The following is a 72,089-nucleotide window of genomic DNA, read 5'->3' as shown; positions in this document are numbered from 1 at the left end:
CATATCCATTAACTGAAGGTTTTGCCGATTGGTCTAATTTTCTGAGTTATTTTCCTGGTTTGTTTAAATACCGTGAAATCTCTTTACTCTTTTAGTTTCTGGATTTAATAGTTCAGTGAATTGCACGTGTTTGATCCCTTCCTCGTTTTTATTTGTATATCTCTCCCTTTCCCTGTGTCAGGAAATGTATCCTTTCCTGACCTCTCATACTTGTGACTCTTTCTTCTTCCTCTTTGCTTATGATTTCTACAAGTATCATCTGCACAAACTGTTTAATTTGTGCTTGTTTTGCAAACGTTATTTCTCCATCAACTGTAAAAGATAACTTTGTTGAATATCCTAATCCTTGCTGATAGCTGTTTACTTCCAACGCTTGGCATATACCACTCCCTACTTTTCCTGGATGTTAGTTTTGGCCAGATGTCTGAAATGATTCTGATCGTTTGGCCATTGCACACAAGCTGACATTTTCCTTTTATAGCTTTTTGTATTGTTTCTTTGTTGTACTGTCTTGGCACTTCAACCATTAGGTAATGTGGTGCGGTTCTTTCTTGAGTATGTCAATTTGGAATTCTAAATGTCTCCTGCTCTTGGATGTTCCTAACAATTCTAACTTACATGCTACAAACTCCATAACCAGAAACCACAGAAACTGCTAGTGTCCTTATTATTTTAGTGAGCAATTTAAATTCATCTCTTCCAGTTTTGGATGGATCAAAATGAAACATAAAGAAGGTACATATTTACAGAACACAATGTAATACCATATGGACAATAAAGATCCAGTTTTTGAGTTGTATGATACCTATGCTCCCATGAAGACATGAAACATTGAAGATAATCGAGGTGTGGGAAACTGGAACCTGAGAGCTCGATACTCATGAGGCCGAGGCAATAGGATTGCTATGAGTTTGAGGCCAGTCTGAGCTACATAGTAAATTTCAGACCAGCATAAACTATTAAGTGACAGAGAAAAAGAGAGTTTAAAATTATGGCTAATATATGGGGCAATAAATTCTCAAGGTATCAAAGGATGAATAAAATATGGCCTTCTCTAACATTTTATGTGTAAATCAACAACTATTATCATGTGTTTGGATGTTTTTAAAATTCCCTTATATATCCATGAATTAAAAATAAGTAGCAATAAAGTTTTACTAACACAACTGCAGTCAAATGTAAATACCACCTATGAGAATTTGTAGGATATACCAAAGACAGTGCTGAGGGCTATTAGAAAGTAGAAAAAAAACTTAAACACTTAATGAGCCCAACTGTTTGCTCAATAAATTTAAATAGAAATAAACTATAATTATAGAAAGTAATGACAAAAATAAAGATGGTAACAAACTAAAACAGTTGGTTCTTTGAAAGGGTTACTAGCCCGTCTGTTAATACTGACCACAATGTGAAACACAGTGAGCACTGAAGCACAGAACAGATAAATATTTTGATAATTACATCAGGGAAGATTATATGAAACACAAATAATGGCTCATGAAAATCCATGGCAGCAATAACACTTGGGATGGAGAACGTAGATGAAGTGTAAATGCTTGTAGCTTAGGCATTGCTGAAGAAGTGCTCGTCTGATTCTTAAGAATAGGAATCAGGGGTATGCATTGTGGTGTCTAGGGTAACCACTAAAACACATTGTTTTTAAAGTACAAATGACAAGTTAACAAAGGGAAAATAACGAAGCAGTAAAATTATTAATACATGCATGACCAGCGTATGGCTTGACCTCTAGGGTTGCCTCCCTGATGCATGTTGTCTACATCCAATAGGGCTATGGACTCTGGTCCCAGATCCAGGGCACCCTCAATTTTAAGGATTTTATTCTTATTCTTTAAGGGTGGTTGAACATTGGCTGGGATCTGAAAGCACCAAGTGTGGCAGGCAGGCAGTGGTTTGGGTTCCTTCATTTTTGAAACTTTTACCATCCCCCATTCTTAACTGTACTTTTAGTATTGTTTAACTTCTTTGTATTACTATTCTTAATTTTATCCAACTTTATTTACATAATTTTCTTTATTGTAGAATAAAATATTAATCTCTTGCTTCTTTCTCACATTTTTCTTTCTTTGCATTTTTATTTAATTCCTCCCCCTTTCCCTGCATCTTTACTTTACCTAATTTATTATTATTATTATTATGATAGGGAGTTTTTAGTTTCAGAGCTTACACTAAAGTCCTTTGCATTTTCTTCTCTGGGTGCTGTAGTATTTGGCTTTAGCTGATCTTAATTATATTTCTGTATCTGGCTTGGGTTGCTAGTGTTGCTGTTATTGCACTTTATATTCTTCTCCCTGGGTGATTAAGTTCAGAGGACAACTCATAGAAGTTGTCTTCTGTTCATCATCTGGGCCTTGGGAATTGAACTCAGGTCATCAGGCTTGATGGCAGGTGCCTTTAACCATTGAATCATCTCAATGGCCCATTGTCTTCACCCTTTATTTTTAGTTTTCCATCTCCCAAAGAATATAGGTAAATGGAAGGAGCTGGAAACATTCTCATTGAGAAACCTTAGACACACAGAGATACAATGTCTTTTTCTCTCATTTGTGAATGTTAGCTTTGAATCTTCAGAGATGTATATTGCATTTTGAGTATCCATAGAAGTCAGGAAATTAGCAAGGCTCTAACAAGGAGGGGTAAGGCTTTCAATGAGGTGGAGGTGGAACATGGTTGTTTAAGAGGAAAAGGGGGAATAATAGATCAGAAGGATTAAATGGGATGGTGATGTAAGAACAGCACAAAAGAGGGAAATTCAGAAGGATTAATACTACTAAAGACTTCAAAAAAGTCATATGAAAACCTACTACTATAAGCAGTTCCTAAAATATGTACATACACATATATAGAAAGAGTTTAAATGGAGTTACTATATAATGTGATGACACTGGCTCTACTACAGGCAAATAAAAAGCCTAGTGCTAGGAATGGATTATCTCTTTTGTAGCTGTTGACTAGTAAGGTCCTGTAGACCCCAAACATTACAAAATATTGTCAGTGTTCTTGATTTCCCTCCAAAATATTACGGTAGACACAATTGATGGAGATACAACATACCTGAATCAAAGAACATGGAGAGATCAAGCTGATACTGATGTGGAGGCTTTATCTCTACCAGCTAGTTTTCATAGTGCTGGAAGGCAATATGCATTCAGCAGAAGAAAAAGAATCACCAGTCTTACTCTGCTATTCCTGAGGTCAAGAACATATGACTAGACAGGTCACAGGCCCTAGAAGAAAACTTAGTACTGTTATTCTGTTAATGGACACAGTATTAAACCAATTCCCAATGACTTATACTCCAAGATTAGTGTATATCTCAACCCTGATCAGAGATGCTTCTTTTTACTCTATAAGGTTATTAACACAGTTAATAACAAAATTGGTTACTATATGGAGAATTAGATGTGTGGAATGGGCAACCCCAAATAGGACATCTTTATCACAACTCTCTTCCCAAATCTCAGCAATCATTATAGAAAGGGGCATGGCAATATTATAAGAACTAGAGGAGGAAGATGACAAGAAAAGTGTTTTCTGGCCTCAGCAGGGAAACTGAACATATGAACTCACAGTGGTTGTGACAGCATGCCTATGACATGCACAAGGTCAAGGGAGACAAATCCCTGTATGGGGAGAGAAGGTGTATATGAAGTCCCATCCACAGCTGAGGAGATATTGGTAAATGATAATGGTTGGGAGAGGCTGAGTCAACTCTCTTTAAGGATATGGTAAGTCAACTACATTCAAGTTTATGGTCACACGCCCAAGCATATGGGTAGTGCAAACTGGACTTGTTGGATTTAAAGGAAAGCACATGCACGCTCGCGTGCGCTCACACACACACACACACACACATTTGTGTAGATATGAAAGGTAAGGGTGGGTCTGGGAGAAACTTGACTATGATAAAATACATTGAACAAAATCATCAAAGACCTAATAAAAATGTAAAAATATCTCAATATCTTGCAAACCAATTTCAAGAGCATTTAAAAAAATTGAATCCCAGACTGATGCCTGGGAATCCAGCGTGGGATTCATCAAGATCTCCTGAATGTGGGTGTCAGTGAGGAGGCCTAGGTAATCTATTGAGCCTTGGGTAGTAGATCAGTATTTATCCCGGGTATACAAATGGACTTTGGACTCCCATCCAACAATGAGAGATGCATTCTCACCCTGAACTCTTGGGGGAGGGTCTAGGCCCTGCCCTGGATGAAATGACAGACTATGGAGACCCCCATGGAGCCTCACCCTCCCTGGGGGAAATGAGGGGATATTGGGGAGGTTGGTGGGAGGACACGGGAGGAGGGGAGGTAAAGGGAGAGGGACGTGGAATTGACATGTGAAGCAACCTTGTTTCTAATTTAAATTTAAATAAAAAATATATAAAAGATACCCTGAAAGACCCTGGACATCTCTTAAAAAATATCATTCATGATCAGGTTGATTTTATTTTACATCTTCAGGAATGTTTTAACATAGGCAAATCACTAAATACATCACATAAATAGATTCAGGGACAGAAATCACATGATCACCTGGATAGGTGCAGAAAAGTCTTTGACAGGATCCAACAGTTCTGAAAATGTTATGAATGCAGGGCATATATCTAAACATGATAAAGATTATATATGGCAAGCCTACACCCAGCATCATGCTAAGCATAGAAAAACAAAAACATTTACACAAGCGTATCCATTCTCTCTCCTTCTATTCAGTACTGTGTTTGAAGTCTTAGCTAGAACAATAAGAGCCAGAAATAAAAGAGATTCAAATAAGACAAGATCAAATTATCCTTATTTGCAGATGATATGAGTTTATACACAACATGGCCTAAAATGCCACTAGTAAACTCTTGGAGCTGATGAACATTTCCAACAATATGGCAGGCTATAAAATTAGCATACAAAAATCAGCAGTCTTCTTGTTCACCAACCAGAAACATCCTGAAAAGAAATAAGGGAAAACATTTTCATTCACAACAGCCTCACAAAGTTCCCTGGAATAAGCATAAGCAAAGAAGTTAAAGACTTTTATAATGGCTACTTTAAATACTGAAGAAGGAAATTGATGAAGACACAAGATACAAAGACCTCCCATGGTTGTGGGTTGGAAGTATCGTGAAAATGGCAAAATGTACATAGATGTTGGGTCTCAGCCCCCACGGGGTCTCTGTGCATCCTGTTTTCCAGTCCAAGTGCATCCTGTTTTCTAGTCCTGGCTTTCTGTACCGGCCTTGCCCCACATTGGGCGCCACAAGTGGAGCTTCAGTTGAGGTCGGGAAAGAAAGGAGAACCTGAGAGATCGCCCTCAAAGGTTATGAGGGTGAGTTGAAAAGGGGTACCAAATTACAGGTACCAAGTTAAATCTCTAAGCTTTTGCCCGACACTGAGGACGGGAAAGAATGGGGACCCTGGGAGATCATCACCCTTGGAGGCTGGCTAGCAGTTAAGGATTTGTGAGGGTTTAATGGGAAATGGGTACCTCAGCTTCTAAGGCTGTATTGATTGAACAGTTAGTAGAATTGTTAAAGAGACAAGGTACCAACATTGAGCGAAAGACAGCTAAAGATTTTATTTTAACTTTGGAAAAAACAAGTCCGTGGTTTTTACACTTGGGAGGGCTTAATATCCCTGATTGGGAAGAATTTAAAAATGACCTCCAAAAGGCTCTTCAGAAAGAGGGACCACAAAGTTTTCCTATTGCCGCCTTTCCCCTTTGAAGATTAGTGAAAGATGTCCTATTGAGTGATAGTGCTTAGATGAAGGAACAAATGGCCAACTTTGAAATAAACATTTAAAAATGCCCAGGAGGAACAGTTAGTAAATTAATGCCCATGTTTAGCCTTAAACTGTACTCCTAGTGATTGGCTACCATTGTGCTGTGCCACATTACAAGGAATGGGTACGACTGTAGCTCCTGAGTGTAGCTCAGAACTTCTCAAATGGAGAGATGATGAGGGGCATACAGGACTTTTTAACCACTCAAGCAGTTATTACCACTCAACCAGTTGCTTTAAGAAATTCTGTTACTTGTCAGTTAGGAGATTGAACAGGACTGGGACATTTCTAGCTGGGGCCGTTGTGACTAAGCCTTCTCCCATATAGCCTGTTCCAATCACATTGAAGTCAGAGAGACCGGTGTGGGTAGACCAATGGCCCCTATCTAAAACAAAACTGGAGGCTGCTCATCAGCTGGTGCAAGATTGAACCTTCCACCTCCCTTTGAAATACAACTATTTTTGTTATAAAGAAAAAATCAGGAAAATGGCGCCTGTTACAGTATTTGAGAGAGGTCAATAAAATTAGGATGGTCATGGGTACTGTACAAGCAGGTTTGCCCACTCAGGTAGGAATTCCAAAAGATGGGTTTTTATTGGTCATTGATCCAACAGACTGCTTTTTTCACTTATTAAAAACTGGTGTTTGTCCTCAAAAAATTACTTTAAGGCTAGACAGATTAAAAACTTTGACAACATTTCCCTGTCCTTTCTGGTCTTTCCTTCCAGTCATGCTTCCACTGGGGTCTCTTAACAGACTGGACCCATGAGTATAGGATCATGCCTCTATTTCTAAGGCAGTTAGAGCATACCCACAAGCAGTTATACAACTTATTCTTCGGGCATATAAGGTAAGTTTACAAATCTTTGGCAAAGGACCTGATGTTATTGTTACTCCTTACAATTCCTCTCAAATTGCCTGGCTACAACAGAATATTGACGATTGGAAATGGAAAGAAAGTGAAGGCCATGAGGGCCTTTTTCAACCCTTTGTTTTAATTCAAGGATTGGCTGGATCTGTTCTGTCACAAGAGATTTCAATTAAGGAAGTTTCATTTCAACAAACTAATCAGGACCTAGGGAAAAAGGATGACTGAAAGGTGTATTATGTTCTGTGTGTATGGTGTGGCCACACCGGTATGTACGAAATGTGATTGTGAATGTGTGAATGTTGACAAAAAGAATTACTTGACTTGCCTTGGATATTATTAAAAGGATACTTAAATTGCTTTGGATATAATTAAGAAGCTACCTAAATTGCTTTGCATATAGCCAAAAAGAGCATTCAGCCAGTAGTGTCTTAACAGGAAAGGTTGGTGATTTGAGTCCTCAGAGCCAGTCAGTGGAAAAATAACAGAAGCCTACCACATGGCCTGAGAGCCAAAGAAATCTGTATGGATGATTCTATAGAGTTTAACAGAGGAGTGGACACAGGAATTCTATATTTTTATGGTTGGAGAAAGCAATCTAGAGAAAAAAAAAGGTTTTTAGAAGAAGCCTCAGGGAACCTGCTGCCCTGTTAGACCCCTCCTACTACAGAGGAGTCAGTGTAGATACAAATTAGGCCATGTCAGCTAAGACACAAATGAGGCCTTGTCAATTAGCGAGAGCTTTACAAATTGGATGAGAGAAAGAGTAACAGTACAAAACCATGGGAAACTTATGCTGTCTCCTCAGCTGAAGTATTAAATCCTTATTTTGAAGTAGTAGTGTATATTATACAGAAATGCCCAGATGGAATCTAGGAGATGTTTTGGTAGAGAACAAAGTATAATACATGTTCCTTATACCAAGCTACAGGTTGATTGGTTGTTTGAGAACAGTGATTCATGGGAAAAATTTTTACTCAATATTCAGGGAGAATTGATAATCAGTTTCCAGCTCATAGACTATTACAATTTGCACTAACACACCCTTTTATATTCCCAAAATTGTAGAGAGCAGTCCTGTAAAAAATACTATGTTAGTTTTTACTGATGGTTCCACTAATGGAAGAGTAGTTTATGTTATAGATGATAAAAAAAATACACTGAGCAAACAACTCTGGTTTCAGCTCAGATAGTCTAGTTAAGAGCTGTTGCAGTGATTTTCTAACTTCTAGTAAATGATTCATTTAATTTGTGTGTGTGTTTTAAAGCCCTTCAAGTAATAGAGACAGTTCAATGCATAGGAATACAATGATCAGGTTAGAATATTGTTTGAGCAAATACAAGGAGGTGTGCCCACAATATTTATCTGTAACTAATTTAAAAATGAGCCCTCGAAGCCTGCTTCCTAATCATTTATGGCAAATGGATGTTACTCATGTTATAGAATTTGACATGTTAAAATATGTGCACATGGCAGTTGATAGGTATTCAAGTTCTTCACAGCCACTGCACAAACTGGAAAAGCCATCAAACATGTGATAAATTATTGTTTAAAAAATGTTTTGCTTACATGGGAGTTCCAAAAATGATAAAAGCAGACAACGGGTCTGAATATTCTATTAAGGCATTTCGGCTATTTTGTACTCAATGGAAAATTGATCACACAACAGGTATCCTTTATAATTCTCAAGGACAAGGAATTATTGAATATGCTCATAGCTCCTTGAAAACATAAGTTTAAAAGATAAAAAGGGGGGAGTAGTGTCCCTAGTTCCCACATGATGCATTAAATTATACACTGTTCATTTTAAATTTTTTGAATGTGGATGCCAGTGAGGTGACTCAGCGCAGCTTTCCGCTACAGAACCGGAAGCCGAAAAGAGAGCATGTGGCTCTCCTGCATAGTCTTTTATTAGCATCTCCATATGAGTCTCTAGTCATGCCCAAAGTGGGTGTGGCTAGAGGTGTGGTTCACTGCCCTTTCATTACCACATCAGTATGTGCCTCTAGCATGCCACACGGCTAGCGGTGGTGCAGTCTCCTCCTACACTAGACAGTTGAGAAGACCTGATTCTGCCCTAATTTGGGGTTGAGGCATGTTGTGTGTTTTTTTTTTTTGTTTTTTGTTTTGTTTTTGTTTTTTTGCAGGAAAAGAATAAAGCTTGATGACTGCCAGAACATTTGGTGAGATGTATGGAGCAGAGAAAAACTGGACCCGAGACTGTGGGAGCCTGCCCAAGCCAGTTCAAGTGAGATCCCCTAAACTAGTGTTCCAGACCCTTGGTGTCATCGAATCTACAGCCTGAGAAAGAAAGGAAACAGTTGGTTCAAGATTTCCAGTTTCTCAGCAGGCCTGCTGCATCAACTTTCCAGACCCGTGACTTTTCATCCCAAGCGACAAAGAACTGGATGGCTAGCAATTTGCCCTTGACACACCTTGAAACACAAAATTCATTTTGCCAGTTTTTCCCTTTGGGGAAAAAAGGACCCATTTAAAACAACTGAACACTGGTATGGACCATGATGAGTGGCAAAAGCCCCTTTTCAGTATTTGAACAGGACATGCAGGGCATGGCCACTTGAAAAGCTGTTGGAGTGGTGAAATATCAGCCTTGGTGGTTCTTGTTTCTGGAATCGTGCCTATGCCAGTGTATTTCTCCAGAGAAACACAACTTGCCCTAATGCGACAAAAAAGAGACTTTGGCATCACTGCTGGGGTGATTGCAGCCATTGCTGTTGCTGCTACAGCAGCCATTGGATCTGGGACTGCCATCTCACTGCCAGCACAGTGGATAAACCGGCAGGGGAATAACAGAGGCTCTCAGCACTCAGAGATCCTTAAATAACTTAGTCCAGGTAGGAATTAGACTTGTTTGCCTACCCGGCACCCCTGCCAAAGTTAATATTTATCAATTGACCAATCAAATTATTAGGATAAACAAGACCCAGTTTCCTTTGTCCCCTTGAGAGATCCTCATTGGGACATTATAGATGGCGTTTAATCAAAGAATGGGCTGGGTTCCTATCTCTGGGCTTTGTAACCATAGGACATACTATCATATGCTTCATTTGTAACCATAGGACATACTATCATATGCTTCATTTGTAACCATAGGACATACTATCATATGCTTCATTTGTAACCATAGGACATACTATCATATGCTTCATTTGTAACCATAGGACATACTATCATATGCTTCATTTGTAACCATAGGACATACTATCATATGCTTCATTTGTAACCATAGGACATACTATCATATGCTTCATTTGTAACCATAGGACATACTATCATATGCTTCATTTGTAACCATAGGACATACTATCATATGCTTCATTTGTAACCATAGGACATACTATCATATGCTTCATTTGTAACCATAGGACATACTATCATATGCTTCATTTGTAACCATAGGACATACTATCATATGCTTCATTTGTAACCATAGGACATACTATCATATGCTTCATTTGTAACCATAGGACATACTATCATATGCTTCATTTGTAACCATAGGACATACTATCATATGCTTCATTTGTAACCATAGGACATACTATCAATCATATGCTTCATTTGTAACCATAGGACATACTATCAATCATATGCTTCATTTGTAACCATAGGACATACTATCATATGCTTCATTTGTAACCATAGGACATACTATCATATGCTTCATTTGTAACCATAGGACATACTATCATATGCTTCATTTGTAACCATAGGACATACTATCAATCATATGCTTCATTTGTAACCATAGGACATACTATCAATCATATGCTTCATTTGTAACCATAGGACATACTATCATATGCTTCATTTGTAACCATAGGACATACTATCATATGCTTCATTTGTAACCATAGGACATACTATCATATGCTTCATTTGTAACCATAGGACATACTATCATATGCTTCATTTGTAACCATAGGACATACTATCATATGCTTCATTTGTAACCATAGGACATACTATCATATGCTTCATTTGTAACCATAGGACATACTATCATATGCTTCATTTGTAACCATAGGACATACTATCATATGCTTCATTTGTAACCATAGGACATACTATCATATGCTTCATTTGTAACCATAGGACATACTATCATATGCTTCATTTGTAACCATAGGACATACTATCATATGCTTCATTTGTAACCATAGGACATACTATCATATGCTTCATTTGTAACCATAGGACATACTATCATATGCTTCATTTGTAACCATAGGACATACTATCATATGCTTCATTTGTAACCATAGGACATACTATCATATGCTTCATTTGTAACCATAGGACATACTATCATATGCTTCATTTGTAACCATAGGACATACTATCATATGCTTCATTTGTAACCATAGGACATACTATCATATGCTTCATTTGTAACCATAGGACATACTATCATATGCTTCATTTGTAACCATAGGACATACTATCATATGCTTCATTTGTAACCATAGGACATACTATCATATGCTTCATTTGTAACCATAGGACATACTATCATATGCTTCATTTGTAACCATAGGACATACTATCATATGCTTCATTTGTAACCATAGGACATACTATCATATGCTTCATTTGTAACCATAGGACATACTATCATATGCTTCATTTGTAACCATAGGACATACTATCATATGCTTCATTTGTAACCATAGGACATACTATCATATGCTTCATTTGTAACCATAGGACATACTATCATATGCTTCATTTGTAACCATAGGACATACTATCATATGCTTCATTTGTAACCATAGGACATACTATCATATGCTTCATTTGTAACCATAGGACATACTATCATATGCTTCATTTGTAACCATAGGACATACTATCATATGCTTCATTTGTAACCATAGGACATACTATCATATGCTTCATTTGTAACCATAGGACATACTATCATATGCTTCATTTGTAACCATAGGACATACTATCATATGCTTCATTTGTAACCATAGGACATACTATCATATGCTTCATTTGTAACCATAGGACATACTATCATATGCTTCATTTGTAACCATAGGACATACTATCATATGCTTCATTTGTAACCATAGGACATACTATCATATGCTTCATTTGTAACCATAGGACATACTATCATATGCTTCATTTGTAACCATAGGACATACTATCATATGCTTCATTTGTAACCATAGGACATACTATCATATGCTTCATTTGTAACCATAGGACATACTATCATATGCTTCATTTGTAACCATAGGACATACTATCATATGCTTCATTTGTAACCATAGGACATACTATCATATGCTTCATTTGTAACCATAGGACATACTATCATATGCTTCATTTGTAACCATAGGACATACTATCATATGCTTCATTTGTAACCATAGGACATACTATCATATGCTTCATTTGTAACCATAGGACATACTATCATATGCTTCATTTGTAACCATAGGACATACTATCATATGCTTCATTTGTAACCATAGGACATACTATCATATGCTTCATTTGTAACCATAGGACATACTATCATATGCTTCATTTGTAACCATAGGACATACTATCATATGCTTCATTTGTAACCATAGGACATACTATCATATGCTTCATTTGTAACCATAGGACATACTATCATATGCTTCATTTGTAACCATAGGACATACTATCATATGCTTCATTTGTAACCATAGGACATACTATCATATGCTTCATTTGTAACCATAGGACATACTATCATATGCTTCATTTGTAACCATAGGACATACTATCATATGCTTCATTTGTAACCATAGGACATACTATCATATGCTTCATTTGTAACCATAGGACATACTATCATATGCTTCATTTGTAACCATAGGACATACTATCATATGCTTCATTTGTAACCATAGGACATACTATCATATGCTTCATTTGTAACCATAGGACATACTATCATATGCTTCATTTGTAACCATAGGACATACTATCATATGCTTCATTTGTAACCATAGGACATACTATCATATGCTTCATTTGTAACCATAGGACATACTATCATATGCTTCATTTGTAACCATAGGACATACTATCATATGCTTCATTTGTAACCATAGGACATACTATCATATGCTTCATTTGTAACCATAGGACATACTATCATATGCTTCATTTGTAACCATAGGACATACTATCATATGCTTCATTTGTAACCATAGGACATACTATCATATGCTTCATTTGTAACCATAGGACATACTATCATATGCTTCATTTGTAACCATAGGACATACTATCATATGCTTCATTTGTAACCATAGGACATACTATCATATGCTTCATTTGTAACCATAGGACATACTATCATATGCTTCATTTGTAACCATAGGACATACTATCATATGCTTCATTTGTAACCATAGGACATACTATCATATGCTTCATTTGTAACCATAGGACATACTATCATATGCTTCATTTGTAACCATAGGACATACTATCATATGCTTCATTTGTAACCATAGGACATACTATCATATGCTTCATTTGTAACCATAGGACATACTATCATATGCTTCATTTGTAACCATAGGACATACTATCATATGCTTCATTTGTAACCATAGGACATACTATCATATGCTTCATTTGGCTAAGACACCTTGGAACTAGACAAGCCCAGGCTCAATTTGTCAGTTGATTACCACAGAGAATCCTTCAGCTCAACTATGGTTGAACCTGAAGAAAAATTAGGCAGCCAATGATGGGTAAGACCAAGGGAATGCCAGTCAACCTAAAACAGGAGGGTCATACAGCCTGGGTGATTTCTCCACTGACAGGTAAGGTTGGCATCAACGTCCTAGTCACCTAAGACAGGCACTAATTTATGTGTAAAGAAGGGGGAGATGTTGGGCCCCAGTCCCCATGGAGTCTGTGCATCCTGTTTTCTAGTCCTGGCTTACTGCCTCGGCCTTGCCCCACTGACATCAACATCTAGTTGTGAAAACACAATCTCTTCCACCTGGGTTTTTTCCACTGTGTTGTCTCTATATAAGGCTGCTTCCTTTCTGCGCTAGGAAGGAGAGACCTCTTAGCATAAACCACTGGATATCTTGTCTTCCAGTTAAATCTCCAGGATTTCTCCTGTTCGGGTGCCACACATAGACACACAGAATTAAATTCTGTTATAGGGGAAAGTGACATTTTCAGGAAAATGGATAAAATTCTAAAGTAGTAAGTGAGATAATCCATGCTCAGAAAAATAAACGCTACATGTTCTCTCTTTTGTGTGTGTATTTTTATATGGGAATAAAAGTGTGTAGACTCCAGAAAAGCAGAAAGGGATGAGAGGGTAGTGGAGTCACGTGGCACCAGAAAGTAGAATGCTGGGCAGGAAGGCTTGGCATGGGGAAGGTGGGAGTAGGGAGATGTGGCGGGGAGGGCGGGGAGGGCGGGGAGGGCGGGGAGGGAATGTTGATTAAACATGACAATGTGTGAAAAGGTCATGAGGAAATCTGATACTTGATAGGTATACAAAAAATACAATATAAAATAAAACCCCAAGGAGTTTGAATGTAGGTAAAGTTGTTCCTAGAAGTCATAGGTTATTATTTTATGTGTATGAATGTTTTGCCTGCATGTATGTCTGTATACCCCTTATGCATCTGGTGCCCACTAAGGCCTGAAGAGGGCACAAGATCCCTTGGGCCTGGAGTTTTAGATGGATATGACCATCCATGTGGCCATAACCTGGAATTCAAATCTGGGTTCTCTGTAACAGCAGCCAGTGCTCTTAAGTGCTGGGTCATCTCTCTAGACCCAAGCCATAGGTTAGTTACATAAAAATCCTTCAGTTGTAAGGTATCTTACTATGCGTTGTTGGTCAGGAAGCTACCTATACCTCCACAAAGCAATACATTTCCCACTAGGCTGGAAACGATCTTCCTATTGGTTAGGCTCATCATGCCAGAGAGGCTACTGGGGGAGAATTGTCATCAACCGTCTTACTCATCTGTCGAGTAGTGTATAATACTCACTAGGCAGGATGAGCCTACTGGTGCAATAATGTCAAATCTGTTATAGGAATAACCAACTACTTCCTGATTGGATTTGATGTGCTTTCCACAGGAAGGAATTCAAGTGCAGTACCATAAACTCAAAACAAAACAAAAACAAACAAACAGCCAGGCGTTGGTGGCGCACGCCTTTAATCCCAGCACTCGGGAGGCAGAGGCAGGCAGATCTCTGTGAGTTCGAGACCAGCCTGATCTACAGAGTGAGTTCCAGGACAGCCTCCAAAACAATACAGAGAAACCCTGTCTTGAAAAACCAAAAACCAAACAAAAACAAAAAAAAACCAACCAAACCCCCCAAAACCAGTGTCTGATGAGGTCATAGGCCCTATTGGGGAAGCTTCTGAGTTCTTTTTTTTTTTTAATGTGTATGATGTGCCTGTTAAATTGCCTTCTAAATAATTTTTTCTTCGTATGCTAAACCTTCTGTGAGTTTTGATCAGAGAAGCTTCTTTTTGCAGTGGCCAGAGGTTAGTATAAATGTGTATCTGATCAAGTATGGAGAATGAAATGACTGTTGAATGCCATCTATAAATGGTAAATCTATACCTCACTCCCATGGATCAGTGCATCACAAAAGGAGCAGAAGAAATCTATATACCAAGGACTTGTGATAGTAGTTTGGGAAACTGATCTCCTGGCATGAATGCCTGTTGCACTCTTAAACTCTTAAACTCATAGCACGCGATTACTTTCACAAGCTTGTTGTACAAGTCTGGTTAACGAAAATGTTCTCTAAATGCATCTAGTAAGTATCTCACTTTCTCATGCGGTGGGGCAATATAGGGGTGCTCTCTCCTAGCCTAAAGGTCTGGAATAGACGATCTCTGCCAGCTTCCAAAGAATCACTGGTCACATTTTATCGTTATTTTTCTCCAAAGATAGTGAAAATAATACATATTTTATTAAATCTATCACCTGATTTAGAGTCTGGAGGCAGCAATACTTTATGAAGGTTTTTTTTTTTTTGGTTTTACGAGACAGGGTTTCTCTGTATTGTTTTCGAGGCTGTCGGTCCAGCCCGGCCTCAAACTCACAGCGATCCGCCTGCCTCTGCCTCCCGAGTGCTGGGATTAAAGGCGTGTGCCACCATTGCCCGGCAAAGGTTTTGTTTCTAATGACTTGATGCTAATACAGTTTTCAAAAATTTCCATGGAGCACATATGAATTCATCAGCTCTCTAGGTACTTTGTGGTGGTAATGTTGAAAGATTCTTGGTTATTCCTCATCTATTCATATCTTTGCATAATTCCCTAGCTCTAACAACCTGGGCATTCTGTTTATTTTAGTGGACTATAGCTTTCTCCATATAATGTTAAAAGCCTGTCTTTTTATGTTTACAAAAGACACTAGGGCTTCACTAGTTCTAGAAGCTGGCCCTTGGGAAGAGGCATCCTGTGTTTGGAGCTAGGGTCAGTGGGAATGCCATTTCCTCATCTGAGGTACCATTGCCGGTCCTGATGCTTCACTGTGGTTGTCTTCAGACTTGGGAGCTTGAGCATCTCTCCAGGAGTCTTAGAAAACACAGGCGTTTACAAATGAGACCAGAGACCCACGGTCAGTACAGGAAACCTCAGGGACAATAGCAATGGGAAAGCTGTTTCAACATATACACCAGTTTCAGATTTCCCTTCTGAAGAATTACTTTGACAGATTTTTACTTATTGAAATCAAGCAGACAAATTAGAGAAAAGTCAATGTTTTTCCAGTGTATTCTATGTTCCTTAAGACATTGTATTAAAACATTAGACTATCTTTTGAGTGGCATTTCTCACAGGACAAATTATGTTTACACTTTAGCTATGTGGTTGAAAAAAATGCCAGAATATTAGTCTCTTGTGCAGACTCCAGGCTTGGCCCTCTGTGTACACATTCTACGCAGAGCTATGCTGACCACTCCAAGCCCTCATGATTGTAGAAAACAATTTCATCCTTCTAAATCTAGTTCAAGTAGAAATATTCTTCAGGGGCATCAGAAACCTGAAGCTCTAAGAAGTGATTAGGCAAAGCATAAATTGCGGCACTTGGCTACAAGCATCACTCTATTTATTCTGTCTGTACGTCCACCAATGGCTGGCACGGGCAGGTGTGTTGCTAATCCACCGCACTCCCCGGTGATTGTGAACCAGGCAGAAGAAAGCAGGCACACATGTCTATCTGCCTTCTCATGCTTTAATTCCACACCCGTGTTCCATCTCTCCCCAGTCCTTTCCAGATGGCCAGACACGCGAGGTTCGCACTCCAGGGGACCTTCAACAGGTAAAAGACCCTTGGGCTACACCAGGAGATACTACTTTTTAGTTCACAGTTACAAGAAAACGAACACATATATTAAAAAACCCAAATAACCACAGACACATAAAAATCCATTTACTTCTGGTGAATTCTCAGGGTCCAAAGTACTAGGGTTCATAATGTTCCCTGACATGAGAGAACGGAGGCAGGGGTACCAAGGACCGGGTGTCAGAACAGTCCTATTGGTCTGTGGCAACAGCTGTTTCATACCTTCCAAAGTGGGTTAATATCTTCTCTTCTTTCCCTTATGAATGAAGTGACCCCGTCAACTGTGATTCCGCACTGGTTACAGTGCCTTTCTATGCTGACTGCTTCAGACTCCCTCGCACAACCCAGATGAACTAGGCTTAGCCATTGTGTGGGAATGTAATGGATTTCCCCATTACTTAATTATGCTGCAGTAAACTCTTCAGCACTCCAGTACTACGTCTTTCTTGCAGCAGCCATGTGAGGGACAAAACTGAGAGTAGCTGAACAGCAGAGGAGCTAAAGACAGGAGTATTTAGACAGGGGTCGGTGCACCCCACAAGGCTTTTGCAGCAGTGTATGGCACTTGGTGTTACTCTGACAATGGTGAAGGGAGCGGCTTCCAAAACTCTTGTGAAGCAGCCTCAAGGATTTGTCTTTTAACACTCTCCCCCTCGTCTCCAGCATAAAGGAAAGTGTACCGTGAAGAGGTGAGTTAGTGAGGAACCTGTAGCTAGCCCAGCAGTGTGTGGCAAATCTCTCAGGACACAGACCTCCCTCCTGTCCTGAGTATAGGGCTGTGTGCTTTACGGTTTGAGCCCAGTTAAGGACACAGCCCTTTAGGTTAGTCCCTTATGAGACCTAATCCTTGACCACATTGAAGTTGAGGCTGGAAAGTAGTCTTCAGGATATAGAACAGCCTAGGTTTCTGAAAATAGAATAAGTAAAATTTCTTAAAGTCCCAAATCTCCTACTTCATACCCATGAGGTAGAGGCAGGAGTATGCCAGTGAAAAAGCCTCAACTGAGAAAAGTCGAGAAATTCTGGAGAGGGCTTTTGTTTGGTTCTTGGAAGAGGTGACATAAGGTATGGGCAGGTCAAAGAGATGCCTCAGAAAAGGTCTTCTAAGGTTGACCACAGAGCCCATCCCCTCCCAATTTTGAGGGCTGAATAAATGTCTCCACACATGGCACATAGCTAGGTCTTTCTTGTGTGTGTTCTCTGGTGCCTGATTAAATGATACCCTCTGCTGAAGCTTTTCCCACAGGTAGTACAGGTAAAAGGCTTTTCTCCAGTGTGTGTTCGTTGATGTCTGACGAGGTGATCCCTTCTGCTAAAGCTTTTACCACATTCATCGCATCGGCAGTTCCTCACTGAAGAATGGCTTTTCAGGTGCTTGGCGAATGCGGCACTGTGGTCGAAGGAGCGTCCACACTTACTGCAGAGATAGAGCTCCTCACTCCCGTGTGTCTTTCGGTGTGTCAGATACTGATTGTGGTCACTGAAATCCTCTCCACAGTCCCCACAGGAGTAGGGCTTACCTGTAACATGGATTCTTTGGTGTGTTGTTAACACAGATTTCTGACTGAAGTTTTTGCCACAAACAGTACAGAAAAATGGTTTTTCTCCTGTATGTGTCCTCTGGTGCCTGACCAGGTCTGAAGTCCAACGGAAATGTTTTCCGCAATCATCACAGCTATGCGGTTTCTCCACACGGGCATTTCCCTCAGACTGGGTCAGAGGGCCATCTGCATTCTTCCTGTTTGGAGGATGTTTATGAGGAGGGTTCATCTTATGGACTTTCTGGTGCCTGGCAAGATGTGAGCTCCGTGTATAACTTTTCCCACACTCCATACATTTATAGGGCTTTTCTCCTGTGTGAGTTCTCAAGTGCCTAGTAAGATGAGAATTACATGTAAAGCTTTTTCCACACAGCGTGCAGTGATGTTGCCTCACTACCGGGGAGTGGCCAGGAATAGTTTCCCTACTATTTGTGGAACTATTCACTTGGGAAATATTTGTACCAAATCTTCTTTCATTAAGTCTACTTGTATTATCCTCAAAGACTATTTCCCAATCTGGAGTCTGATGAACTTCTACGTCTGCCAAAACAGATCTGTGGGTATCTTCTCGCTCAGCGCATTCTTCCTCATCTTCGCCCAAGTCTCCTAGAGAAGAGGCAAGAACAGAAAGGAGAAGCTTTAGTAACCATAATACCTTTTATAACATGAGAAGATTTTTAACTGCTTTTCTAACAAATAACAGGAAGAAAAGATTAATGGTGGAAGGGTCTGGCTTCCAGAAAAAGACATTAATGATGGATGACATATTAGAAGAATCAGCAAGTGGGTATGGGGTATGGTCACTGCAGTGGATGAGGCAGGATTGTGAGTTCAATTCCTGGGCTACAAAGTGAAACCATAACAAAAAGTAAAAGACAAAATAATGAAAGAGAAGTAATGAGAAATGTCCTAGGAGGAAAGAGGCACACAGACTAGAGGGAATTGTCCAGTGTGGTGGTCAGATCTGTCTGCTGCTCCTCACCTGTATAGGTAAAACTCAGGATTTCTGGTTCTGCAGGCTCTTGAGATTCGTGGACATCTGGGACCTGAGGCTCTCCTTCGCTAATCTGGGAGGTATCATCTAGCCTGGGAATTGGAAATGCTGCTCAAGAGATGGAAAAAAGGATATCACGATTGGTTCATACTTAAGAGCAGATCTTTATGGACTGGTAGGTGGCAGAGCAAGCACGTATGCTAACTGGTCAGATATCACTAGTCTTTAGCTTGGCGCCTCTAAGTGCGGCCCATCTCGTACACTTCTTGTGCCTGCACCTGAGTCTCAGTAACTAGACTACTTCTGTGAGCCTTGCTCCTTCCCTCTTGTCGAGGAAAGCAGATTATCTTTGTTTTGACTGCTTCAAGACTCCTATGTTTACTTCAAAAGTTAAACATTAAAAGCTCAAAAAACTATAACTGTATTCTCCCATTTATGTTTTCCATTCATTTTTTTCCAAGCATCTTTATTTCTTTCTTTCAGTTGGAAGGATATCATCTTCTTCAGCTAACTGGTCTTTAATCTCATTGTGGGGTAGGCATGCATAAGTGAAAGTTTAGTTCATGGAGTCCAAGGTCTTTGATTCCCTAAACTCCGATAGGAAAAAGATGTTTGTGGCTAGAATATCCTGGAAATACATGCAACTCCTTACACAGAGAGACCACAATTCCACAATCTTCTTCCAAGACATATTCTCCATAGAATTCTTTTTGTGTTGGATCCAGATCACTCCACTGATCCTGTGAGAAGCACACAGCCACATCCTTGAATGTGACTAGTCCCTGAAATGATACAAGGATCCAATCAGGATGTGATGCTTCAGGTAACGTATTGCATTTTGGGATAGAGTCCACCCAAAGACAAAGGGTACGCTAACAGGCAGAAGGGTTTCCCACTGCTGCTGCTTCTGAGTCTTCCGCACTTGAGGAAAGCACTGACCTTGCTTCTGCTCTTCCAAGCAACTGTGTTTCCTCAGATCAGACTACATTCCTCCTTAGGGTATTGTTTAAAACCCAAGACAGATCTAAAATCATTCAACTCCCTATTTGGTGTTTTAATGGGAGGTCTCTGTGAAAATCATTTTTTTCTAGGATTCTTTTCCAAATGACACCGACTATCATCATGTATAGTCAGAACATGGAAGACATGAGTGAATTCTATCCCCTTTCCTCAGCCATGTAATTTCAGATCAAGAAAGGATCTGAAGCTATCTAGAGGGATAGTTCACAAATATCACAGCAGTCATCTGAGCCATTCTTACAAATGATAAAACCTACCTAATGTAAAAATTGTACTGAATACTGCAAAAATAACCCCACTTAGTACCTTTAGTTAGTACTTCTGGCAAATAAAGAGACTATGAAGACTGGAGTTGAAAACCATTATTTAATTTTACAGTTTCTTCCCCCTATCCTGGTACTCACAGAACTGAAGTCTAAGTGTGCATATTTGTATCCCCAATTTGTTCACTATACGGCTAACACCCAACAAATCTTCAAGTATGTATTTTGAACTAGGATTTACCTGAGAGAGAGCAGTGAGAAGAGCTATCATCTCTGGGTCTCTAGACCCTTGTTCTGCAGGAAGGTCTGGGTCCTGGGGCACTGGAACCTCTAACAGGGAAAAGAAGGAGACAGCGATCAGTAGCATGAAGTGCAAGAGGTTGAGTGTCCTCTACTATACTGAACAAAAAGTGGCCAAGATACTGATCTAATGTGAATTATCCTATCCACCACCACTCACAACCCCATTGGAATGCTGGGAGCACTCAAGAATACCACTATTTAAACTTGGTGCCACATTGAGGCAGCTTCTAGTTGGTTCTTTCTGTTCTCAACATTAAGATTTTTGTGTTTTCTTTCCTTTACAGTTTTCCAGCCTGTGTGGTATAGGAGAACCCCCTATTTCCATTTCACTTTGCCCAAATCTCTGCTTCCTGCTGAGACTCCTTCCTACCACTTTCCTGTAGAGGCTGGTGCTCCCCTTCATGCTGCAAGCTCTCCTGTTCCGGTGTCCCCAGATCTGTGCTCTGGAGGGCTTCCTCATGGGGCTGCTCATGGGTCAAGGTCTGTGTTGGATCTGGTTGTTCACTGAAGGATTCCGGCTCCACCCCTAGGTGTAGTGTCTCCTCTGACAGAACTTCCTGGCCCTGAACATGGACGGTTACCTGGGAATAATTTTAACTTCCAGTCACCATGGCGTCAGGAGGAAATTCCTGGTTGTCTGTTATCAGGGGTTGTTTTAGGAGGAACACTCCCAGAGGGAACCAGATGAGGAAAGGAAACTCAAATTGCACAGGTATGGGAAGAACCAGTTATCTTTGCAAAGACAAGACAGAGGATACACTAGTACTATTCGACTTTTCTACTCTTAAACTTCAATTCAGTCATCTCAGGCCCTGAGGTTTCCATCCCTCCTTGTTTCAGGTCTTCTACTGTTTGCTCCCCCATATTACTATCTGAGGAAGGGGGTTCTGGGATTAAGAGTCTAGATCAACTTCGAGGAAGTCTAATAGTTGTTTTCTAGAACCCCAAGGTTCCCCCTACAATGAAATTAAAAACCTAACCTTCAGGTGGCACAGGCAGGTGATTCAAACTCTAGAAAGTCACACTCATACACACAGACATCCCTGGCCTTTTGGGGCTCATGGATCTAGACATAACCCAAAGACAGAACCAGTAAAAATCAGAAGATAATTTTCAGGGTCCTTACACTCTCCCTATATCCAATCTTTCAGGAAACAGGCCCCCTCCACATCACACAGATCAGGACTCCCCCTCCTCACCCACCGCCTTGGTCTCCTGGGTTGTTTCTGCAAACCCTCCACCAGTGTCACTGCCTCCTCGCCACTCTCTGGTCGCTGGCCTCGCACCCAGCTCTGCAGTTCTCCAGGCAGGACAGTGAGGAACTGCTCCAGCACGAGCAGCTCGAGGATCTGCTCTTTTGTTCTCCTCTCTGGCCTCAGCCACTGATGACAAAGCTCTCGAAGTCTGATGAGAGCTTCTCGAGGGCTAGATGCTTCCTGGTAGCGAAAGCACCGGAAGTTCTGGTGAGAGGTCTCCAGCACAGGATCATCTCCCTGTAAGGCAGACTCTGGTCCACAGGTGAAATCATCCTCCAGTTTCACCATCATGACTCCTTCTTCCTCCCAAAGATCTTGGTCCTCTGGTTCCAAGGCTGTGGCCATTTCCTGGCTATTGGGTGCTATTACACCATTTAAGCCTCACACTGGCATTAACACATTTCAGACTGGGTACCTCACGGGGTTCCTCCCAAGGGACCTAGGATAGAGAAGTAAAGATGAAAGAGAATGGATGCCTGTAGCTATGCAGAGACAAGAGTTCTGGCTCTGCAATCCTCTGCACACTTCTTAAATAATTGCCCCCCCAGTCTCCATTACTGTAGTTGTAATGAAATCCACTTGGGATAGGATATCCATAGCCTAGGAAGGTCCTCTACCCTCACTTCCTAGGCAAGGCTCCTATTCTGGAACAAAACAGTACATGACTATATCCTTATGTCTTTCTCCCATTTCTTTCCTGCTGACTTATTTTGTCTGGCGCAATCATTTACTGTTTAGACTATAGACAGCACATTTTGAGCCCCCCCCCAATGTTGTGGAGTAATAGTTTAACGATGCAAAGATGTGTTACATTTCTTTATGCTGCAGAATATTACTCTAGCTGTGTAAAGGTGTATTACTTGCATGTGTTTAATGATGTAAGGATGTGTATTTAATTATGGAAAGATGTGTTGCATCTGTTTCACCCTGCCTGCCTAAGGTACCTGAATGATCTAATAAAAAGTGAAACAGCGAACAGCTAGGCAGGAAAAAGGATAGGTGGAGCTGGCAGGGAGAGAGAATAAATAGGAGAAATCTAGGCTTGAGAGGAAAGAAGAAAAGAGGAGACAGACATGGCCAGAGCAAGAAGCCAGGCAGCTGTTAGCCAGCAGACATGGAAGTAAGATACATAGAAAGAAGGTAAAAAGGTAAGATAACAGGCAAAAGGTAGATAAAGAGAAACAGGTTAAGTTAAAAGAGCTAGCCAGAAACGAGCCTAAGCTAGGCTGAACAATCAAAACTAACAGTAAATTTCTGTGTCACAATTTGGGAGCTGGTTGGTGGCCTTAAAGAAAAAGCCTGGTATACCTCATAGTACTTAATCTCTGGGAGACAGATGCCCATGTCTACTAACAAATGCCCCAGTGGCCATGGTTTGTTTCACATAACATATACATCCTGAGACATCAACAAGGTGGGTGCAGGTTATGCAAGGCGGCATCACACATACTATTAACCTCTGTAAATGGGAACTCTTGGAGATTTAAGAACTCCAAGAAACATCAGTGAGGAAAAACACTGCTATGAGTAACACTCCAAAAGCCTGCCTTTATCTTGCTAAAACACCTTTAACTGAATGACTTACTGATCCTCAAGTTCACAAAAGACATTCATTTATTGCTTGCAAACTTACCTTCTTCCAGCCCTGGCAGGGACCAACTGTTAAAAAAAAAACCCGTAATTTAGTAATCCTTGGACTCAATGATTCTTCCTCATTGTTTTTACTAAACCAACCCTATCTCTTACACTTCTAAATGTTTACTCCTCTTCCTCCCTGCTACTTGAGTGTGGCCCTCACCACCCCGCCTGAACTATAGCCACGATTTTCTATGTGCTCCCTGGAGTACTCAACCATGAGTAAAATATAGTAAATCAGCTGTGGAGTTTTTTCTGTGCATTATTGTCCCAAAGACATTCTGGTTCAGTATATCTAGACAGTTACATCTTTAGAAATGCTACTTGTCAATCAATTGAGAGCCCTCGTTGGGTAATGTCAAGGGAAGTAAGGGAAGATAAGAGTGCCTAAATTCTATCATTTAGTATGTATGGAGAGGAGTGTGCAACCCAATGGGAGGTTTTCTTTGTAAATGACTTTTCTCATCAACAGAATGGAAATGGTAATATTTTCTATTAGTGTACATTTGAGATTAGATGTCTCACTGTTTGCTATGTTCAGAAGGAGATGGAACTTCAATGTTAACTATTAACTTTCTAAAGTATACTTCCAATGACATTACTCCATTTTGTAGGGAGTAGGCTTTACAACGTTAGTAAGACCATCTCAAATGCTGTTAGGACATGCAGTACTCTACAGTCTATCTAACCCATTCTCTTCTACCATTTGCTATAGTGACGCACTGAGGGTCAACAGCATGGCTTTTTAGGCTTCCCTATTGCACACACTCTCCACTCTGTCCTCTTTTCACTGCTACAGGGTGTGGGCCATTTCTTAGCAGCTTTTCCTTTCTCACTTCCTTCCTTTAGTGACATTCTAACCAGTTCTCAATTTGATAACCACAACTGCCTCTGGAGTTACTATCTAAGTTACCTTTCTTCATCGGGTATGTGACCTGTGGGTCACACTTTTCTCAGGATAGGTATGAATATAGTCAACACATTTGTAGATGACATTATTTTACACAATAAAACGTTTGGACACTGATCTTCAGTGTTACCAGTGTTAGTAGTTACAATGAATCTGGACATGTTCTTCTTCTAGTGAAGATCCTCCACCCATTCCTGCTTTTTTCTTATGTGAGTAAACTTCTTTAAGCATATTACTCTCTAGCTGGCCTTAATCTTGTTATTCCCTTTGCTATCCTTTACAGTCAACCCCTCCCCCATTCCTGAACTGGGTACACACAGTGTTTACTCATGCACTTTAGCCTTTGGATACAGGTTGTTAAAACTCCTTCCCCGGGGAAACGTAAGCAATAGCTACCTCTTGTTCTATGTTCCTAACAACAAATGGAGGCATGGTTCCACCAAACCTCATTCTGGGGAATGAAAGTGTTTATTAGGCATCCTTAAGGAGAATAGGTGAAGGATTACTTACAGGGGTGTGGTCATTCCTCCCCCAGAGAGACACATGTGGAAAGCTTTACCCAGCAGGGATGCAAGGCTTCCCTAATTGCTGCATAGATGAAGGCCCTGATCTAGTCTTCTCTAGTGTGTTTGTATTTTGGCCCCTCCCCCAGGGAATGTGCAGAGTTGCCAGATGGTAGGGAGCAGTTGGATGGGTAGGGGAGAACTGGACCCTTTACAGGGGGGCACAGGTGAATGCTCCAAGATGGCAGTTGGTTGGTTTAGAGGAAAGTCACTCACTGCTCTTCCTACCCATCACCTTTAGTTAGGCTAAACTTTACTTCTCTTTTAAGACATAGCTTAGGTTTCAGGTCTTCTGAGATGTTTCTTTGAATCCTATTCTCTTTACCATTATACATCGTTAGAAATCACAAGGTCAAGAGCAACCTGGGTTCATCTCTGTCATTACCTAGTCTTACATAGTCACTATTTGGTTTCCTTGTGAAATTTCTTGATGTTAGGAACTGTGAATTTTAGTCTCTAAAGTCTATTACAAAGAACACAATAAATGCAATTAAAATGAATGAATCTCCACTCCTTTTCCTACCTTAGTAGCCAACGCCAAACTTTTATATTTTTGGTTGTGAACCTAGCCTTTAACAGCTGAGTCATCACTCCAGTCCAGCCAACACCAATCTTTACATATCTACATTCATACTTTCCTAGTTCATTAAGGCTTGTTAATTCTAACAAAATGTCTTTCAAATTCATCATGTCTTCATCTGCGTAAATTCTCTAGTTGAGCATGACAACCTACCATATTTGAGTGACTAGTCTCAACCCTGGAAATGCACTGGCCTGTGTCAGGTACTGTGTGCTGACTGAACCACTTGGAATTTGGGTTTTACAACTTTACATATAGGCTCTGTCCTCCTCCAGACAAGAATGCTATCCATCTCAGGGACTCCTTATGTGTCAATCATTTTGTTCTGTTCTTCAGGTGCCTGCAACCAACCCTCAAGGTTATCACTTGCCTCTCACTAGCTGTTCCTTAACTGCTGTTGCACTTTCTATGTCTCATGGCCAGTGATCACAAGGTCCCCAGATTTCTCATAACCCAAGTTACTTCATTATATTGTCCTCAACCATTTGCCATACAGCTTCCATGTTTTTGATAGTTCTGTAATTCTTTTTAAAAACCACGTGGGAATGCGGTCATGCCATGGTGTACATGTGGTGGTCAGAGGGTAACTTGCAGAAGGTGATTCTCTGTCTACCAAGTGGATTCCATGGATCAGGTCTTTAAGCGTGGCAGCAAGTGCTTTTACCCATTAAACCACTTTGTCTAGTTCTAGCATTCCTATGCCATCTTGTGCTAAGTCTCTCTACTTCTGGATAGTTTGCATTTGTGTTTACTTTATGCTCATCTTTAGTGAAGTTGTAATTTTTAGGTAGAATTAAAAATGGGCAGAATTTCATTTGTTTCTAGCTCATCATTAGTGGTTTCAATAATCTTCAATTGGTTTTAACATTAACTTTTCAGGGTATTCCTGAAAAATAGTTTTAGTATGTTATTTGAATCTCAAGTGATTTTTAAAAAAGGTTTATTTTTGTTTAACGTGTGTCTAGGTGCCCACGGAGGCCAAAAGAGGTTGGATTCCCTGGAGCTGGAGTTACAGTTGATTGTGAGCTGCCTGACATGGCTGCTGGGAACAGAACTTCAGTCTGTGAGAGCAGCAAGTGCTGCTAACAAACCCTGGCCAGAATCTCTCCAGTCCTCCCAGAGAGTTCTGTCTCACCAGAGAATCTCTCTGATACTCAAAGTTCTTCAAGGCCTGGCTTCTGGGAACCTCCTTTCTTCCACGAGAGCCACGGTTCAAATTACTATTTTTGTATCTTCTGTTTCTCTTTCATGAGATTTTCTAAGATTCTCCCTGAAATACCATTACTAAGCCTTCACTTGCCCAACTCCACTCTTCTTCCCAATCTATTTTCAGAGTTCTCCTCTTAACTGACCCCCTCCCAGGTGATGAATAATAAAAACTGTGGTCTGTCCATTTCACAGTATGCACTGTGTTGTAAAAATTGTTCCTCTGGTGGCAGGATAACCCATGAAACTAAATAGGGTTTGAAAGAAAGGGCATGTGGTACCCTGCTCAAAGTCTGGCAAACAGCACGTACTTGCTTCATAATTGATGAGGGCATATAACATTTCCTGAGTTTCTGTCTCTGGGAAGGATAGCTCCCATGTCATATTAATTATTATTTAGTCATCTGTCCAGCAAAATGTCTGTTGGGTAAGTGAATACAGACAAATTTATTGTTTTCTCAATAGTGAGTAAACAGGACATTGTCAGTGGTTTTCAGTGTGATAGAGTAATCTTCAGGTCACTTTGGGGATAACAGAAATGCACATTACATAAAATTGGTCATTTGAAAAAACCATTTTTCTTTGAGATTTCAGCCTTAGTAAGCACCAACCAGATATTAAATAACTTAATGTAATGCCAATATTATTTCCCCATAGAAAGCATTCCAATATTTATCCATTTATCCCTAACATTCACTCCTGTGAAGCAGATAAACAGAGCTCTTACACAGGGTAACCTAGCTTTCTAAAAAGATCTCCATTACTTAAAAGTCTGAGAATCAACATTCACTGAAGTAAACTAGGAATCCCTTGGTCTTCAAGGAGCATCAGGTGTAAGAGATTCCATACAATGCATGTACTGATTGAAGGGAACCTGCCTTGGGTGACTTACCTCTCCAAGGAATAAAGAATTCACCCATGCCACATAAAACCTGCCAAGGTTTTTAAATGCTCCTCAGCTGATATTTCTGCTGCTTGTTTTGCATTCACTTTAGCAGCCTCAAACAGCAGGGTAGAGGGAAAGAGGTCAGCAATGGTGGGAATGAAGAGGGGAAGGAGGTGGGAATGGAGTAGGCATGGCAACTGAGTAAAGCTATAGATCATGTATCCAAAGAAGCATCTTCCAGCTCCAGATCCACACACACACCAAGGTCCATGTAAAGGGTAAAGTTGTCTGCAAATAAATGTTGTAAAAATACACTATGCAAATGTCAAGCATTAACGCAGACAACATGCTCCCTCTCTTCAATTCATGGGATGTGTGAGACTACATACATGATGCCTTTCAATTTTTTGGCTTTTCAATTCCATTACCTTTTGGGGGTGTCTTTGGAAGAGTTCCACAGCAAGATCACACGCTGGCATCAAACCTGGTGGTTCTGCAGCAAATCCCTGGGGCCTGGGCAGCTTATCTCTCTACTCAATGCTCACTCCCTATCACCAGTGTCTCCCATAGCAGCCACCCTGAAGTGGGCATGGCTCTTGGGCATCCCATGCTAGAGTCCATAATTAGGTTGGCAGTAGTAAGTGATTTGGTTAGAAGAGTCACTAAGACAAATGTCTACAAAGATACTTTGTAAGACGGGGAAGCCTCATGACTGGGCCTCTTGAATATGAATTGCTAGAGTACCCAAAGAATGGTTAGGAGAGGAGGCATGGGAAAACTAAATCTAAGACCATTCTACTATTCTTGGATTCATTGTCCCTTATCTGAAGGTGTCACACAACAGAGGTAGCTCTAACTCAGTTCTCTTGAGCATAGAAAATCGTATGACATGAAAATATTCAATTTTGTAGCATAAAAGATACCTTTTCTATGTACAGGAAAAGGGTGACATACCTGTCCTTTTACTGGAAAATAGTCTTTAGACAAGTAGCTAGCAGTTGGAATTAAATGATTATATTTAGTAGATCTAGCTATCCTGTGTGTAGTCATTCCCACCACACTGAAACATTCCCAAGAGAAGTTCAAAAAGCTCAGGCAGGTAATGAAACAAGGCCCAGGATGTTTGCAAAACTTACAAAACTCAGGAAGCTGAGTTGTCATCCTTATCAAACCCATCTCCAAGGCTTACAGCATGTAAGCAGTAAGCAACTGCTGTGGACAGCGAACTCCTTGATGGCAAGCAGGGAGATCCAGGGAGACAGTTTTCATGAATTGTCACCAAGGCTAGGGGGATCTTTTCTGTGATGTAGGTGCCTTTGATTCACCCATGCTCCTGTAAGTAACTCTAAAAAACTCATCAGTTAACCAAACTAAACGTATGGAATTACTCATCAATAATTTATTTGGGGGTAAAGAACCATTTGTTCACATCTACCCCTCAAAGACAATGCAACACAGCTGGCAAGTGAACAGGGTCTGAAAGGGTCAAAGATGAGTTGGGGAGGAGCAGCTACACAGTCACTGTGATAGATTGAGGCATGCAGCTAAGACTGATCTGAGACCAGAACATCTACAGAGGCAATTCTAATGTCACCAACTTTCTGCACTGGATACGTATCTGCATGGGATATATATCCCATGTCACCTTTCTCATATGGGACAGTGTGCTTCCTTTCTGTAGTGGCAACTTCATGTAATAGGACATAACACATGCCACCAAGGTAAAGACATGAGAATGGAATATGCTTTGGGAGAGTGCCAAGTTGACCATTGTATCTACATGATATGAGATTGTATGCTTCCCTAGTCTACCATGCAACCATGGGGGCATTCCATACAAACCCTGAAAATAGAATGTATGGAACAGAGTCATCAGCAGGCTGAGGCAGCAATTATGGCCATTGTTGTGAGGGAAAAGGTACACAACTGAGCTCAGCTGTCTGTCTAGGAAGAACCTGTCCATGTAAAGGAGGAATTCTGATATGAAAGCCATGTGAAGGCTATCCTGACTTGGCAGAAGGTGCAAAAGAAGGTAAAATGAGAGGGCGTGTTGGGCTGTCATTTCCTACATTTGGCAGGTCCAGAGGAGACAGTACAAACTAGATCCCTTCTGAGAAGGACTCCACTCTACCACCCCAATCTAAAGACTGAGATTTCATGAGAAAGTAAGTCAGTGAAGACAGCCAAAGTGAAAGAAGATATCCCCCGGTTCCAATCTTTAACACGAAGGAAGGGAAAATTCACGGCTCAGAATGAGAGGGTATGGAGTGACTAGGCCCAGAACGGAATAAGGGAATGCAGTACATCTGAGATGTTTTAACTGAGTGGATGGTAAAACAAAGTATGAGAGACCCGCATAGTCTGGTTCATGAGGTTATGAGGCACGAGGGCAGATGGGATGAGTCCAAGTATCAAGAAGTGGAGAAACTGAGAGCCTAACTACTCATCCCTCCCTGAGACAGTACATAGAACCTGAAGCAGCGTGAGGAAGACCAGTCTCTGAAGTAGAGCTCACATAAGCCATTAGGTCATCTGGTTGTCACTGGCTCAGACTTTCTTCAGGATTAGCAGGGACTGAAAAACAGCAGAGGAAGGTAAGCATTCCTGAAGGAACTGGACATGTGACAAGTGGTGGTTGATACCCAGCTCACTGGACTAGACAGGGCTTCCCGAGGAAAGTTAAGATGTTGACTCAGGGGTGACCTTGGGACTCACAAGGGGCTCATAGCATTGCTAAGTCCATGCTAGGGCATGATCTTTGTTGGGCAGAAGAGGTTCTGGTCGATGTGAATACTCAGAACAGAATGTATACTGGGAGTTTAAGATGCTAAAGTAATCAAGATGAGATCAGAAAATCTATACAGGAGTCTTTCTTAGTCACTGAAAGACAATGTGGCAAGATTTAGGGTGAGCTGGAGTTCTCAGGAGAGGGTTGATAAAAAGGCCAAATGTGTGGTTTTATTTTATTTTTTCATTTTCAAAAGCTTTAAAGCTTGAACAGTTCCATAAACCGATGAAACACGACGAGGATGACAAAGTATTACAAGTGAATAGACTGAGTTTCCCTAGGAGCAGGCAGCTGTCCTCCAGAGTACGCTATAAACGTCTTCTCTGCAAAAATGGCATACTGAGGCTTATACCCTTAGACTACTGCTACCATCAGCTTCTAACATGGAAGGTATACGGAAGTCACTTAGCCCAGGGCCCCTGTAACAGTCATGTGTGGCTGACAGAGAGGGATGACAATGACCTGAAGCTTGTTAGAATCAGTTGGGTCTAGTGGCATAGGCAGTATGGAAGATAAGGGCCTGCTTGGCCTCAGCCAAGCTAGTCCACCAGTGCAAGCTGGCCCCATAGGACCCAATGAGGGAATGCAAAGTGGGTTCTCAGCATGGAGTGGATGGCTTAGAGAAAATGACTATGGCGTGTGGAATAAAGTAGTGTCCCCCATCTATACTATTGTACCTAACTTTGCTCTTGTGACAAAGGCAAATGATTCAAATAGAATCTTTTCATGCTGCACTGGGCCTTAAAAACAGTGCTTTCTTTAGCTACCTAAGACCACCAATTGGTATTTATTTGGAATGGATGGTAAACCTTCAGAGACCCTGCCTTCACTGTAAAAAGGTATCATCCTAAAATGCTAATATTGAGTGTCTTGCAGACTTAGAAAAACCTCTGCAAGGACAGTAAAAACAGCAATGAAAGTGTCTAAAGTGTCTTCAGGAAGTCATTCTAAGTGAATGGGCACTCCCAGAAGTGATAAGGTTGCTGAGTGTTAATCTCAGTGTTAGGAGTTGGTTACCTATGAGTTATTGGCCAAGGAGACCGGAGTTCCCCCTCACCTCCTACTGCCTTGCATACAAGCTATTGCCACTGCCGTTGATTTCACTTAGAACTAAGCGGTAAGACTCTATTACTGAAAACACTGAATGCTCTGATTATGGGACACAAGAAATCAATCTGGGACTGAGCTAGAAGCTTCTTACCTGCTGGATGGTTTTCATAGTGCTAGAAGGTGCTATGCACTCTACTGTGGGAGAAATGTCACCAACAGTCCTGTTCAGATATAAATTCTATATACTACCAGTGAACATGTTAGGAATGATAGGCCAAATGTTGCAATATTGGCACAATTGTTATATGAGCAACCAACTGCTTTCTACTTAGACTTAAAGCCTGCTTTACAGGAGGGACTGGCATCTACTTGTGTTAAGCCAAAGCAAATACTTGTGGCTAGGGAGGTCAGGAGGGACAGGGGTGAAGAAACTACTGTTTCTGTTTTAGTATATGAATGTGATATATCTAATTGCCTTTGAAACAGCTGTTTATACTCACAGATTACTGCTGTCATCAGTCTCTAATATAGAGGGTAAGACTGCTCTCTACCACCCCCACAAGTGAGTACTGCACAGACTGATACAAGCTGCTGAGAGTAACTGAGTAGAATTAAATAATCCATCTCTTTTACCCCTTCAAAGGCTTAGGGAACAAGAAGACAGAACGGAAAGAACAGATAAGCCATAGGAAGTAGTGAATGCTATGCAACTATTTCTTCCCAAATGACATATCCCCTAGAGGTGGTGGGGTGTGGTTTATATCCCCCATGAAGCCAAAGAAACAGGCTCTGGAAGCTCATTGATTCAGGAAGCTCATACATACAGTTACAGATTCATGAGGCCTCTTTCCAAGATGATACAAACTGGAAGCAACTGGTGATGAAGACTCTGGTGAAGTCCCTTTCAGACAGAACAGATTGAACTATGGGAGTTGTCCATCTGGGGTGAACTTTTTGGTGATGCCGGTAACTCTGTGCCTGTGAGTAGCCCCTTACTCAGGTTGTTATTAATAAACTCAATGGCTTATCAAATGATATGGGTAGAATACTTTCTTTGATCTGTCATTTATATCTTACCCAGTGTGGATATCTGTCCACACCTCTCCACAAATGACAAATGCAAGTACTACTGTAGTGTACTAGGGCCTTCTGGCTGTTCTAGAGTAAAAACAACTTAAACCTTTAACTGTTCTTTTCTAAACTGCTGCTCTACAACATTAAAGAATGCAACAATATGGTCCTTCCACTAGCCAAACTCTCACCATTACTTCAACTCTTCTATATACATATGTACATCCAGTCTTGCCACGTAATGGTAACATGGCTTTGGAATCTTGGGTATGTATCTCTACTCTTATAAGTCACATGGCACTATTTTTCTCTTAGCCTTAGCCTTGGTATGTGGTTAACAGTGCCTATCTTACATACTTATTTTATGGAGTAAATGAAATAATTTACAAATATCTTTTTCCATAGAACCCGACACAGGATAGATGCACAATATGGCTCATAATTTTCTGCTTCAAGCTCTTTTAGATTCTTTTGAGAAATCAAGGTTTAAATAATAAGTACATGTTCCATTTTATTTCTTCATAATTATGAAAGAAAAATTAGATCACAAGGAAAGGGTTGGTTTGTTTACTGTCTTCAACAAATGAAGCCCTAAACTCAACCCAAAAAGCAAACAGGCCTTGCTCTGGAGGCATTATAAACTGAGTGAAATGAGTTGTTGTACACAGATTAAACAGAACCTCGATGACAGGGTGGAACCAGCAAGGCCTCTACTTAACCAAAAGCAAAGACCCTTCTCTTTCTGCAGTTGGCAGGAGGTAATGTGGTTCATACCCAGTGAGTGTATGAGTGTATAGCTTAAGTCCTGTGAAAGCTCAACCCAGAAGGCAAAGCAAAGCAAAGCAAAGCAAAGCAATGCATTCCCTGCCTTCTGGCCTTCAAACATGTCATGATCAGTGTGCTTTGAACCATGCTGAAAAACTGGTTTGATTTTGGAAGTGTTTGGATGGGATCCAGAACTTTGCATATTAGGCAACTGCTCTACCACTGAACTATAGTCCTACTTTGAAAACTGTGAGTATTTTGCTTTGTTTTGTTTTTGTTTTTTTGTTTTTTGCAACTTTTCCTTCATTAAAGTCATATTAGCTCAAAGCTTATTACAACCGATTTTAAGAAATAGGATGAGGAATAGAAAAGGAGAAGACAGGAAGAAATGAGAGGAGAGGAGAGGTCAGTTAAGTAGTGGTTGGTACAGGAAGATCAGTATGGACAGAGGTTTAATTATCTTCTACTGTGAAATTTGATTGCCTTTATAGTCATCATTAAGGTTTAAGCTGGATGTAAAAATGTCATTGAGAATAAGGTAAATTGAAAATATAAAAACCATAGCAATAAAGTCTCTAGTAAAGTGTTTCTTTGTTCACACACACACACACACACACACATACACACAGCAATGGTAAAACAGTTCTGTCTTGAGAGACAAAGACTTAATTCCACACCCTGCTCTATCCTGTAAAGACGTGGCACCCTCGACTAGTTGTGTCAGCTCATTTTGAAGCAGATGGTTTTTCTGTCTTAAGGAAAAGTGGATCATCCTTTGAGAAGCTAACCAGCTTTTATGATGATAAGGAGGGGCTTCAGAAGGAACAAAACAAGTGGTTTGTTTATTGTTTGGTTCACAATGTATTAGTAAGGGATAATGAAAGAGATTTACTCAAGAACTGAAATAGGCTGGATTTAAATACATGTTTTAAGAGACAAGAATTGTGTATCTGGCCACTTTGACCATGTTCATGAACTTTCAAGATGGTGTGAAGCTTCCTACATTTAATGCATAGTACCCAGAACCAGTTATTGACCTAAATAATGTGGGTCAATCATTACACACAAATTTACACAAAATGCCACAAATTAATCTGAAGCTGAAAAAGTAAAGGACACCAATCTTGACATCCACCTGGAAGAAAACAGCATTTATTATTTGGCAGTCAAAGTTGAGCACTCACAATCAAGTCCCACAACAAACAGTCAATGACAATCTCACAACAGGGAAACTATCACTTAATGGGAATAGGATAACTTACAAGAATGTAGCCGGATCCCATGGGTGGATGTAGGTAACTCAGGACAGATTACCTGCTATGTCTGTACAATTAATACATCCTGCCTACTCACTACTGTATACTAGGTGACTTCCTTCTGGCTTGACCTGAGGCTTTCTTGCATATATGTGATGATAAAGGTTGTGATCTCTGTGGTTTGACCAAGAGGAGTCTGAGAGCAGAAGAAAACCCAGCAGCCATTCTTGGGTTTTCCTTGGTAAGCCGAGTCTGCTAAGCAAGATCATGTTGTTGGGTCTACCATTTTTCCAGGTGGGTTGTCGAAAAGAAGCTCAATACATATACGCCCCAATTTGGATACAAAAGCACTGAAATTAGTGGGTACCAGTGTTTCTTGGTAATGAGTCTTTCATGGGCACAGCTGAAGTATTCCGAAGTCTTAATGTAAAGTCTATCCTGTTTTACTGTTCAACAGAGACAGACCACGTTAATATCAGTGGAGAGAAGTACACAGAGTTGATTCAATCCATAAACATACACTGAGCCTCAATTTTACATCCCATACTAGTCCAGGTACTGAAGAGAAAGGGGAAGAAATGAAAGGCTATGACCTTGAACTTAACAAGCACTCAGGAAAAAGCAGGGACTTCAGCAATATTAGGAATTCACAGCATAACTTGAATATGTGTGTGATCTGAGTGGGAAGATCTGTATCAAGGGAATAAGAAAAATCAAGGGAGCTGGGCCTAAGCCTTTACTTGCAGCACCCGGAGACAGAGACAGACAGACCTCTTGTGAGTTCTAGGCCAGCCTAATCTATATAATGAACCTCTGTAAGGTGAGATCTGGAAAATTATATTGGCTCTCAAAGTGATCAATCCAGACCACATAGCACCACTTGAACCTCACGTGCAGGCTCTGGGCATGAAGGCCTGGCATTCTGTATTTGATAAGCATTTCATGTGTGCTACACTTGATACCCACTACATGGACAAAGGAAATAAGTTTGAGGCTTTATGCAGAAAGGATCAAACTTATTCAGTGATGCCCACATTCTGGCAAGAAGTCAGTAGAAGCAGAAAGTCTAGAACTGTTAGATGTCTCTATCCAGTTGCACAGCCACCTGTATATTCTGTAATGACAAGAGTCCCTCATAGTAATACAAATCTTGCAGTGCCCTTGAAATGAGTGTCTCCTGCAATTATACAGAGTGCAAACGGGTACATATATGGAGGCGAGAGGAGAAAAGATCAGTGTCTGATGGTGCTAGGATGAAAAACGGGTCCCGCTTTCCTCCAACTCTGTCTACTCTTCTATGTTAGGCAGTAATGGCGGAAAGTTACTCAAGACAGATGGCACATGCACTCCACTGTCAACCTACTTCTCCCAACAAGCCTTCCATGGCCAGCCACCCTGACGCCTCTTTGAAGTAGTTTTCTGGAACAAGGTCCATGGGGCTGCTTGGAAGAAAAGCTGCAGAGAGAGCTTTGTGACTTTCGCGTACCTTCTCCGGCTTTCCTCTACAGAGTATGGACAGAGAACAAATAGTATTTCTAAGGGTAGCCTGTCAGCAAAACCCTGTGTATGGTACTTCTGTCCAGGACCAAGGCAGCTCAAGATCAGCTGGGCCCATATGCCTCCCTTTGGGTAGTTCATCACAGAGAACAGACAGCCACGGCTCAAGTACGGCCACAGAAGAGAAACTAGCAAACTTTTCAGGCGGCTAAGACAAGTCCTGCAGCTGGAGCGGCCAGGCCACTGAACTGGCTGTTAGAGGTAGCAAGAGGAAAGGTCCAAGCGCAGACAGTAGCCTCTAGCTACAGGGAAGTTGCGAGTCAGGCACTAAGACAGGTGAGAGCCACAAGCTAGACCTTTTCCAAAGCCTGGCATGAGCACAGGTGATAAGATCGCCTGTGAAGGGGGCGGGGTTCGCCGGGAAGGAGGGAAGGGAAAGCCGGCCGAGATGGTTCTTGAGCAATGTGAGAGGCAGGGTGAAAAGACTGATGAGGGAGGGGGCATGGGTGTCAAGGGGCCTAGACCACTCCCCACTGGGTCCTGGTGCACGGGGAGTAGTTGGCATGGATGCAATCCGAGGGGCCACAGTGCGTGTCCGCAGGCCCCGGGAGGGGGCGGAAGGAGGTGGCTGGTCGGAGAAGAAGCCTGGAGTGCCACCCGTCTACGGACGTCCCGACTCCGGCCGCGGGGAGGTGACAGGGCCACACCGCCCAGGTCGTGGGGACCCCGCCGCCGCCCCTTCCCTAGGCAGCCGCTATCCCCTGGCGCCGGAGGGGCGGGGTCTACAGCCCCTCCCCACGCTCCCGCCCCGCCCGGCCCTCACTCCCCGCCCGCTGGGTGCCCGTTCGCCGGCCAGGTCCCCGACACTCACGTCTCCCGCGGCTCCCGCGGCTCCTCCCCTGCCCGGTGCTCCTCCACCCACTCCCGGCCGAAAGAGCGGAGCGGGATCCGAGTCGCGCGGGGCCCAGCGGGTCGGAACACGTGGGGCCTCCGCGCCCGGAACCGGAAGCGACCGCTCGCCCCGCCTCCGGGCCGTGCTGGAGCTCGTCTAGGCTGTCGGAGGTTTAGCCCACTCGTTATGTTTCTGCGGGTTGAGGCCTGGGCTCTAGAGAGACCCTTGCGGGGGGGAGGGGGGGAGAAAGCCTCCCCTGCACCGCATCCCTCCATGCCTAGTCCCATTTGCCACAATTCAACCAACTCCCCGGGTCTGGGATTCATTGCCTGCCTCCTACAGGGTTTTGTTTTCCTCTTTCATGTTGGTTATGGTATCTACACCTCTACGAGGGAACCCCCTCCTTCCCACGCAGTTTTTTTTTTTCCCGTCAAGCGTGGAAAAACAAAATAGAAAGCTTTGAGTTTGAATGCTGGCTCTTGCATGCACAGTCAGCTGTTGCTGCACCGCTGGCACATCCGCCTGTCAACCCTGAACCCTGTCCATCTCGTAAAAAAAAGGCAGACTAATACTGTTGGTCTTAGAAATAATAGTTGGAAGCTCAGTGAGAAGATGGTGGTGTTCTCTTTTTGCCCCCGTGTGTTATTTTGGTGCCTTACGACTTTCTTCCCTGACCCAAATTCTTAACATTTGTCTGTGCCACTGACGTTTCTATAGTCAGTTTTGCCCTGTGTGTCACTTGGTAATATGCGCTGGCCTTCTCTTGGCAACTGCGTCTTGAGAAAACCATTTCGGCCATGGGACAAATTAGTGTTGATTGGTTAACACACTTTGAACTGGAGATGTTAACCGCTTTTGCTGGAGAGGCCGGTAGGGTTCTGCAGACGGGATGAAATTGATGTTATAGTACCCTTGACCAGGGCTTTGTTGAGGCCACCAAAAGGAAAACTTTTCTTTCTGATCAAAAGAATGGAATCTCCCTCTGGCCTGGGTGTAGACCTAACATTTCAGGCTAACGTGAGAGTTAATCATCTGACTAGGAGATTACCCCCTCCAGAATGCAGGTTCACCTAAGACCATTGTAAAAGAAATGGGAGTTGGGAAAGTTATCCCTTTAATGGGATAATGTACTTTCCCCCCCCTTCCCCAAACCTGAACTTTTCAGTTCAGACCGAAACACTTCCAGGGCTGTTCAGGTCTATCTGCCCTTCCGAGTCCTGACTCACATTTAATTTTTTCTTTCTCTCCTCTATCTCTTTCTTAGGACACTGGCCAGAGCCAAAGTATGCTTTTTCTGTTACTTTGGAACCTTTCCATCTTTTTCTGAAGTACCCTCCCTACCCCACACCACGTGACTGCTTGCAAACGACAGTTTTTCCCTCTTCCTCTTGTCCATCTCCCTTCTCTAGGTAGGTGCCGAAATTTACAGCTTGCTTGCTCTGGGGGTTTTCTTTTTTAAAGTCTAATGAAATTGTTTTTGAGTTTTCTTCCTAGTCCATTCTTAAATTCTACTGTTAGTGAGGCTTGCGCACCAACTCTTGGAATCGTGGAGCCTGAGGCAGTGGCAGGATCAGTGTGGATTGCAGAATGGGGAACTGAGAGAGTTCAGTCTGAGAACAGGTGAGGGAAGGTAGGGTGTCGCTGTGCACTGTCTCCATCAACAGGTGGGAGAATCAGGTGCTCTGATATATCGGGATGAAATGGATGTCTTAGCTCAAAATGAAGAGTATTTCTGCCTTTTTCTTCTATTCAATGAATTGACTGAGACCCACCGATCCAAGTGCTGATATCTTCTACTCTCATACGCTTGGCAAGTATGTGTAAGGGACACACAGATGCCTTCCCAGCTGTTTGGGCATCTTTTGGTCTGGTGAACTAGACATAGACTTTTCTTCTGTTACATTTGCTCTTCTCTTCCTTTTTTTAGTTACTTTATTCTTTGGAGACTGTTAAAACATGGCCCTATTTTCTTATTTAAGGTGATTTCAACTATTGTCTAAATGGCTTTGGGTAAAATTTGTTGACTTCTATAGGAGGCCTTACCCCTTCTGAATAGAAGGAGGAGTGGATGAGGAGGGGTAGAAGAAAGGGGGGGAGGGAATGAAAGGAGAGGAGGTAGGGGAAACTGTGATTGGCATGTAAAATAAATAAACAAATATGAGTTTTATTGGGCCTTAAATGATAGTCTTCACTGTTGGCAAAGGGCATATGTAATACTCACTACCACAAACTGACTCACCCATATCATCATCAGAGTACTCACAGACATCTTGCCCAAGTGTATGCTTGCTTCTATAGACTCCAATGCTAATCTGCAGGTAAGCCTTTGAAGTCATGAAATTCATAGGAGTGGGATTTTCCAATAAGGCCCCCAGTTATGTTATCTCTGAGATATCTGTTGTTTGTGCCTGATCTCCTGAGAATAAATTCTAGAAACTGGAATAATCCACAAAACAAAAATCATTACTTTTTACACGATAGCCTCAATTTTTTGTACTTCCTGGGAATGACCCCTTTAGACTTACCTAAAATTGTGTATTATGTCGAGGTGGAGGGGGCCTTATTAACATGTGAACAAGTAGAAAGCAGGTTCATTTCAGACATTTCTGGAAGCCCATCAGCATTGACTCTAGTGTGTTTCTTTTATGGTAAAGCAATGGAGCTGAGAAAATGAGGTATGGGTTGCCGTGTGCTTGAGACAACAAGATAGTTATTGATAGAGTGCCTCAGTAGTAAACAGGATTCCTATGAGATTACAGTTGACTTTTCTCAGCCTTATGGGTCAGAAGGGAATGTCTGTAGAGACAGTCTCCAAAGATAGCTTCTCTCCCTGGGCCAACACTTTCAGGAAGGAGAGATGTTGTAGCCCCCTATAGTTGTAGCTTTTCCTCATCCCTGAGCCCCTTACCCAGCTCCTATAAAGGGTAGACGCCAGCTTTGTTCCTTGCAGATCTCTAAATTTCCCTTGGTAGAGAGGCTGCCTCTCACTGTGAGCATTAATAAACACACCCCATGCCTGTTGAAGGTCAGACTCCTTCCCTTTCCCACCTTCTGTCTCTTTATGATGATTCAGAAATCCCAGTTATCAATAAAAGAGGAAAGCAGGATTCTCTACACACATCTAAACTCACCAACATTTGTTTCTGACTTTGTTCTTTTCACCTTTGTAATTAAGAAAGTCCTGAGTTCTGCCTCTTGCATTTTAGGAAATCATAAGACATTTTTTTGATGAAACTTTAGATGACTTTTCCCCCTTAAGGAGAAATCCCAGTTAATTTATATATAATAAATATAAGTTCATTTTATATAATTTAATGGAGGTCATCATATCTCTGTCTTTTTTCATATCTGTGTCTTGGGATAATACTGTACTCAAACTTCTGGTATATAGGGGCAGACTTTTATTTTACTTTACTTAAATAACATTTTTTCATCTATTTTACAAACCAACGACAGATTTCCCTCCCTTCTCTCCTTCCCACGTCTCCTGCTTCTTCCCATCCACTCCTCCTTAGTCTTCATTCAGAAATGGGCAGGCCTCCCATGGCTCGAACAAAGCATGACACACCACGATGAGGGAGGCAGGACCTATGTAATCCAGCATGGTTCCCAAAAGCCAGCTAAGTGCCAGGGACAGTTCCTGGTCTCACCGCTAGGAGTCTTACAAAGAGACCAAGATACACAACTGTTACACACTAGCAGAGGGCCTAGGTCGGTCATGAGGGCGGAGGGGGGGTTGCCAAACTTTTCTACAAGTTTGCTTCACTCTCAGTCCTGTGTTAATATCTGCATTAGGCTCATTTTGATATATTGCTGGTTTTACTTTGCATGGTGAGCTTTTGAACAAGTCATGGCTTTCCCCAGGGCCCCTTTCACCTCCTTGTTTCTAATGGTGTAAATAAAGGGGTTAAGAAGGGGTGTAAGTATGGTATTTAGCACGGACACCACCTTATTAATCTTAAAGGAGGAGTGTGCTGTGGGTCTCAGGTACATGAACAAGACAGCGCCATAGAGCAGAGAGACAACTGTCAGGTGAGAAGCACAGGTAGAAAAAGCCTTTTGGCGGCCAGTGGCTGAAGGAATCCGTAGGATGGTGGATAAGATGTAGATGTAGGAAATGATGGTGAAGAGGAGTGATCCTGGGATCACAAGGATGGTTGCCAGGAGACCCATTAGTTCCAAAATGCTGGTGTCTGCACAGGCAGCTTTTAGGATGGGACCCACATCACAGTAGAAATGGTTGATGACATTGTTGCCACAGAATGGCAGCTGGATGAGCAGCATTGTCTGGCAAAAGACAATGGTGAAGCCTGCTAGCCAGGAGCTAAGGGCCAGCTGCATGCAGAGGGTGCTGGTCATAATGGTGGGGTAACGGAGGGGCTTACAGATGGCCAAGTAGCGATCAAACGACATGGTGCCCAGAATCAAGAACTCAGTGGTACCCAGGAAGAAGTGAAAGAAAGCCTGCAGCAGACAGCAGGTGGTGCAGATGACTGTTCTTGATACCACAAAAGTTTCCAGCAATTTGGGAATGACAGTGGTGGTATACCAGATCTCTAGGAAGGCTAAGTTGCAGAGGAAGAAGTACATTGGAGTTTGAAGCCTGGGCTCAACCCACACGATGAAAATAATGAGTCCATTGCCTGAAAGGGTTAATATGTAGATGAGAAAGATCACTATGAAGAGAAGGGCTTGGAGGCCTTGGATGCCTGGAAAACCTAGGAGGATGAACTCTGTGATTGCAGAGCCATTTCTCATGGCCTTCGATCTCCTAAGAAGACAGCAAGGATGGAGTTCTCAGAATCATTAATAATAATAATAATAATAATAATGATTTAGTGGGGTGTTCACCTTTATAGCTTACGTTTTAGATGCATCTTTTATGATGAAGAGAAAATTGGGTTTTTAAAATAGTTTGCTATTTACTGCTATTCATTTACTAATTTATTCATCCATTCAGTGGTGCTGGTAATGTAATCCAGGACTTTGTGCATGCTAAGCAAACCCTCTACTACTGAGCCACAGTTCCCTAGACTTGAGACAAGGAGATTTAGAATGACAATATAAAAGGTTGTATCTATGCTCCTTCAGGTCATAGCTGTGTCTCAGGTCCTACATACCCAGTTGGCATGACTTCCTTATTGATTGATGATTTGGCTGGCCCTTTGAGCACCTAAACCAACTTTAAATTCTTAAAATTCCATTTAGTCATGTGTGAGCACATGTACATGCATGTCATAGGGCACTTGCAGAGGTTAGATGACAATTTGTGGGAATGACTTTCTCCCCACATTGTTCGGATTCTGCAGATTGAACTCAGGCCATCAGGCTTGGTGAAGCCCCTCTAGTTGCTAAGCCACCTATCAGGCTCCAAAGCAGCTTTTAACAGAATTTAAATGTAAGCATTAAATAAAATTGAAAACAGTACTTCTTTAACCTTATATAGTTATGATAATAATACTTATAAATGTAATAGCTGATCTGTCAGTAAACCATATAATAACTTAGTGATTAGTGCATAAGCAACTGTATTCATGAGGAATTAATTCTTACACCCATATTACATTGTAAAAGAAAAGTGATTTTTTTTTGGTGCTGAGGTTTGAACCCAGGGTTTGATATATTAGACAAGTGCTCTTCCCCTGTAGTCGAGTATAGATTGAGTGAAGGAAACCCATATTATATGTGTTTATAAAAACAACTAAAACCATTGTTATTATATAGGTGGGTGGGATACAAATCAGAGAAGATGACTTAAATTTTTTTCTAGTTTATTTATTTATGTATGTTGAAAGGAGGGAAAGGGATTGAGACACAGTCTCTTAGCATTGGCTAACTCAAACTTCACCATTTTGTCTAGGCTGGCTTTGCATATCTTCTTGCCTCTATTTCCTGAGTATTTGTGATTATGTGCTATATTCTTGACTTTAGGACACATTTTTGTTAATGAGTCCACACTCTAATTAAGGTCCTTTTTTTTTAGGAGGCTAAATAAAATGTTACATACCAAGTAAAAAAGATTGTTGAGGAAGTAGAAAAGTGTCTAAATTAAAATTTCTAGGACCAGTTGCTTGCTATATGGAAACTCATAATGCATGCAGAGTAGATAAGGAACTGTAGACATTAACCTGAAAGAAGTGAAAAGATAAGTAATTGCTAATGATACCAAACTGAAAATACCAGGAAAGCATATTTCTGTCAAAACCTTCTTTTGTGACTAATTATCTTCCATTGGTAAATGAAGCATTCCCATTTGCATGTGCAAATTCATAGACAATTTTTCCTTTGGTTCTACTAAAGTTCACTGGGAGACAATAAAGTGACAGCCTGTGTTAATGAGAGTATTCTTCCTTATAATTTTCCTTTGAAATGTGTAAGATAAATTCCTGTAAGATGAACTGTGCAGTTTCAAAGCACACCAAAAACAGCATGGAGGAGGGAAGCTTTTGCTTCTTTGTTAGATTGCTTAATTTTTCCCTAATATGTGTGAACACTGAGAGGTTAAGTGTTCATCTCCTTTCTAGACCAAGGCAAAGTCATTGTGTGTAATATTGAAAACTCCAGGACTTTCCGTGAAATGATAACTGTGCATTAACAGCCAATTCAACCGGCCACCTGCATGGTCTTTTGTAAATCTAGGGTAGACACAGAATCGCCTTCATTTCCCACACAGAGGAGAGTGGCAGTCTCTGCAGCTTAATACAAAATGTCCTAGTGCTAAATACTCCAACATTTGGAGAATTACATGGATGAATTCCACAAGCACTTGCTGAAAGCTTATGTTTCAAGCCCCACAGGTCACTTAGGAGCTTGTCACTTAATCAGGATAAACAAATACCCTGAATGGTATTTCCAACATGATCCAGTGAGTAAAAATGGCACGGTAGAGTCACACACAGGTTTCTTTGGGAATACTCAGAAACCACCCTTTGTTAGAGACACATGGGCATGGAGTAGAGGTTTCCCAAAGAAAAAGAAACCTAACCTGAGTTAAGTAGAAGAGTATTGGGAGGGGGCAAAGATCCAATTCTTCTGAACTACAACCAGAACAATGAATCCCATCCATGGTGGGGCTGGGAGTCAGGCTTTTCCAGAAGACAGTCATGAGGCTTTTGTAGGGGAGGGTCTCGAGTATTGTTCACATGGAAAGATGCATGTGTAGGTAATTTAATGTCAGCCTTCAACCCTAACACATGTAAGTGACGGTAAGCGTTATGGGGTAAGTCTATAGGTGATACCTGTGCAATTTGAAAGCAACACCACAGTACCAGGTAAGCAACCACACAGGGTGCAAACAAGAAAGGGCCATTTCCAAATGGATAGAACTAGAAAAAAATCATTCTGAGTGAGGCAACTCAGACCCAGAAAGATAAATGTGGTATGTCCTCACTCATTAGTGGATATTAGATGTAAAGCAAAGGATAACCAGACTACAATCCACAGAACCAGAGAAGCTGGGTAACAAGGAGGACCCTAAGAGTGACACATGGATCATTGGGAATGGGAAATAGATGAGTTCTCCTGGGTAAACTGGAGGCAGAGGGGGAAGGGATTAAGGAGAGGGAGTTCGAATATGAGGGATCAGGATGGTCGAGTTTGGGGAGGGACGGAGAGGGAGAACAATGAAAGACGGGGCCATTGGGGCCATTATGGGGTTAGGGAGAAACCTGGTGCCAGGTAAACTCCTAGGACTTCAAAAGGATGATCAGAACTAAGATCCCTAGCAATAGTGGAGAAGGTGCCTATACTGGTCTTCTCCTATAATCAGATTGGTAACGACAACAATTGTCATCATGGAACTTTTAGCCAGTAACGATAGAAGCAGATGCAGAGACCCACAGCCAAACACTGGGCTAAGCTCCAGGAGTCCAGTTAAAGGGAGGGAGGAATAATTATATGAGCAAGAGGGGTCAGTCAAGATCATGATGGGGAAACCCACAGAGACAGCTGACTTGAGGTCGTGGGGGTTCATGGACTCTAGACCAACAGCTATCGAGCCTGCATGTGACTGACTTAGGCCCTGTGCATATGGGTAACAGTTGCATAGCTTGGTCTGTTTGTAGGGCCCCTAGCAGTGGGACCAGGACCTATCCGTGATCCACGAGCTGACTTTTTGGGACTTATTCCCTATGGTGGGATGCCTTGCTCAGTCTTGAGTCATTGGGGAGGAGCTTGGTCCTTCCTCAACTTGATATGCATATTCTGTTGCTTCCCATGGGAAGCCTTGCCCCATCTGAATAGAGATAGAGGAAGAGTGGATGGGTGGGGGAGGGAGGTAGGAGGAGGGAAAGAGAGGAGAAGAGGGAGGGAACTCTGTGGTCGGTATGTAAAATAAATTTAAAAATTAATAAAAATAAAAGAAATAAAAGGTCATTTCTTCCCTCCTTTTGTAAAGGCTATGGGTTGGCACAGGAATAATGAAGATCTTGGACTGGCAACAGAAAAGACACCAGTGGAAGGACAGTGCCTGCTGAGAGGAGTGGTCCTTAGCAGGAGTGGCAGGTGCGCCAGTGCCCAATGGAAAGGATGCTAATAGAGGCATTAGGAAATAGGTCTTGGCTTCCCAGATTGCTGCACAGGCAATGTTCGGAGCATCCTGTGAACTGTGATATTTCTGAAGGAAATTGGATGTCTCATATACACAACAGACAACAACACTCAGACAACAAAAGCAGCCTTGGGAAGCTAAGGCTTCAGACTTAAAACACCGGATCTATGTGCTTCTCAAAATCCATCCCTATAGTCTCTGGTCATTTTAATTCTCCTTTGGAAATATTGTGATGTGTAGGGTCAAATGGCACTCCTCCACCTTTCCAGAGACCAATGAATTAGCTCTTTATTCTCTAAGGTGTCCCCTTCATTGTACCTCATGCTGTTTTTTTTTTCCGAGTCCATATCTTCAATCTTAAGTTTGTGTACAAGTACAGCCCTTAAGTGGGCTCCCTTTCTCCTGATTCTCCCATTCTTTCCTACTCACAGCCTGTCACACATCCTTCCGGGTGACCCCCAAGCTTCTTAGCATATCATTCAAGGCCTTTGATGACCTTGCCTTAACCATTTTTTCAGCCTCACCTGCCATTCATCTTTTCCCACTCTATGTTTCACACTGAATCACTTAGGCTCAAAGTCTGGCAAATTATTGCCACGACTCAGTAAACGAATTCTATTGTAACACAGCCAGATTCACTTGCCTGCTTTTGTGCTACAATAAAGACTTGAGCAGTTGCAACAGGGGTCATACAGGTTTCAAGTGTGCCTAAAACATTCCCTGTCCAGCCCTTAGCATAAGATGCAGTTTTCTCACCCTGCTCTAGTTTCCTGAGAGAGCCAACCTTCCCTTTGATTTTCAGTTATTGCACAGGGGCTTCCATTGGTTTAATGCCCTTCCCCACTATTTTCATTAAAGGCTAAGTCCTACTAGACTTCTAGATCTCAGTTTAGGAGCCCCCTCCATGGAAAGTCTCCCTCAACTTCTTACATACAGGTAAGTTTAGAAGCTGTATCCATATGCTTCCAACAAGCCCTGGCCATATCTGTATCTGAACACCTAAAGAATTGTATTATCTTTCTAGCTTTATCTGTAGATGCTACTAAGCTCTCAACAGTATCTGCAGGACCTATGCACTGAACTGAATGTGAAATAAACCCTTGAATGATATTTCTTAAAAAATTGCTTAAGCCGGGTGGTGGTGGCGCACGCCTTTAATCCCAACACTCGGGAGGCAGAGGTAGGCGGATCTCTGGGTGTTCGAGGCCAGGCTGGACCGACAGCCTCCAAAACAATACAGAGAAACCCTGTCTCGTAAAAAAATAGCTTAAATTCATAGCTGGTTGGCAGTATGTCCCAATTATCTATAAATTTATGTAGACTGATACATATGCATTTGTATGTGATGTGTACTTGTATTTTACACACCTGGGGGTGTGTCATAACAGGAACGATGTACTACTTAATCTATTTCAAGGTCTGCTGTTGCTCCTGACTTCTCCTTATTCAGGTTTTGCTACATGTAAATCTCCCTGCTCTGTCTTTCCCCAAATAGGAAATGCTGTTTCTGTGTTCTGTTTTTGCTCCTGGCATTTCCAGATTGCTCGAGTACACATATCTTTCTTAACTCATTTAATGCTGACTGTCTTGAGAATCTGTTATTGCTTTCTAGGCTCCGTTGTTGCACTAAAGCACCCTGCCCTTTTAAATTTTTTTCAGAGTCTCAGAAGAAGAAGAAAAAAGAAAGTGTTAATTGATTTATTTTCTTTAATAGATATGACTTGAAGTTTTAAAGTGTCTTAGGCCTTGCTTATTTTAATTTTTAAATTGTTGATAAAAACAAATTCAAGCTTTCAAGAATTTGGCCATGGAGTAAGTATGAAGATTCTTAAAATGATAGAGCCTTAAAGCAAGGACACTATGTGGTATACATTCCACAAGGGGAAACTAACAAGAATCACTACTTGAGACAATACTAAGATTGACCTTCAATAAACAGCAGTTGCTATTCCACTCAAGGACTCAACATTCTGGTAAGATGCAGAAGATAAATGTTGCTTGCACTGAAGGAGGTTGGGGACATTGTTATGATTTTTCTGTATGAGACTGTCATTTTCTAGACTCTATTTAAAGATACCATGCATCAAAACTAACTGCATTTCTTCATTCTAGAGAAAAACAAAATTTTATCCTAAACATTTCCTCTCTGTAGCCAAGAGATACTCACAGCACTGAGGATGCTCAGGGGAACAGTTCTGGTCCAGAAGTGTGCTTCTGCTCACAGTTCTACTGAGAGAAAAGGGGTATTGTTAGGAATATAGTATAATTTCAACAGTAAACGTTTCTTCTACTTCCTGTAAAAGAAAATGAACCCTATTTTAGAATGGGAAGGAAGTGCCTTTCTGCATCATTGAACTTTCTTCATAAATAGCATAAGAAATGAGAAAATTCCTTAGTGTTTAGAATTACATTGAGTGTGAATAATGAATCACTTCATGCCAGACCAAGTTTTCTTCTCTGAAAATAATGATGTGTCAGTGTGGTACTTTCCTAGTTTCCTCTGAGACACCAGTCCCCATGGATGAGCTTCAGATAGTCCTGGGAGAAAAGGAAGTTCTTTCTAAAACTTTATTCATGAGTCAAATTCAAGAACTCAGAGTTTTTTGAGTCCTAATTGGTATCTATCATTCTTGTATTCTTAAGGTAATTAATCTACATCTGCAAACCCACACTGTTATATACCAAATGTTCAATTTCTGAGTTTCACTAAGACTGGAAATCAGTGGTATATGAGTGTTTCAGTGAGGAACTCCATGTGACTCATGGGTAGGAAATTAAAAAAAAAATAAAATGGCCACTGGTCAAGTATACATTGAGAGTGAATGTAAGTTATATTTGATTTTTGTATTAATATCTCAAAGTGATAAATGAAAGGCCAGAGACTGACAGCTTCATGCTATATAGAAAGCTTGTAGAAGGAACATAAATAACTCTTCATTGGAGAAAGCTTTCTGAGAAACAGGAAAATAGATTTGCAATTGTAAATTGCTCCCATCTCTAAGCAAGAAGCTGTCTCCAGCTGACATCTGCTTGCAAAGGATCTACTAGCTTTAACTATTGGAATCTCACTGGGTATATTAACTATGCTTTAGGGTAGGCTACATGCCCAGAAGTAGTCTCATCTTCCTTTGCTTGGCCATTTTTTTGACTTACTAGTCTTTTGCGTGAATATTATAGTTTCCAATTTTGTGTTTTATGGGTTTTGTTTTTGTTCATCTGTCTCTCTCTCTCTGTTTCATCGTTCTTTCTCTCCTTACAGTTTGCTTTGTTTTGTTTGTTTGCTTATTTATTGAGAGAGAGAGAGAGAGAGAGAGAGAGAGAGAGAGAGAGAGAGAGAGAGACAGAGAGAGAGAGACAGAGAGAGCTGTGGAGTTGTATGGGTAAGGAGGATCTTAGAGTTGGGGAAGGGGAACCATGATCAGAGTTTTGTATGTGTATTTGTATGAGATATCTTGGGGATGGGAGCTGAGTTTAAATGATATAATACTTCACTTATGTTTCAGGTATACTTTATATGAATAGGCTGAAAGTAATTTGGGGTAGTATTTTCAGTGTTCCTGCATTTTTTATTAATTAATTTTTTTCATGTATTTTATATTCCAACTGGTTTCCTCTCCCGTATCTCTTCCTATCCCCCTTCTACCTCTCCTCTGCCCCCTCCCACTCCTCCTCTGTTTCTGTTCAGAAAGGGGAAGGCCTCCAATGGGTGTCAACAAAGCACATCAAGTTGAGATAGAACTAAGCTTCTTCCTTTGTATTAAGGCTGGGCAAGGCAATTCAGTATGAGGAGTAGATTCCCAAAAGCCAGTTCAAACAATAGGGACATGTCCTGATCCCATCGCTAGAAGTTCTACAAATAGACCAAGCTACACAACTGTCAAACATATGTAGAGGGCCTAGGCCAGTCACATGCAGGTTCCCTAGCTGTCCATCTAGTCTGTGAGTTCCTATGAACCTAAGTTTGTGGTCATATATTGTTTATGATCTAATAAAGCTACTGAGGATCAAAATGCAAAGCCAGCCACACTAGTTAGCTAGTTAATCCCAGAACTCAGGAGATAAAGGCAGTTGAACCTCTGTGAGTTCAAGGCCATCCAGGGCTACATGAGAGTGAACCAGTCTAAAAGAGAATTAGAGCACATGCTTTTAATCCAAGCCCTAGAGGTACATAAAATACAGGGGCCCAGTGTCTCAGGTGCCATTCTGAGATTTAATCTCCCACCATGCTGAGGAGAGGCAACAGTCTGAGACTTGGTAGAATCTTAATTGGGTTATCCTTGTGGATTCCTGAGAGTTTCCCTGGCACCAGATTTCTCCCTAACCCTGAAATGCCATCCCCTATTAAGGGATCTCTTTCATTACTCTCCCTGTTTGTCCCACCCCACCTGATCCCTGGTGTTTACATCCCCATACCCCCAGTTTACTCAGGAGATCTCTCCTATTTCCCCTTCCCAGGGAAATCCATGCATACCTCTTTGAGCCCTCCAAATTTCATGATGTCATTATTTTTTACAGTTGAGTAGTACTCCATTGTATAAATGTACCACATTTTCTTTATCCATTCTTTAGTTTGTAGGACATCTAGGTTGTTTTTAGGTTCTGGCTATTACTAATATTGCTGCTATGAACATAGTTGAGTAAATGTCTCTGTGGTATATTATTGAACATCCTTTGAATATATGCCCAAGATTGGTATAGATGGGTCTTAAGGTAGATTGATTCCCAATTTTCTGAGAAACCACCATATTGATTTCTAAAGTGACTGTATAAAGTTTGCACTCCCACCAGTAGTAGAGGAGTGTTCCTCTTACTCCACATCCTCTCCAACATAAGCTATGATTAGTGTTTTTGATCTTAGCCATTCTGACAGGTGTAAATGGTATCAGAGTAATTTTGATTTCCCTGATGGCTAAGGATGTTGAACAATTCTTTAAGCCTATCTTGGCCATTTGAGATTCTTCTGTTGAGAATTCTCTATTTAGATTAGATTAATAATTAGATTATTTGGTATTTTGATGTTTAGTTTCTCAAGTTCTTTATATATTTGGAGATCAGCCCTCTATTAGATGTGGGGTTGTTGAAGATCTTTTCACATTCTACAGGTTGCTGTTTTTGTCTTATTGATTGTGCTTCTATGCAAGCAATCCCATTTTACATAATCATAGCCCCAAAGTAAAAGGATTGTGATACTAAATCAAGGATACTAAAGAGAATCTGAATAGCATTTTTTCAAATAAAACCATACAAAATTTTGATTTGATAAGGTAAGTAGAAAGCAATCATTTGCAGAGGTTGCTAGGATCTGTGGTGAGCTATTGTTAATATCTTTACTACACCAAATTTATAAATTCAGCATTCATATTGTGTATGTAAGGGGAAAGCATCATATGCTTTGGTACAGCTTCAGAAATCCTCTGGTGGGTTTTTCAAGCATACCCACAAAAATGGGAGGGCACACATTTCCACATCTCAATCCTCTCATTGTGTATATAGCTCAGCTTCTTTGTACACGGGGCACAAAGTTATTACTGTTGGTTATGCTGGTTAGTTGAGGTCAACTTGACACAAATTTGTATCACCTTGGAAGAGAATTACTAAATTGAGAAATTTCCTCTTTCAAAATGGCCTATAGGCAAGTCATTGATGTATTTTCTTTTTTAAATTATTTTTAGAAAAACTCTTATTTACATATACATCCCCCATTCCCTCACCCTCCCATCCTCCTATACTTCCCACTGACTCCCAACCCACCCACCACCCACTCCCCAGGGATAGTAAGACCCTCCACTGGGGATCATCAAAGTCCATCACATCATTTGGGGGAGGGCCCAGGGCCTCCTTTCCGTATCTGGGCTGCAATACTATCCCTCCATAGCGAACGGGGTCCCCAAACCCATTTTTGACCTAGGAATAAACCCTGGCTCCACTGTTAGAGGCATTTTCTTGATTAAAGGTTGATGTGAGAGGGCCCAGACCCTGTGGGTAGTATTACCCCCAGACAGATGGTCCTAGGTTTTATAAGAAAGCAGGCTGAGTAAGCGATGGGAAGCAAGCCAGGAAGCAGCCGTTCCTCCATGATTTCTGCTTATGTTTCTGCTTGAGTTCCTTTTCTGAGTCCCCTCAAAGATAGGTTGTGACATGAAAGTGTAAGCCAAATAAACCCTTTCCTCTATCAAGCTGCTTTTGGTGAGTGTTTTAACATAGTAACAGAAAAGCAAACTAGGGCACTGACATACTAAATTCATTCATATAATTGTCAATGCTGAATTTTCTAACGGATTTGAAACAAAAAGGAATCATTCAGCAAAAATTAAAATCAGGTATGTTTAAGCAAAAGGAGACAAGTGATTATAAATACATATTTTCCATTTTGCAGTTATTTATATTAGTTTTTCACTTAGAAAAAGTTGGTAAAGGAAGAAAAAGCAAGTCTTGCTTGAATCTTTGGTAAACATTAAAAGAGAGGAATTTGGGAATAGCAAGGAAGGGTAGGGCAGCTGGTTTGAGGAAAGTGGTCATGAGTGAAATCAGTGGGAGAGGATGTTTTGAGTGGATTTATGTTCTGGCAGGAAAGGAGTCACATCCTAAGAACTTGGCAGAAAGATGCTCCAATGTTAGAAACTCTTGGAAGTGACCATCCAACAGCTGCAGGCAGGCTCTCCTTGGCAACCAGCTCCTAGCTTCTTTTCCTGCTCATTGTGGGTAATGATGCTCTGGGAGGCTGCTTTGTTTTGTTTTGTTTGTTTTTTTCAAATTCAAATATTAGAGTAACTTCAGATTTTGTCTTAAGAAACAAAACGTTATTGATTAGAATTTCCCAGGTAGTAAGGCTAAATAACTAAATTCTCTGGAAGAGCCTTTAAAACTATAGAATGTAAATATTACCACGAAGCACAGCATGGAAAGCTAAGTAAGGAGAGGAGGATATGCTGTGAGTCTTAGGGGGAAGGAAATTTCCTAAAGTTTTCATATGGAGAAATATGAGACATTGGGCAAAATAGCATATTAATGACCAATTACATGGTACATGGATTTAACAAGGATCTCTTCTATTTGCTTTTTATGTCCCCTTCCCTTCCCACCTGTGTGTGTGTGTGTGTGTGTACAGAGAAAAATTTAGGTCATTCCAGAGGAAAGGTATTGAATGGGAGAAGAAAAGAAGGAGACCAGGATAGAAGAAAGGACTTCCTTAGGAGGTTGTCAATGAAGACTTTTAAGAAATAGCTTAAAAACCTCTATGCCACCCCTTGTCCACTGTAAACACTTGATTATTTTGAACCAAACTGATTTAACAATTTTATATTCATTTATGTGAACCATAAAATTATCCAGGCATTTGTTTAATGACCCAAAAGGGAAGTAAGTAGAGGAATTGAAAGGAAAGCTTGGTTTGTAGATAGTTTCTTCATTTCTATATGAAAAATTGTATATCTATCTATCTACACAATACATATATGCATATGTGTCTTTCTTAGGGTTTATATTACTGTGAAGAGACACTATGACTACAGCAACTCTTATAAAGGAAAACATTTAATTGGGGTGTCTTAGAGTTTACAGATTTAGTCCATTCTTATCATGGTGGGACATAGCTGTGTGCAGGTAAACATAGTGTTGGAAGGCGAGCTGAAGTTCTTCATCTTGATCCACAGGCAACAGAGAGCGAGCTGAACTATGTGTAGCTTGAGCATAGGAGACCTCAAAGCCCACCTCCACAATGACTCACTTCCTACAAGGCCACAACTACTTCAACAAGGCCACACTTCCTAATAGTGTCACTGCCTTTGAGCTTATGTGTCCATTTGTATTCAAACTACCACTATATAACACACACACACACACACACACACACACACACACACACAGGCACGCATGCATGCACGCATGCACGCATGCATGCGCTCATTCATGATAAAGAATGTGACATCCTCTTTGGAAATGTATCTCCTAGATTGTATGAAGAATGACATAAGTAGAAATGTAATTATCTCTTGAATTTTTTAGTTTGTCTTTTCTTCTATTTCATGTATTTTTTGTTTGTTTTTTCTTCTATTTCTTTCAGGATTTTTTTCATTTCCTCATTGAGGGTCTATCATCTTCATAAAATAATTTTTAAGGTTCATCTCCTCTGCTTCATCTGTGTTGGATTTTTCAGGTCCTGCTCGTGTGGAGCTTCTAGATTCTGGTGGTGTGATATTGGTCTTTCTATTGCTGAGTGTGTTCTTATACTGTTGTCTTCCCATCCCTTCTTCCAGTGGGTACAGGTGGAGTCTCTCCATCTCCTCTGGTCTCCTGGTGGCGTATGTGGGCCAAGATTTCAGTGTCTGCAACTCTAGATGGTCTGGTTTCTCCTGATATTCTTCTCACTCAAGCAGAGTACAGTGGGCAGAGGGGGAGCCAAGAGTGGGGTGTGGCAGGACTCACATCCTTCCTATCTGTGCGAGGTAACCCAGTTACAAAAAGACAAACATGGTATGCATTCACTCATACCTGCTTTTTAGACACAGAGCAAAGGATTATCAGCCTACTATCCACACCGCCAGAGGAGCTAGGATACAAGGAGGACCCCAAGAGATGAACACATGGTCCCCCAAAGAAGGGAAGGGGGACAAGAACCCCTGAAGAAATTGGGAGTATGGGGAGAGAGAGGAGGGAGATGGAAAGGGGAGAGGAAGAAAAGGCGGGGGAGGAGAACAGGAGGATTGAGACTGGGAGGGAATAGAGGAGGGCAAGAAAGGAGATGCCTTGATAAAGGGAGCCAGTTCAGTTTTGGAGAGAGGTCTGGCACAGAGGAAATGGTAGGAGATCCACAGGGATAACCCCAACTAAGAATCTAGGCAGTGATGGAGAGGCTGCCTTTGATGCTCTTCCCCTATAATGAGATTGATGACTACCTTGGGTACCATTCCTAGAACCTTGACCCAGTAGCTGATTGAAATAGAAACAGACACCCACAGCTAAACACTGAGTCATGCTTCTGGAATCCAGTTGTGGAGAGGGAGGAGATATGAACAAATGAACCAGTGCTGGAGATACCCGCAGAAACAGTTGACCTAACCTAATGAGAGCACACAGACCCAAGTAGTAAAGCCCCCTGAATGCGGATGCCAGCTAGGAGGCATTGAACCAAACCAAGCTCTCTGAATGTGGATGCCAGTTAGGAGGACAAGGCAGTCTATGGAGCCAGTGTTTATTCCTAGGTCACAAATGGACTTTGGGAACCCTTTCCCTATGGAGGGATACAATTGCAGCCCAGATATGGAAAGGGATGCCTGGGCCCTCCCCCAAATGATGTGATGGACTTTGATGATCACCCGTGGAGGGTCTCACTATCCCTGGGGAGAGGGTAGGGGTGAGTTGGGGGGGGTTGGTGGGAAGCATGGGAGGATAGGAAGGTGATGGAATGGAGGAATGGATATGTAAATAAGAGTGTTTCTAAAAAAAAAAGCTGAGGCCTTATATATGGAAACTCTTGGGCCCCTAATATTTTCAGTCTTCCTTACCTAGGTCCTAAGAGCACCACTGTTCACTTTTAGCTGCATGTATTTGTCTTAGCTTTGACTGATATCCATAATCAACATTAAATATACCTACTGAAAAACAAATCTTCTTCTTATTTTACTTCATAATTAAACAATTATAATTATATCCTCAATAATTTGATTCTTTATAGTTTTGAAGATAGTCCCTGAGATTATTACCTTATTTCATTATAGTGTATTTGGTAACTTTGTACTGAAAAATACAACACTATTTTGACATTTTTCTTAATGATGCTTAAATTCTATGACTAAAGACTTTTTAAATTAAGTTTGTTCTTGTAATGGTTTACTTTTTAGTCAGTTAAATAAAGCTTTTTCATGTATGCATTCTAAAAAAATAAAATGTAATAGTTTGACATTTTGTAATGAATGTTCATTAATACTGTGTTCAAACAGAACCAAGAAAGTTCTTACATGATTGTCTGACAGTATTCCACAGACTAGTGTGGTTCTGTAGGTTTTCTCCTTCATAAAATATGAGTGTCATTAAACATGACAATAACACTGGTTTGGTCTCCAGGTTTAATTTCTTCTACTGTTCTGTTCTGTCATCATTCAAGACATTTTTATGTTTCTTAATATTTCAGTTTTCAGAAGCAATTATCCCACGCTTTCATTCATCAAGGCCATACATATTTTTCACCGTGTTAACGTAGCATGTTTTCCATGTACATAGTGTCTCTTTTACAGTTGTTGCTAACATCACCTCCCTGAGTCAGTTCTCTTCACTTCTGTCCCTGTTCCTGCCATAATTTGCATGTACGTGGTGGGTTCTGCATGTGTTATCATGTATATTGTATGCTGGAAAATCAGTTAGAGACTCTAGCTTTTGCAAGTGACCCTGAAGAGTGTTTAATTTTGTTTCATTGGCAAGATAAAGTACTAAGGCTTCACCTTGGGATTTATAAAACACTGGTCTGTTGCTTTTATAATCACCTTAAAAAACTCCCCGTTCTATGGAGCATGGCTTATTCTCTGCTGTCACATCCATCCATTGCATACCCCAGTCATTCCAATGTCATTGTGGAACTCTGACTTCACACTTTCTCGTGTCAAGGACAGTGACTGTAATTCTCTTCCAGATTGTCGCCTTCCAGGTGCTGCTTCTGCTGGGCTCTTTGCCTTGTACCTGCTATGCATAGTTCAGAAATCAGATGCTAACTTTGGGAAAACTTACACAAAGATTTGGGGATCATTCCATCTGTCACTGCTAGATTTTTGTGAACAGTGTGTAATTTATCCCACATCAATTGCTGTCCTGCGTATTTGTCTATTTTTGAAATCTTGTCAGCTAGGTATGCAAAGACATATTGTTTCAGGAGATCTTTCTCTGATTAATACTAGACGTGTCTGTCTTTGCACATCTTTGTTTGTTATTTCCATATTCTCCTATGAAACTTTCTGGTTTGTACACCTCATGTATTTTCTTATTAAATTGTCTTTATCTTTTGATTGGCGTGTAGGTACTTTAACACTTTTGGAGGGGTGCTTGGAATATTTTCCTTATTTTGTGACTTGTATTTTGACTTTGATTCTAACTGATGCAAAACACAGCTCCCACTTTAAAGGAAAACAACATAGCTTATTCTTGAATCAATTATGATTGACCATGGCTTGGGAACACATATGGATGCACATCACCCCCAATATCATGTTCTAGTGTGGAAATGGTTTCATGAAATCTGTATAGTTATGAAACAAATAGTTATGAAACAAATAAAAGTCATAAATCCGGGCATCTTTCAAACACATTGATGGACCATCAGGTAGGGGAGTTACAGCAAAGCAGGGAAATGCTGTCTGATTGCATTCTTATGGTTTGTGTTAGTGGAAACTAATGGTTATAAGATCCAAAAGAATTTTGCTGATAGTCACAGAAATATTAGGTCAGACACATAGTCGGTGATAAGTGACTAGTCAAGGGGCTTATATCAGCCTAAGATAATTACTCCCTAGATCTGTAACATTCCCCCTGTGTATAATTATGAAGTACTAATCAATCAACAAGTCTTTGATAATCTTTCATAAAGATATACTTTTTTCTGGGAACTAGGTCAAATTTATGTCTTTTAATAGGTAGGACTTTTATATTTTTATATTGTTATAATGCTAAGAGTATTAGTTCTTGTTTTGTTGCTGTAACAAAATACCTGACCAAAACCAAGCAAACACTTCCCCCTCAAAAAAAAACCTTAAGGAAGGAAAGGGGTCATGGATTGAAGGTGCAGTCTATCATGGTGGGAAGTCATGATGGTAGGGGCTTAAGGGAGCTGGTCACACTGTAACTGCAATGAAGAAATGGAGAGTGGTACTGAAACCCACAATCAATCAAAATGCAGAGTTGTGGGGCCCAGTTCCAATGGATACATCTACAAAACAGTTCCATGTCTAAGGTTCAGGAAACATTTCCCGAAGAGGAGAAGGGAAGATCTAACAGGCCGAGGATGAAGTCTCCAGTCGCATCAGAAGCTACATCTGTAAAGTATCACTCACAAACATGGCTGACCAAACCTGAGCTGAATAAGGATGGCATCAGTGGACATGCCAAGCTAATAGGGAAATGCCTGTGAGGCCTCAACCCTCCACGAAGAACCATAGTCAACAGAGGTAAGCTGGGAGCAGGAGGGATGGTCTTCCCAGGGAAGAGCGCACTAATTGGTTGTCAAATGGTCAATCTGAAAACACACATACAGGTGCTATTATATGGACTATGCATGTTTCGTACATATATGTTTGCAGTAACAATTAGTGAAAAAAGGGGCCATGCATTTGAAGGAGAGAGGGGAGGGGTGTATAGGAGAGTTTTGAGGGGGAAAGACAAGGGAGGGAAGTGAACACATTATAATCTCAAAAATGAGAGAAAACAAAGAATACAAAAGAAGCAAGGAAGAAACAGAGAAGTACCGTGGTAGAAAACTTGTCTAGTATGTGAGGGCTTAAATTCAGTTCTCGTATTTTCTTATAATATACATTTTTTCTCTGGTTCAAAGTAAGTTCTAAGCTTTGTTCATACATAATTCACATACAAAGGTTAGAAGAAACTAGCCTCAATATTTTTCAGAATTTACATTTTCACATTGTATTATAGTATATATGCTACTTCACAGGTCTTTACCTCACACTGAAACCATTCTCATCCAAATTAACAGTGTAGTCTGTCCTTCTAAAATCTCCCTGGCTTATTGCTTTACATACGAGTATGTGAAACAGAGCAGTGTGTCTTCATCTGCTATTTGTTTATTACTGTGTTTCCTGTTGTTATTAAATTATTGATGTATTGATACTTAATTATCTTTACTTTAATGAATAGAAAACAAAGATTGCTGTGTCTTAATGTGTGTGTTTAGTAGACAATCTCAGAATATATTGCATGAAAGATTCTACTACTAGTCTTCACTTTCTTCAATAATTTTAATTGTGTTCTTTCCACCCTTAGGATGGATGGCATTATTCTTGTCAATATTCGGAAGCATTTTTTCTAGCTTTTCTTTATCTTTGGATCTCACTTGTGTGTCATCTTCATTATGTGTTGCGTTAGGCGGAGTGTGAAGTTGTCCCAGCTGTATTTATTCAAGGATCCATTCTGCTAATAGAGTTGAAATACCACATTGACCAGAGTTGATATATCTGCCTCTATATTCCCTAGCCCTGCTCATTATCTCTCACCTTCTCTGTTAAAACAGGAAGAAAAATAAAGAGGATACATGCATACATAAATCCTTACCAACCCACCAAAACCCCATGTTTCCAACCTTCAAGATTTTTCTATCATATCATGTATCTCTTGACAACGAGTATTAGTTTTGAAATAATATCAACACAGATTCATTCATACTCATTCATGGTATGGAAGGCATGGATGGCATCAGGGCAGGAAGAAGGAAATCACGTTTTGTCAACCCCAGGGAAGAGGAAGGAGACAGAGTGACCAGGAAGTCTGGAGAAGCTGTAAACCCTCCAAATCTTTCTTTACTGATGTACTTCCTAAAGATTCCATAACTTCCCTAAACAGCAACACCAACTGGGGACAAAGTGTTTGAATACACTCCATTGGGAGACCTTTCTCATTCAAGCAGTCACAGGTTACATTTAGTCCTCTAAATGGAAATATTTTGTAATTCTTTTTTGTTTATTATTATTATTTTAATTTTAAATAGCTTGTTTTACATGTCAATCCAAGTTCCCTATCCCTCCGCTCCTCCCGCACCCCCCCACCATTGCCCCCAGCCTCCCACCCTATCCCCATTTCCTTCCACATAGGGGATATCCAGAGTCTGTCATTTCACTCAGGGCAGGGTCCAGGCACTCCTCTAAGAGTCCAGGCTGAGAGAGCATCCCTCTTTGTGTTATGGACACACGACGTCTGTTTGTATGCCAGGGATAAACACTGATCCACTGCCCAGGGCCCCATAGGTTGCCCAGGCCTCCTCACTGACTCTCACATTCAGGGGGTCCAGATCAGTCCCATGCTGGCCTCCCAGCTGTCGGTCTGGGGTCCAAGAGCTCTCCCCTGTTCAGATCAGCTGTCTCTGCTGGTTTTGCCAGCCCATTCTTTGCCAATTTGCTCATCGCTCCTCTCTCTCTGCCACTGGGTTCCTTGGGTTCAGTTCAGTGTTTAACTGTGTGTTTGCCTCTGCTTCCATCAGACACTGGATGAAAGCTCCAGGATGGTTGTAGACGTCAAGGTCATTATCAGGAATGGGCATTCAAGGTGGTCTCTCCACTATTGCTTAGCTTGCCAATTGGTGTCATCCCTTTAGATCACTAGAGGTCACACTGGTGCCTGATCTGTCTTCAAACCTATGATTCCCTCTTCCCCCTATTCTACCCCCCTCAAACTTCCTGTTCCCCAATGACCTACTCTCTCTTCCTATACTCCCCCTCTCGTCTTCCCAGCTCCCACTCCCCCCCACTCCTCACCGTGTTCCCCATCTGTTCAGAAGATCTTGCCTCATTCCTCTTCTCTTGGGTACCATGCAGATCTCTCAGGTTCTTTCCTGTTTCCCAGACTCTCTGTCAGTGGAAGTACAGACTGGCACTATCCTGATCCATGTCTAAAATCCATATATGAGTGAGTACATACCATGTTTTTCCTTTTGTGACTGGGTTACCTCACTCAGAATGTTTTCTTCCAGTGCCATCCATTTACCTGCGAATTTCAAGATTCCATTTTTTTTTCTTCTGAGTAATACTCCATTGTGTAAATGTACCACTTTTTCTCTATCCACTCTTTAGTTGACGGCATCTAGGTTGCTTCCAGGTTCTGGCTATTACAAATAATGCTGCTATGATCATAGTGGAGCAGATGACCTTGTTGTATGAATTTGCCTCTTTTGGATATATGCCTAAGAGTGGAATTGCTGGATCTTGTGGTAGACTGAATTCCATTTTCCTGAGGAATCTCCATACTGATCTAAAGTGACTGTCAAGTTGGCACTCCCACCGGCAGTGGAGGAGTGTTCCCCTCTTTCCACATCCTCTCCAGCATAAATTGTCTTCGGTGTTTTTGATTTTAGCCTTTCTGACAGGAGTAAGATGGCATCTCAAAGTTGTTTTGATTTGCATTTTCCTGATGGCTAAGGATGTTGAGCACTTTCTTAAGTGTCTCTCAGCCATTTTAGCCTCCTCTATTGAGAATTCTCTATATAGTTTTGTACCCCATCTTTTAATTGGATCCTTTGGTGGTTTGGAGACTTGCTTCTTGAGTCCTTGTAAATTTTGGAGATTAGCCCTGTGTCAGATGTGGGGTTAGTGAATATCTTTTCCTATTCTGTGGACTGCCTTTTTGTCTTGGTGACTGTGTCCTTTGCCTTACAGAAGCTTTTTAGTTTCAGGAGGTCCCATTTGTTAATTGTCGATCTCAGTGTCTGTGCCACTGGTGTTATGTTCAGGAAGTGGTCTCCTGTACCAACTCGTTGAAGAGTATCTCCCGCTTTCTCTTCTAAGAGTTTCAGTGTGGTTGGATTTATGTTGAGATCTTTGATCCACTTGGACTTAAGTTTTGTACAAGGCGATAAACATGGATCTATCTGCTGTCTTCTGCATACCAATACCAGTTATGCAGCACCATTTGTTGAAGATTCTTTCTTTTTTCCATTGTATAGTTTTAGCTTCTTTGTCAAAACTCAAGTGTTTATAGGTGTGTGGGTTAAAATCAGGGTTTTCAATTCGGTTCCATTGGTCTACCTGCCTATTTTTGTTTCAATACCAAGCTGTTTTCAGGACTATAGCTCTATAATAGGGCTTGAAGTCAAGTATGGTGATGCCTCCTGAAGTTCCTTTATTATATAGGGTTGTTTTGGCTATTCTGGGCCTTTTGTTTTTCCATATAATGTTGATTATTGTTCTTTCAAGGTCCGTGAAGAATTGTGCCGGAATTTTGATAGGGATTGCATTGAATCTGTAGACTGCTTTTGGCAAGATTGCCATTTTTGTTATGTTGATCCTACCAATCCAAGAGCATGGGAGATCTTTCCATTTTCTGGTATTCTCTTTGATTTCTTTCTTTAAAGACTCGAAGTTCTTGATATACAGGTCTTTCATTCCCTTGGTTAACATTATCACCAGATATTTGATGCTGTTTATGGCTATTGTAAAGGGTGATGCTTCTCTGATTTCTTTCTCAGCCACTCCATCATCTGTATATAATAGGCCTACTGATTTTTTTTGAGTTAACCTTGTATTCTGCCACTTTGCTGAAGGTGTTTATCAGCTCTAGGAGTTCCCTTGTGGAGTTTTTTGGGTCACTTATGTAAACTATCATATCATCTGCAAATAGTGAAAGCTTGACTTCTTCTTTTCCTATTTGTATCCCCTTGATCTCCTTTTGTTGTCTTATTGGTGTAGCTAGAACTTCAAGTACAATATTGAAGAGATAGGGAGAGAGTGGGCAGCCTTGTCTTGTTCCTGGTTTTAGAGGAATTGCATTGAGTTTCTGTCCATTTAGTTTGATGTTAGCTGTTAGTTTGCTATATATTGCTTTTATTATGTTCCGGTATGTTCCTGTTATCCATGATCTCTCTAGGACATTTATCATGAAGGAGTGCTAGATTTTGTCAAAGGCTTTTTCAGCATCTAGTGAGATGATCATGTGGTTTTTCTTTCGCAGTTTGTTTATATGGTGGATTACATTGATAGATTTTCTAATGTTGAACCATCCTTGCATTCCTGGGATGAAGCCTACTTGATCATGGTGGATGATTTTTCTGATGTGTTCTTGAATCTGGTTTGCTAGTATGTTAATGAGTTTTTTTGCATCGATGTTCATGAGGGAAATTGGTCTATAGTTCTCTTTCTTAATTGTGTCTTTGTGTGGTTTGGTTATCAAGGTAATTGTAGCCCCGTAAAAAGAGTCTGGCAGTGAGCCTCCTGCTTCTATTGTGTGGAATACTTTGAGGAGTATTGGAATTAGCTCTTCTTTGAATTTCTGGTAGAATTCTGCACTGAAGCCATCTAGGCCTGGGCTTTTTTTGGTTGGGAGACTTTTGATGACTGCATCTATTTCATTAAGGGTTATAGGTCTGTTTAGATTGTTTATCTGTTCTTGATTTAGTTTTGGCACGTGATATCTATCCAGGAAATTGTCCATTTCCCTTAAATTTTCGAATTTTGTGGAGTACAGATTTTCAGAATATGCCCTGATGATTCTCTTGGATTTCCTCAGTGTCCGTTGTTATGTCCCCCTTTTCATTTCTGATTTTGTTAATTAGCATGCTCTGTCTTTTGGTTAGTTTGGACAGAGGTTTGTCTATTTTGTTGATTTTCTCAAAGAACCAACTCTTTGTTTCATTGATTCTTCTCAATGTTTTCCTGATTTCTACTTGATTGATTTCAGCCCTCAATTTGATTATTTCCTGGCGTCTGCCCCTTGGTGTGTTTGCGTCATTTTGTTCTAGAATATTCAGCTGTGCTATTAATTCTCTAGTGTGACTGTTCTCTAGTTTCTTCATGTGGGCACTTAGTGCTATGAACTTTCCTCTCAGCACTGCTTTCAGAGTGTCCCATAAGTTTGGGTATGTTGTGTCTTCATTCTCATTGAATTCCAGGAAGTCTTTAATTTCTTTTTTTTATTTCTTCCTTTACCCAGGGATGGTGCAATTGTGCATTGTTCAATATCCATGCGTTTGTAGGGTTTCTGTGATTTGTGTTAATGTTGAATTCTAATTTTAATGCATGGTGGTTTGATAAGATACAGGGGCTTATTCCAATTTTTTTGTGTATGTGGAGATTTGCTATGTTTCCTATTATGTGGTCAATTTTAGAGAAGGTTCCATGTGGCACCAAGAATAAGGTATATCCCTTTGTGTTTGGGTGGAATGTTCTATAGATGTCTGTTAAACCCAGTTGGGTCATAACTTCTATTAGTTCTTTTGTTTCTTTTTTAAGTTTCTGTCTGGAGGTCCTGTCTTGCTGTGAGAGCAGAGTGTTTAAGTCTTCTACTATTAGTGTGTGAGAGTTTATGTACGACTTGAACTTTAGTAATGTTTCTTTCACGAATGTAGGTGCCTTTGTATTTGGGGCATAGATGTTTAAAATTAAGACTTCATCTTGATGTACTTTTCCTTTGATGAATATGAAGTGCCCTTCTTCATCTCTTTTGATTGATTTTAATTTGAAGTCTAGTTTGTTCAATATTAGGATTGCTACACCCACTTGTTTCTTGGGTCCGTTTGATTGGAAAATCTTTTCCCAACCCTTTACTTTGAGGTAATGTCTGTCTTTGATGTTGAGATGTGCTTCTTTTATGCAGCAGAAGGATGGGTTCTGTCTTCGTATCCATTCTGCTAGTCTGTGTCTTTTTATAGGCAAGTTGAGACTGTTGACATTGAGGGATGTTAATGACCATTGATTGATGATTCTTGTTTGTGTTTGATTTATTGGTAGTGGACTTATTTTGTGTAGGTTCTTCTCCCTTTTTCTTTTGGTGTTTGGTAAAATGGGATTATCTATTGCCTGTGTCTTTGTGAGTGTAGTTATCTTCCTTGGGTCTAGGTTTTTCTTCTAGCACTTTCTGTAGAGCTGGATTCATGGATATGTATTGTTTAAAACTGGCTTTGTCATGGAATATTTTGTTTTCTCCATCTAAGGTAATTGAAAGCTTTGCTGGATATAGTAGTCTGGGCTGGCATCCTTGTTCCCTTAGCGTTTGTAGGACAACTGTCCAGGATCTTCTGGCTTTCATAGTTTCCATTGAGAAGTCAGGTGTAATTCGGATAGGTCTACCTTTATATCTTACTTGCCTTTTTTCTTTAGAAGCTCTTAATATTTTCTCTTTATTCTGTAGGTTTGATGTTTTGATTATTATGTGGCTAGGTGACTTCTTTTTCTGGTCCAGCCTATTTGGTGTTATGTAAGATATTTTGTATTTTCATAGGCATATCCTTCTTTAGGTTAGGGAAGTTTTCTTCTATGCTTTTGTTGAATATGTTTTCTGTACCTTTGAGCTGTATTTCTTTGCCTTCTTCTATGCCTATTATTCTCAGGTTTGGCTTCTTCACGGTGTCCCATATTTCCTGAATAGTTTGTGTTAGGGATTTGTTGGTTGTGAGATTTTCTTTGGTTGACGACTGTATATCCTCTAATGAATCTTCAACACCTGAGATTCTCTCTTCCATCTCTTGTATTCTATTGGTCATACTTGCATCTGTAGTTCCTTTTCATTTACCCAGATTTTCTATTTCCAGCATCCCCTCGTTCTGTGTTTTCTTTATTGTTTCTATTTCAGCTTTCAATGCTTCAACTGTTTGAGTTGTTTCCTTCATTTTTTTGGTTGTTTTTTTCTTGGTACTCTTTAGATTCTTTGAGAGATTTGTTTATTTCTTGAATTTTCTCCCCATTTCAGGGATTTTTTGTTTGTTTTTTCTTGTATTTCTTTAAGGGATTTCCTTGTTTCATATTTGAGGGTCTCTATCATCTTCATAAAATGATTTTTAAGGTCTGTCTCCTCTGCTTCATCTATGTAGTGCTTTTCAGGTCTTGCTGGTATTGGTTCTCTAGATTCTGGTGGAGTCATGTTGGTCTTTCTATTGCTGAGTGTGCTCTTATTCTGTCTTCTTCCCATCTCTTCTTCCAGTGGGTGCAGGTGGGGTCTTTCTGTCTCCACTGATCTCCTTCTTTCATGAAGCTGAAGCTGGGGATTCTGACACTGTAGCTGAAGCTGAAGCTAGGAACACCAGAGATTGGGGCCTGGAAGGGCTGATGTCTTTCCCCTAAATAGCAATTATTATCATCTGTATTTGCTTCAGAACCAGCATCCTTTTGGCTGTTAGATAAAACTTTTGAGATATATTACTGTAGGAGACCACACTGTTCCAGCAATCCCAAAGCTAGGGATGTTTCTAGATAGCGTGTAAAATCTCTAATATTTCTCCATGGAGCAAAGTGGGTAAGAGAGAGAGAGAGAGAGAGAGAGAGAGAGAGAGAGAGAGAGAGAGAGAGAGAGAGAGAGAGAGAGAGAGAGATGAGATTGCATAGGAAAATGTGAAGATCAGAGGTAAATACTCTCAGAAATGCCATCCAGCTTGTTTTTAGTTTTTTTTTTGAGACAGAGTCTCCCATGGGCCTGACACCAGCCAAGTAGGCTAGGCTGACTGGCTAGTGAGACCCAGGGATCTGCCTGTCTTCACTTCCCCAGTGCTATGATTGGAAGTATGCACAGAAGTGTAGATTTTGATGTGGGTCTGGGGATTGAACTCAGTACCTCCCTCATTCTTGCACATTAAGCACATCAAGGCTGAACTATATCCCCAGACCTATCCTGGCCTTAGTTTCATATTTTTCTGTAAATCCTGACACTACTGTGGTAAACTGTGCAAGGCAGGGATACACTGACAATTTTTCTCTCTGCAGATTTGGTCAAATAAATAAGTAGATTCTTCTTTTTCATTTTCATATTTATTGTGGTGAAATTTATTTAATTTTCTTGCAATGGTGATGGGTGTTTGGACCCAGAGCCAGGGATTTTGACTGAATTTCAGTGTAGCATATGCTTAGTTTATTTAAAAGTGAAAAACAGCAATAGGCATGCTAAAAGTGAAGATGGAGAAAGCCCTTGAGGCCTCAGCCTTACACAAAATCTACAAGCAGCTAAGGGATGCTGAAAGGGAAGCACACATCAGTTGGTTCTCCAATACCAAATAGTCAGCCCTGAAAACACACATATAAACAGCATTATACAGACTAATCAGGTTACATTTAGGAATGTGTAATAATATATATATTCCTAAATATACATACATGCATGCAACAATAGTTAATTAAAAAAGAGACCTTGAGTTTGAAAGAGAGCAAGGAGGGGTATCTGGGAGGGATTGGAAGGAGAAAAGGGAATGAGGGAATAATGTATCATATTATATCTCAAACATAGAAGAAACAAGTACAAAAAATTTTAAAGGCATTAAAATGAGTTAAAGAGACAAAGAACACACATGAAAAATATTCAAGTATGAAAAATAGTCAATTAAATTTGAAAGAGACATTTGTGAGACTTTGAAAAATGTAAGTGTGTTAAAATTTGCAAATTTAGTATAATGGTTTATTCAAATGAGAGGTTTTATGCAGCCTGAATAGATTAGTGATGTGGAAGACAGGAGGGAATTAGGCACAATGCAGAGACAAAGGAAAGAAAAAAATGAAAGTGAAGTTTGAAATGACACCGATTACAGATTCAGGAATTCTTGTGAATCCCAAGTAGAACAGACAAAAAGAAATCTACATCAATGACACACAAGCATAACAAAAGCCAGAGGACACATTATACACAAAGGGGCAAAAGCTACATACTGACTAGCCCACAGCACAATGGAGGCGAGAATATGAGAGAAAATGCTGTCATCCTGAAGTTCACAGCTAGAAATCTCTTTGAAAAAATGGAAAATATTTTCAAATGAACAGAAACTGAGAATGTTTCTATCCACTGGGTCCCTTTAATGGAGATTCTAACAAGGAGGAGGAGGAGGAGGAGGAGGAGGAGGAGGAGGAGGAGGAGGAGGAGGAGGAGGAGGAGAAGAGGAGAAGAAGAAGAAGAAGAAGAAGAAGAAGAAGAAGAAGAAGAAGAAGAAGAAGAAGAAGAAGAAGAAGAAGAAGAAGCAGAAGCAGAAGCAGAAGCAGAAGCAGAAGCAGCAGCTTAAACCAAGGCTTAAAAATGACAAAAGCATTGGGACAGCAATGGTCTGTGAGCCAGGGGATGCTGGAGATAAAGCATCCTGGGCATTCTGTGTCATTGTGGAGGTGAGGGAACAGAGATTGGAGACATCTTCAACTGTGCTATACAAAGCATTATGAGTCCCTATGAAGAAATAGAGATCAGAGACAGCAATTTTTAAACCAAATGGGAAAAACGAAAAAAAATACCCACCCAAATAAAAATTCAGAACTCAGCAAAGAAGGAAAAGAAAAGAAAAAGCAAACAGAAGAATGAAGGGATGCTAAGAGTTGTAAATAAAAAAAGAAATGCACATAGGTTGAAGAAAGGGATGAAATTCTTCAATGAAGAGATTGAAAATCTGTGAGTGAAAATCAGACATCCATACTGTATGGCATTTCTAAGAAGCATACCAATATTATAAGGAAGCAAAGTGAAAACATTAATGAGGCAAACCAGGCAGATGTGAAACCAAGGAAAGTAGGTGCAGCCTCATTCTTACCCAGGCAGCAAATGGTGGAAGGCTCTTGGCGGCTGTCTGCTTCTCGAGCACCATCACCACTTGGGATATATGAATATCAACAGGTGGGCATCTTCAGGTACAAATGACATGCTTGGTGGTTGGTAACACCTTTTGAAATGTAATCACTGAGCACTTCAATGTCCTGTCCAGACAGGGGACCACTTTTGAGCAAAAGTTCCTACTGTATTAGAGATGATGTTACAACCTGAAAGACCTACCCAAACAAAATGGTTCCGAGAACTCTGGCACGTCATTGGTGTTTGAGGCAGCTTTTGCCTACGTTGTATCACAAGTTTTTTATTTGTGTATGTGGGAAGTGTGCACATATGTGTGTACTCATGTGGGAATGGACATGAACATGCCATAGCATGTATGAGGAGGTCAGAAGACAACCAGTGGTGTCTGTCTTTGCATTCCATCCTGAGACAGGATGTGACATTTGTTCACCTCTGTATGTGCTAGGTTAGACTTCTTGAACTTTCAGTAATTCTGCTATCTAAGTTTATGACCCTGAGTTCAGCTGTATCTGCACTCCTATCTTATCCTTAAATCTAAATAACATACCACATAACACTGTCCTATATTTTCATTTACAGAAGGAAATTAAGATAAATAAGTAAATCAGTTCATAAATATCTACTTAACTTCTTTTTGTTTATTTAACATACCAACCACAGTTTCCCATCTCTCTTCTCTTCCTATTCCCTTCCCTCACCTCTCTTATAGCCACCCATCTACCCTCCATCCACTTCTCTATCTCCATTCAGAAGGGGTAAAGCATGGCATATCAAGTTGAGACAGGATCAAGCCTTGCATCAAGGCTGAGCAAGGCATCCCGACACAGGGAATAGGTTCCAAAGAGCCAGCTCATTGGTTAAGGATAGATCCTGATCCCACTGCTAGGGGCCCCACAAACAGACCAAGCTACATGTGGGTTCCATGTTATGATCTTGATACCCCTTGCTCATGCAATCCCTCCTTCCTCCCTTCAGCTGAATTCCCAGAGCTCAGCCCAATGCTTGAGTGTGGATCTCTGCATCTGCTTCCATCAGTTACTAGATTAAGGCTCTATGATGACAGTTATGGTAGTCACAAGTCTGATTAAAGGGGATGGTCAGTTCATGCACCCTCTCCACTATTGCTAGTGGAGTCTTAACTGGGGTCATCCTTGTAGGAAACAAAGTTTGGTTCATCTTTAACATGTTTTGTAAATTATATTCTTTGAACAAAGTAACTTGCAAAGCCATAGACACACACATGAATAAATGCACACACACATCCATTAACTGTAATATAGATATAATTACTCGTTAGCTGCAATGCACCTATTTTATTATCATTTTCATTCCATTCCCAGTGTTTCCTAATAGTATACATTATTATTATTTTCATCCAAGTGTTTATTCAAGAGGTTCTTAAATTTCTAAGAAGGATGGTATATCCACTAACATGCTGTTTCTTTTAGCTATTTCTCTGTAGTTTAATTTTACTGTAATCCAAGTACCCACAGTGTCCTGGCTGCATGTAACTTCCTCCTTGCTTGTGTTCTGTGTGAATACCCTGTGACTATTTCATGAACATGTGGTTTAATTTGAAGGTGAAGAGCTTTATTCATGTATGTTGGAAGGCCTTGCTAGTCAAAGGTTTCAGTTTATCATGGCTTGGCAACTTTTTCCAAAGCTCAACAACATAGGGACTCTCCCTCCCCTAAGCAAGGCTTCCTTGTCTCTACCTGCCCTTATCTAGGTAATGTCCCTGGGTCTGGAGCACTGACCTTATCTGAAAGCTATCTCTAAGCCTGGATACCTGATTTAACTGTAGAATGACTCTTGGCACAGTTTTCTGCTAGAAACCTTTTACTTGCTGTACATATGGTAACTAAAACTTGCATTAGGGGCTTTGCCAGAGGACCGGGCTGCCACACAGGAAGCCTTATGATAGGAGAGTGTCACGTAATGCAAGCTAGGGTTTGTCCCCAGGCTTCCCAATCCTGTACATTTCCTATAGTCTGGAATAAAGCTGAGATGATTCATGGAAATAATCTCCCGGAAAGCTGTCTCCTTCATACCCACAGCTGCCTGGATCCCGTTCCTGCTTCTGCTACATCCACCCTGTGGACCAATGAAGCAGACAATCGGGAGGAGAAAGCAGAGCAATGGTGTCCACTAGATCAGTGCTTCTTGAACATCTACTCACATTCCTTTTTACACTGGAAGTTATTATATGACCCTGGTATACGAGCATAAAAAATGGGGGATAAAACTCAAACATCTCTGATAATACATTATAAAGAAACTCAGTTTAAAATAGTTCTTTGGTATGCATACAAATTTGCAACTGAGCCATGATGAAAACAAGAGTGCATATTGAGCTGGACATCCTTGTGTTTAGACATAAAGAATTCAACTCATCTGAATATTTGGCAATGCTTTTCACAGCTGATGGAGCTTTTAAGTTTATAATCACCAGTCCTGAAAACACTGTTTTACTTAAATAGACACCCCCAAGTCCAGGAGATATGTTTAATGCCAATGTTAGAAATTGTCAGAAATTCTATTCTAAACCCAGGCTAAAAATTAAATAGCTATTAGTTATGCAACTCAAGTCAGTAACTGAAACAGTAAGTTTTAAAATCAGACATTTTTAATAGCACAATCCAAAGAAATACCATATATGCATTGATACATGCTGAGGAATGTCAGTAAAAGCCTTTGTTTTCTGTAAATAAATCACTGTGTTTCTATAAAGCAAGTTACTCTGTGTACAAAGAAAAGCATTCATCATAGTCTTGGTTTAAGTGAAATATTTCAAGCTGCTTGTTTTGGCACTGCCTCGCATGACAGCACATACAATGTAAAGGATACATGTTTCATTCTCAGAACCAACACAAAGAAAAGGTTAAGTTGTAGATCTGGGATGGGGAAATGGCTCAAGGTCCTGAGTTCAAATTCCCAGAACACCAACATGCAAAAATCTATCAATGTAATTCAGCATGTAAGCAAACTGCAAAAGAAAAAGCACATGATCATCTCACTAGATGCTGAAATAGCCTTTGACAAAATCTAGCACCCTTTCATGATAAAGGTTCTGGAGAGAACAGGAACATACCTGAACATAATAAAAGCAATGTACAATAAACCAACAGCCAACATCAAACTAAATGGAGAGAAACTCAATGTGATCCCTCTAAAATCAGGAGTAAGATAAGGCTATCTACTCTCTCCATATCTCTGCAATATTCTACTTGAAGTTCTAGTTAGAACAATAAGACAACAAAAGGAGATCAAGGGAATATAAATTGGAAAACAAGAAGTCAAACTTTCACTATTTGCAGATGATATGATAGTTTATATAAGTAACCCAAAAAACTCTATACGGGAACTCCTATAGCTGATAAACATCTTCAGAAAAGTGGTGGGATACAAGATCAACTCAAAAATATCCATAACACTACCATATACAGACAATAAAAGGGCTGAAAAAGATATCAGAGAAACATCACCCTTTACAACTGGCACGAACAACATAAAATATCTTGGAGTAATACGAACCAAACAAGTTAAAGACTTGTATCACAAGAACTTTGAATCTTTAAAGAAAGAAATTAAAGAAAATACCAGAAAATGGAAAGATCTCCCATGCTCTTGGATAGGTAGGATCAACATAGTAAAGATGGTAATCTTGCCAAAAGCAATCTACAGATTCAATGCAATCCTCATCAAAATACCACACAATTCTTCACAAGAAGAACAGTAATCAACTTTATATGGAAAAACAAAAGACCCAGGAGAGCCAAAACAATCTTGCACAATAAAGGAGCCTCTGGAGGC

At 40.7% G+C, this 72,089-nt stretch overlaps 2 protein-coding genes across 2 annotated transcripts; both read right to left on the bottom strand.

Moving 5' to 3' along the window:
• Positions 1-16,899: 16,899 nt before the first annotated feature.
• Positions 16,900-37,604, bottom strand: Znf202 (zinc finger protein 202). Its single transcript, XM_005069392.4, has 7 exons — positions 37,484-37,604; positions 22,349-22,844; positions 21,520-21,730; positions 21,088-21,176; positions 20,216-20,345; positions 19,552-19,671; positions 16,900-19,175 (listed from the first exon to the last, which is right to left on the bottom strand). Exons 2-7 carry the CDS (start codon positions 22,748-22,750, stop codon positions 18,205-18,207), a joined length of 1,923 nt encoding a protein of 640 aa, XP_005069449.1. The 5' UTR covers positions 22,751-22,844; positions 37,484-37,604; the 3' UTR covers positions 16,900-18,204.
• A 3,719-nt stretch (positions 37,605-41,323) lies between these two features.
• LOC101843580 (olfactory receptor 6X1) lies at positions 41,324-42,262 on the bottom strand. Its single transcript, XM_005069391.2, has one exon. The coding sequence runs from the start codon at positions 42,260-42,262 to the stop codon at positions 41,324-41,326; it is 939 nt and encodes a 312-aa protein (XP_005069448.1).
• Positions 42,263-72,089: the final 29,827 nt, after the last annotated feature.

Source organism: Mesocricetus auratus, unplaced genomic scaffold (assembly GCF_017639785.1).
Source record: "Mesocricetus auratus isolate SY011 unplaced genomic scaffold, BCM_Maur_2.0 Super-Scaffold_100022, whole genome shotgun sequence".
In the NCBI taxonomy this organism is placed as follows: domain Eukaryota; kingdom Metazoa; phylum Chordata; class Mammalia; order Rodentia; family Cricetidae; genus Mesocricetus; species Mesocricetus auratus.
The sequence above is the reverse complement of the archived record's forward strand: the minus strand, read 5'-3'. Positions and strand labels throughout refer to the sequence as shown.

Bases quoted from the DNA above. Each gene is read 5' to 3' on its own strand.
- Znf202 (XM_005069392.4), bottom strand. From the start codon at position 22,750: ATGGCCACAGCCTTGGAACCAGAGGACCAAGATCTTTGGGAGGAAGAA. The intron at 21,731-22,348 runs GTGAGGAGGGGG...AATTATTCCCAG, and splicing joins CCAGGAGACCAAGGCGGTGG to GTAACCGTCCATGTTCAGGG. The intron at 20,346-21,087 runs GTAAATCCTAGT...GTATCATTTCAG, and splicing joins TTCTCACTGCTCTCTCTCAG to GGACTAGTCACATTCAAGGA.
- LOC101843580 (XM_005069391.2), bottom strand. From the start codon at position 42,262: ATGAGAAATGGCTCTGCAATCACAGAGTTCATCCTCCTAGGTTTTCCA.